General features: G+C 44.6%; 1 protein-coding gene across 1 annotated transcript; it reads left to right on the plus strand.

The window, feature by feature from the left end:
• Positions 1–335: 335 nt before the first annotated feature.
• JOSD1 (Josephin domain containing 1) lies at positions 336–41,257 on the plus strand. The gene is made up of 5 exons (XM_040408048.1): positions 336–529; positions 2,268–2,766; positions 10,608–10,736; positions 28,345–28,539; positions 39,854–41,257. Exons 2-5 carry the CDS (start codon positions 2,585–2,587, stop codon positions 39,951–39,953), a joined length of 606 nt encoding a protein of 201 aa, XP_040263982.1. The 5' UTR covers positions 336–529; positions 2,268–2,584; the 3' UTR covers positions 39,954–41,257.
• The last annotated feature ends 30,832 nt before the right edge of the window (positions 41,258–72,089 follow it).

Consider the following 72,089-nt stretch of genomic DNA (forward strand, 5'->3'; position numbering starts at 1 on the left):
CCCCTGCACCTCCACCGCCGCACAGCCTGCCCTGTGCCATATCCATACAGATGTCATTCATCTGTAAAGCCTGGATACTGCAAAAAGAAAAAAAACATGCAGCGAAACACTAAGGGTGAACTTGGGCTAAATGCACGACGACTGTTCTGACGTGACCCTAGTCATCGTCAATAACGCCGCCAGTGGTGGCTCTAAAGTTACAATTCGGGGGAAAGAAAACGCACGAAAGCGGAAGTTGAAACTTCCAAGTAGTTAGCAGTTTCCCAAACCCCACCCACCTCAGGAATCACTGAGCCAATTAGGTTACACTTCGAAAGCGAGGCCTGGAACTCGCGTGACGTCATCACACCTCCAATCAGCGCAAGGAACCAAAGCCATGGGACTGGTTCTGTTGAAATGCTGGGACAAGTGACGTCACGCCGCTGCTGAGCTGCACGGGAACGGTTGTAGCGGCGGCTGGTAACCGGGGAAGGATGTGAACTTGTACGGCCGGTGGAGATCGAGGCTCCCAGGGGTTCGGCTGCAGTAGGTGAGTGGATAGCCAGGCATGGTACTGTATATAAGAGGGTGAGACATAGGCCAGCACTGTCTGTGGGTACATGGTCCAGTGCAGGACCAGGCACACCTCCCTTACAGCAGAGCCTTCTCCAGAATCGGACAAGTTTCTATTGTTGTGGATACTTCCTCCTGACAACTTCCCTTGTATCCCTTTCCTGACAACCCCCTTTAGTAGTATTTGCTTCATAACTGTCCCGCAATACCTAGGATTCTGCCATTTTGGGACCTTTCCTAAGTGTGGAAGCTATGTCTTTGGGTAATGCTCAGTATTTCAGGGTTCTTTACCAAGGCCTCCTTCCATGGTCTGTACAGAGGTACTGCCCCATATTCGGCTCTTGGCCGCACTGAAGACCGCGTTCTGTCTGAGGCTCATAGACCCTGTATTGTTACAGAATAAATCGTATTTCCATGAGGGTCTGTTTTCTGGCCGCAGTTCACATTGGGACTCCCCATCTTGTTTCTCTTCTTCTGGCACAGTTTACAGGCCAGTCCCTAGTTCTTGTAATTTGGGAGGACACCACTGCACCCAGAGGAAAGTGTAAGGCCCTTTAACACGGGCGAGAATTCCATGCGGGTTCAATGCGTGAAGTGAACGCATTGCACTGGCGTTGAATCCCGATCCATTCATTTCTATGGGGCTGTTCAGATGAGCGGTGATTTTCACCCATCAATTGTGCGTTGCGTGAAAATCGCAGCATGCTCTATATTCTGCGTTTTTCGCGCAACGCAGGCCCCATAGAAGTGAATGGGTCTGCGTGAAAATCGCAAGCAAGTGTGGATGTGGGGGGATTTTTCACGAATGGTTGCTAGGAGATGATGTCAGTAAATTGATAAAAGTCAATTTACTGTATTATTTTCCCTTATAACATGGTTATAAAGGAAAGTAATAGCATTCTGAATACAGAAGGCTTACTAAAATGTGGCTTTAGGTGTTAAAAAAATAAATAAATGTACTAACCTCATCCTGTTGTTCGCACAGCCGGCATCCTCTTCTTCTTTTTTTCAGGACCTGCAAAGGGACCTTTGATGACGTAATCGCGCTCATCATGTGGTGAGAGCGGTGATGTCGGAGAAGGTTTACTTTTAAAGACTTGTCAGTTGCTCCCTGTATTGGGAGCCATTCACATGTAGCAGGATTGTTGTAGAAAGTCATATGCATGTGAATGGGGAAACTCAGAAGCTTGTGCTACAAATCTGAGTGTGTATATACCCTTATATAGTATGTTTTTGACCCAGGAAAAATATTATATCTCATGAAATCCAGCCCATAATTATAGTAGCTTTTGTATTTACAATAATAAAAAAAAACTTAAATCCCCAGACATTTGCAGAGTAACATTAGCACAACCTGCTGTCTCTGTTGAACAGCCTTTCTGTCCACCTTGGTAAATGTGCTTAGGTGGACGCACGTGATGGTGCATCTTCAGAAGCAGCAGGCTCACCACACCAAGGATCCCTCCACTTACCTGCTGGAAGAGAGAATCAAGACTGGGTTTGTGTGTCCACCTCGGCACCTTTGGTGGACGCACAAAGGCCATTCAATAGAAACAGCAGGTGGCGATGTAGTAACATTAATTCTTGAATGTCTGGGGCTAAAAGCATTATAAAAAATAGTGTAAAAACTGAAAATGATTAATTATGGTCTTGGTTTAACTACAAACAATATTCTCTGTGGCATAACCCCTTTTGACAATTTTTTTTCTCAGCAGATTAGAGAACTCATGTGAGAAGTCATTGTGATTGTGCCAGCTCAAAGCTCACGGTGGCATGGAGGAGAAAGAGAGATGTGGAGAGAGATTCCTGTCTTACTTGTAGGCTTAAAAACCTGGTGTTTCTATTCTCGCACTTCACAAGGAATCCTGCTCCCAGACACTTTTCTAAAAGAACACGACACTGTTTTTGTGAAGGAGCCTGGGACATAAATCACATGAGCCACACTAGGACCTCGTGTGAACAGTCACTCTAAAGGCTTTTCGTGGACATTGTCACGATTATTGTGGTTTGGACCCAACTTTTATTTACAGCCATGAGCTGTGTACCATGGAAAGGGGAAAAGGCAAAATCGGAAAGTGAGTTTCAGGAGCCTCTGCCAGCACACATCTACCACGAAAAGCAGCGCCGGGAGCTCTGCGCCCTCCATGCCTTGAACAATGTCTTCCAGGATGCTGGAGCATTCACTCGGGAAGCCCTTCAGGAAATATTCCAGAGGTGAGGAGCTTATGGACACTAGATGACGTGTATGTAGGAATATTGTTGGAAAGTGTTGACTTGACGAGATTCTTACTTAATACACATGCTGATGAAAAATCTGCGGTGGGGATTTTAAAGGCCAATGGACACCTTTTTGGGGCATTTTTTATATATATATTCCAGAAAATGGACGGCACTCCAGTTAGATGAAAAAAATTTGGTGATACCTTTATTCAACCATCCGGTGCAACGTTTCGGCTCTAAATGAGCCTTTTTCAAGCACTGTTCAGTATTCGGCGCAGGCGCGGTGAGGAAGCTGGCAGCCTGCGAGCGTTGTTTCCCTCACTGCGCCTGCGCCAAATGCTGATCGGCTTGAGATTTCACCAGAGCACAGGGCAGACAGATGCGAGCGCTGCCTGGCCCTGTCAATCAGGACTTGGTGGGAGAACGGTGCCTCTAGGAGCAGGAACTACGCCCCCCCTGCTCCTAGAGGCTAATGAGCATATTATAAAAGTTAGATTTATGGCGTAGCGGGAGCATAGATAAAAGTAGGAATAGGCTGGTTAGGTTTAGCTGACATTAGCACATCGCTAATGTCAGCTAGCTTAATAGGGTAAAATCATTTTTTTTGCGGATCCATTGTAACAATGCCTAAAACGGACATACTGATGTGGACAGCACACGGTGTGCTGTCCGCATTTTTTGCTTACCCATTGAAATGAATGGGTCCGCATCCTTTCCACAAAAAAAAAATGGAACAGAAACAAACAACGTTCGTGTGCATGTAGCCTTATGCTGTCACTACTTCATGCTGCACTAATTTGATGACAGGCTCTCTTTTAACAGGACAAGTAGTCTGTTCTGAAACCCCCTTGCAATAATCTGTTCATATGATTCCATGATTGTCTATTCCTTTATTATTCCTGCTACAAATTATGAATGCTAGAAATGTGCAGTAAAAGTCTGGATGGGTATTATCAGCTGGGGGGGTGTCCCTGCACAGTCAGACATAATCCAGTCAGTGCTGCTGGTGGCAGACTGTGCAGGGCCCCACCCCCATTGCAAACTGCTAGTAATTCATTCATAATTGCTATCAGGAATAATAAAGGGCTGGCACAATGTAGAGTCGTAGGATCAGATGCTCTAGAATTGTTACTACATGGAAGCAAATAGTTACTAAACCATACGTGTCAGGGGAGGTGACAGGTGACTGTATCCAATAGGTTATCATTTGGGGTTGTCCGGGTCCTTGTACCAATAATTAACAATAGGCTGAAGACTAGCTGTGGTGTTTAGGGTGCAGAACATACAAAATATAGAAGGCTTTAACCCCTTAGGGACGCATGACGTACCGGTACGGCATGTTTCCCGAGTCCTTAAGGACCCAACGTCATGGGTTTAAACCGCGATTGTGGCGCGGCGGGGGTTAATCGGGACAGGATGCCCGCTGAAATCATTCAGCGGGCATCCTGTCACAACGCCGGGGGGATTGTGACAGGATCTCACAGGCCCCGGAAGCTGTATGAGTAATACACACAGTATTACTCATACAGCCAATGCATTCTAATACAGAAGTATTTGAATGCATTGTAAAGGAATATACCCCCCAAAGTTCAAGTCCCAAAGTGGGACAAAAAATAAAGTGAAAAAAAAGTTGAAAAAATAAAGTTTTCCCCCCCCAAAAATTCAAAGTTTTATGTAAAAATAAACAAAAGTAATTTTCCCCAAATAAAGTAAAAAAAAAATTGGTAATAAATAGGGGGGAAAAGAAAGTATACTTATTAGGTATTGCCGCGTCCGTATCGACCGGCTCTATAAACATATCACATGACCTAACCCCTCAAAGGAACACTGTAAAAAATAAAAAATAAAAACTGTGCTAAATAAACAATTTTTTTGTCACCTTACATCACAAAAAGTACAACAGCAAGCAATCAAAAAGGCGTTTGCCCACCAAAATAGTACCAATCTAACCGTCACCTCATCCCGCAAAAAAAGAGCCCCTACCTGAGACAATCGCCCAAAAAAAAAAAAAACTATGGCTCAGAATATGGAGACACTAAAACATCTTTTTTTTTTTTTTTGAAAAAAGCTGTTATTGTGTAAAACTTACCAAATATGTATACATTTTTTTTATTTATGTATCGCCGCGTCCGTATCGACCGGCTCTATAAAAATATCACATGTCCTAACCTCTCAGATGAACACCATAAAAAATAAAAACTGTGCTAAATAAACCATTTTTTGTCACCTTACATCACAAAAAGTGTAATAGCAAGCGATAAAAAAGTCATATGCACCCCAAAATAGTGCCAATAAAACCGTCATCTCATCCCGCAAAAAATGAGACCCTACCTAAGATAATCGCCCAAAAACTGAAAAAACTATGGCTCTCAGAACATGGAAATACTAAAACATGATTTTTTTTTTTGCTTCAAAAATGAAATCATTGTGTAAAACTTACATAAATAAAAAAAAAAGTATACATATTAGGTATCGCCGCATCCGTGACAACCTGGTCTATAAAAATATCACATGATCTAACCTGTCAGATGAATGTTGTAAATGACAAAAAATAAAAACGGTGCCAAAACAGCTATTTCTTGTTACCTTGCTTCACAAAAAGTGTAATATAGAGCAACCAAAAATCATATGTACCCTAAACTAGTACCAACAATACTGCCACCCTATCCCGTAGTTTCTAAAATGGGGTCACTTTTTTGGAGTTTCTACTCTAGGGGTGCATCAGGGGGGCTTCAAATAGGACATGGTGTCAAAAAAACCAGTCCAGCAAAACCTGCCTTCCAAAAACCGTATGGCATTCCTTTCCTTCTGCGCCCTGCCGTGTGCCCGTACAGCGGTTTACGACCACATATGAGGTGTTTCTGTAAACTACAGAATCTGGGCCATAAATATTGAGTTTGGTTTGGCTGTTAACCCTTGCTTTGCAACTGGAAAAAAATTATTAAAATGGAAAATCTGCCAAAAAAGTGAAATTTGTATCTCTATTTTCCATTAATTCTTGTGGAACAACTAAAGGGTTAACAAAGTTAGTAAAATCAGTTTTGAATACCTTGAGGGGTGTAGTTTATAGAATGGGGTCATTTTTGGGTGGTTTCTATTATGTAAGCCTCGCAAAGTGACTTCAGACCTGAACTGGTCCCTAAAAATTGGGTTTTTGAAAGTTTCTGAAAAATTTCAAGATTTGCTTTTAAATTTCTAAGCCTTGTAACATCCCCAAAAAATAAAATATCATTCCCAAAATGATCCAAGCATGAAGTAGACATATGGGGAATGTTAAGTAATAACTATTTTTGGAGGTATTACTATGTATTATAGAAGTAGAGAAATTGGAACTTGGAAATTTGCAATTTTTTACAAATTTTGGTAAATTTGGTATTTTTTTTTTTTATAAATAAAAATGCCTTTTTTTTACTTCATTTTACCAGTCTCATGAAGTACAATATGTGACGAAAAAAAAATCTCAGAATGGCCTGGATAAGTCAAAGCGTTTTAAAGTTATCAGCACTTAAAGTGACACTGGTCAGATTTGCAAGTCCTTAAGGTGAAATAGGGCTGAGTCCTTAAGGGGTTAAGGATGGGGGGGTAGCGAGTTGCATACTGTGAGGGATATACGGTAGAAATCTTGGACACAATGATGAGCAGAGAGGTTCTTGAAATTACATGTAACGGTCCCTTCCAATGTTTGCGCAACTTAACATCACAAAATACACCCCCCATGTTAGCTGCAGAAGAACAGAATGCAAATGAAGTTTAGTTGCAGATTGCCCAAAGCTGAATGTCTCCATTCAGTTCAATGGATGTAATCTGCACAGAAATCCGCAACGTTATTCACACACTAAATCTGCAACTTTGAAAAATCCCTACGTGTGGACTTTGTTGCAGAAAATTTTGCCACACAGGGCAAATATTCCACAGCAGAATGTCAGCTGCGGATTTTGCATCAATTTCAGAGGTATTTCTGTTGCAGATTTTGCTATGGCGTTGCCGCAGATTTTACCGTACGCATTGCAAAGGGTGAAATCCACGCAGCATAAATAGACATATTCTGAATAAAAAATCCACACCACAGGTCAATTTACACTGGATTTTCTTCTTTTTACAGCCTGTGGATGAGATTTCTTAAAGGGCACTTGTTATCTACTTTATGCTGCCCTCACGGATGGCGGCATAAAGTAGTGATAGACGCGCTGGTTTCAGCAGTGAGCTAAAAGTAAGTGGTTACTGAGAACCAGCTTTGTAATCATCACAGCTCGGGCCTGAAAGAGTCACGGATACCTCAGAAGAGTCGAGGTTATTCATGATCTCCTGCTCCACCTCCCCCCCACCTTTTGGATGAGGAACATGGCCTCCATTTATTTACACTGGAGATGGACTGCACGTGCACTAGTTTCCCAGTGTAAATTAAAATGGGGTTCTGTCCCTACGCGGCCATGTTCCCAGCACAGTGCCAGCCTGCAGGTAAAGGGAATTTTGTGTAAACTATCAGTGTCGATATTTAATAATTCTTATTACTAGCTGCATGTATGTGCTGTTACCAACATGTGCAGCTAATAAAATAAACTGGCCAACCCCTTTAAAGACCCTAAAAGATCACAAAACTGATGCAAGATCTATAAAATGTAGTGAAGGTAATCTTTTCACCGGTGACTGTATAACCTCCCTTCTGATCCTCAGTTACTTTTCTATTCCTAAGCGACTGCCATTGAGGCTCCCATAGGAAGACATCTGACTTCTTGTCCACACATCAGATGCTGTGTTATTTGGAAAGTCAGTGTTAGTCACATGACACAGCTGAGAATCAGAAGGGAGGAGATAACTCGCAAATTACAGCCTCATGCAGACGTCTGTGGAACACGGTCCATGAGATACCGGACTGGCATTGCAGGAGCGCATGGCGTCATTGGTTGCTATGACGCCGTGCGTTTCGTGCTGCCGCTGCTGTACAGTAATACACTCATATAGATCATACGAGTGTATCACTGTACTGCGGCGGCACAAAGCGCACGGCGCCATAGCAACCAATGACGCTGTGCGCTCCTGCAATGCCAGTCCGGTATCTCATGGACTGTGTTCCGCGGGCGTCTGCATGAGGCTAAAGACATTGGTAAGAAGATCAACTTCACTACAACTTACGTCTAGTACCTTTCTAACAAGTGAGAGAATACATTTTTTGTGGAGTACTTCTTTAATGTAACAACCTCTTCAATGGCTTCAACCTGTGGCTCTCCTGCAGTTGTAAAACCACAATTAACTAGCTTCACAACCACAGGAGAGCCACAGATTGAAGACCACTGCATTAGATTTCATCTTCTTTTACTGCTAGAACCACAAGAAAAGTATACTATAAGACAGAGATCAGCAACCTTCGGCACTGCAGCTGTTGTGAAACTACAATTCCCAGCATGCTCCATTCATTTATATGGGAGTTCTGAGAAGAGAACAGCAAGTATGCATGCTGGGAGTTGTAGTTTCACAACAGCTGGAGTGCCGGAGGTTGCCTACCCCTGCTATAAGAGAACAAAAAATCAACCTGGTCAAAGAATAAACCACACAAACGCTGTCTGATAGATAGTTATATCCTTTTATATCTACGTTTTTGGGCCTATATTACAGACTGCTGGCAATTCGTTTATAAAATTCTAGTAGGAGTTATAGAGGAATTGCACATGTAAAAAAAAAAAAAAAAAAAATGCCCCAGAACTGTTTCATGGGGAATGCAAGTAGTTACTACAACAGACATGTCAGGAGAGACGACAGGTCCTCATTAAATACTGATTGCCTGTCCTTAGTGAATGGAACAGCATGTCGTACCAGGTCCAGCTCTCTGTATTGCCTGTGTAAATAATGTTTAGGGTATAGCACTGGTGTCACGCCCTGCTCTATGGGTGTTCTGAGGAGATCTGTCAGAGTTGCTGCACGTGACTCGATCTGACAGTTTTTGTTGTGGGTTTGAACTGAATCCCACCTCCTCCCAGGTGTTGTTCTTTAGGTAATTGGTGAGACTATTTATTCCTCCCTCTCCCTATAGCCTTTGCTGGTTATAGTTCTGCCTTGTGTGAGCTCTGGAAGTTTGGTGGATTGTCTGCTCCAACACATCTCTAAATAAGCCCTTTTTCCTTCTGTGTCTGTTTTTTACTAGGCCTCTAGGGTGACGCTAGCTCCTTTGGTTGTTGAAGGAGCTGGGTGTCTCTTTCCCTCTTCCCTACAGCTGAGGGTTTGGTTCAGTGTGTTTATAGTCTTAGGTACGTGGGCATGTGCATATCTACCATCGAGATATGCACATGGGCATAGATGCTTAGGGAAAGTGTTTTAGGGATTGCTAGGAGGTGACCCCTTTTGTTCCCTAGCATTTGGGGCCTATCAGTTGTTTTGTTTGCCTTGTCGTGTTCTATTTCCTTCCCTTATCTTACCTACCGTGACAACTGGCTCCAGTGCCTCATCTCCTTCATTGTGCTGATTGACAGACATCATTAGATTTCTTAGAATATTAGATTATCTGCAGTTTCTACCTTAATTGCCTGGTCTTGCGGACAAATGTCTGTGGCCTCTTGTAGCTCATGTCAATGCTTCATGCAGGATCCAATCACTGTTGTGGGAGATCAGGGGACTCTTTTTTTCCCCCAGAAAGTCTTTCTCCCAAGACTCGATCCAATCCCATCCTTGGGCCTAAATGTGTAGGAGCTGTAAGGCTGGGTTCACACGAGCGTGTCCGGATTAGGTCCGGATGCGTCCCGGTGTGTTGCGGCAAAACCGCGCGAGTAGGAATGCAATTGGAGTCAGTTTTGACTGCAATTGCGTTCCGATGTTCAGTTTTTATCGCGCGGGTGCAATGTTTTTTGCACGCGCGTGATAAAAAACCGACACTGGTACCCAGACCCGAACTTCTTCACAGAAGTTCAGGTTTGGGTTAGTTGTAGTGTAGATTGTATTACTTTCCCTTATAACATGGTTATAAGGGAAAATAATAGCATTCTGAATACAGAATGCATAGTACAATAGGGCTGGAGGGGTTTAAAAAAATAAACTCATTAACTCACCTTCTCCTCTTGATCTCGAAGTTCCCGGTCTCTTCTTTACTTGAGTTGTGGGCTAAAGGACCTTTGAGTTGAGTTTACTGATGAGTTGTGGGCTAAAGGACCTTTGGTGACGTCAGATCTCATGCTCCAATCACATGGTCCATCACCGTGGTGATGTACCATGTGATTGGAGCATGAGATCTGACGTCACCAAAGGTCCTTTAGCCCACAACTCAAGTAAAGAAGAGACCGGGAACTTCGAGATCAAGAGGAGAAGGTGAGTTAATGAGTTTATTTTTTTAAACCCCTCCAGCCCTATTGTACTATGCATTCTGTATTCAGAATGCTATTATTTTCCCTTATAACCATGTTATAAGGGAAAGTAATACAGTTTATAGACTGTCACCTAGCAACCATGCGTGAAAATCGCACCGCATCCGCACTTGCTTGCGGATGCTTGCGATTTTCACGCAACCCCATTCACTTCTATGGGGCCTGCGTTGCGTGAAAAACGCAGAATATAGAGCATGCTGCGATTTTCACGCAACGCATAAGTGATGCGTGAAAATCATCGCTCATCTGAACAGCCCCATAGAAATGAATGGGTCCAGATTCAGTGCGGGTGCAATGCGTTCACCTACCGCATTGCACCCGCGCGGAAATCTCGCCCGTGTGAACGCAGCCTAATATGGCTATGTGCATGAGCCTTTACTCTGTATTTCTGCATTCATTTCTCATTTAAGCTTTTGATCACTTTTTTTTATATGTTTATTTGCATTAAACAATTTTCCTTCTGTCTGTGATTTTTATTTTTTGCAGGTTGTCCCCCAATACATTGGTGACCCCACACAAGAAAAACATGCTGGGAAATGGAAACTATGATGTAAATGTTATAATGGCTGCCTTGCAGACAAAGGGTTATGAGGCCGTATGGTGGGATAAGAGAAGGTAATATTAACTCTCACCTCATATGATGACTTCTAATATTGTCATCTAACAGAGCTCGCACATACATTTCTGCCACTGCTATATTCATCTGAACATGCTGCAGGTACAACCCCTTTTAGATATAAGCAACTGGATTTCAGTCGCAGAAATGTCTGCAACAGATCTGCTGTGTGTGAACATGTCATACCAGTATAGTTATCATGGTGACGTATGGAGGTTCAAGCTTTGACTACTTTTCTGTCAGCATCATTGGTTCGGACTTTGCATATGATATTATCTATGACGTTTTTTCTTTCCTGACAGTCTGTACCTGGGTGTTACCAGTTGGGGGGTTGTCCCTGCACAGTCTGATCGGTGCTGGAGTTGGCGTTATATAAAAAGATGCCCCGGAATAGTTATTAGCAGGGGAATGCAAGTAGTTACTAAAACACATTTGGAGAAGTGACAGGTCCTTTTTAAGCTTTAGTAGGAATAATAGAGGAATAACACAACATGGAATTCTATGAAAAGATGCTCCAGAATTGTTATTAGATGGAGATGCAAGTAGTTACTGAAGCACATGTCGGAGAGGTGCCAGGTCCTCTTTAAGCAGGCACACGATATAATAAACGCTGTCTTTGCATTTACCCAGTAAAGCAGTAGTAAATATGTAGAAAGGGATTTCCTTCATTTCCCTGCGTCACGTGTCCCTGTTTTTGTATGAGGTGACTCACTGTGATGGAATTTCCAGACGTCAGTGAGAGAAGACGCGCCTAAGCATTCTTTACACCTTAAGAATCTGGAAGTATTTTGTGAACGAAAACGGAGATTGACTTCCCTTTCTGGTGTGAGAGAATCTTTATTTTTGGGTTCAGTGCTGAATTCAGGGTGCTGAGCGATTAAAGGGGTATTCCCATCTAGGACATTGGGGTCATATCGTTAGAGTATACCCTAGGGTTGGGCAATAAACCGGTATCAACTATATACTGTGGTATTAAGAAATGGCGATATCCCCATTTCTTAATCACCGCTGTATTTTAGTGAAGTCATAGGGGCAGACACGCGTCGCAGCGCTGAATGCCTCTAAAACGTCCGGCGCACATTACAGCCGGCATAGTGGAGAAGGAGAGAGTCCCTCCCCACTGTGATCCGGCTGCCACTGCGCCACCAATGAGAAGGTAGTAGTGAGGAGGAGGGGAGGGGCTATGGCCACTGCGCCACCAATGAGAATTACTGTCAATACAAATATAGACTGCGGGTGCCGGCCGTGTCACATACCCGGCACCCGGTCTCAATGACTGAAAGCGGCGATCCCGCAAACTGAGGCAATTTCCCCCTCAAATGTGGCACATGAGGGGTTAATTGGCACGGTTCGGTGGGATCCCTGTCATTGAGGCAGAGTGCCGGCTGTGGGATTTGGTTGGCACCCGCAGTCTATATTTGTATTATGGGGTTAATTACATTCATTGGTGGTGCAGTGGGCCCCTCCATGCCCCAGTATAATAAATTATAATCATTGGTGCACCCAAGTCCCCCAGTATCATAATCATTGGTGGCAGTGGCCACAGGGTCCCCTCCCCTCTTCATTGGTGGTGCAGTGGTAGCTTTGATCAGAGCCCCAGTAGTGAAATCTCAGGGCTCTCATCGGTTACCATGGCATCCAGGACGCTACTGAAGCCATCCATGGCTACCATGGTAATCTCCCTGCTGCCATGTGCACAAAGCACAGGGCAGCAGGGACAGTGTGAGATCCTATGCACCCTAATAGATCTCTATTAGGGTGCATAGGACGAAGGATGAAAAGATCCCAGGTTCTAGCCCCATAAGGGGGCGAATAGTCATTAACCACCTCCCGACCGCCTAATGCACGGATGCGTCCGAAAGGTGGTTGATTCATTCCTCCTGGACGCATCCGTGCGTCATCTCGCAAGACGCAAGATTTCCTGTGAACGTGCGCACACAGGCGCGTGCGTTCACAGGATCGGAAGGTAAGAGAGTGGATCTCCAGCCTGCCAGCGGCGATCGTTCGCTGGCAGGCTGGAGATGCGATTTTTTTTTTTCTAACCCCTAACAGGTATATTAGACGCTGTTTTGATAACAGCGTCTAATATACCTGCTACCTGGTCCTCTGGTGGTCCCTTTTGTTTGGATCGACCACCAGAGGACACAGGTAGCTCAGCAATATGTAGCACCAAGCACCACCCTACACTACACCCCCCCCCCCCCCCGTCACTTATTAACCCCTTATTCACCCCTGATCACCCTTGATCACCCCTGATCACCCCATATAGACTCCCTGATCACCCCCCTGTCATTGATCACCCCCCTGTAAGGCTGCATTCAGATGTCCGTATGATTTTTACGGATCCACTGATACATGGATCGGATCCGCAAAACACATACGGACGGAAATCTCACATGAACTCACCATACCCCTCACGGAATCCAAATGCGTAAACTTTTTTAGACATTTATATTCCAGACTTCTTCTCACGCTTTAGAGCCCCTATAATGCCAGGGCAGTAAAAATACCCCACATGTGACCCCATTTCGGAAAGAAGACACCCCAAGGTATTCCGTGAGGGGCATATTGAGTCCATGAAAGATTGAAATTTTTGTCCCAAGTTAGCGGAAAGGGAGACTTTGTGAGAAAAAAAAATAAAAAAATCAATTTCCGCTAACTTGTGCCAAAAAAATAAAATTCTATGAACTCTCCATGCCCCTCATTGAATACCCTGGGGTGTCTTCTTTCCAAAATGGGGTCACATGTGGGGTATTTATACTGCCCTGGCATTCTAGGGGCCCTAAAGCGTGAGAAGAAGTCTGGGATCCAAATGTCTAAAAATGCCCTCATAAAAGGAATGTGGGCCCCTTTGCGCATCTAGGCTGCAAAAAAGTGTCACACATCTGGTATCGCCGTACTCAGGAGAAGTTGGGCAATGTGTTTTGGGGTGTCATTTTACATATACCCATGCTGGGTGAGATAAATATCTTGGTCAAATGCCAACTTTGTATAAAAAATGGGAAAAGTTGTCTTTTGCCGAGATATTTCTCTCACCCAGCATGGGTATATGTAAAAAGACACCCCAAAACACATTGCCCAACTTCTCCTGAATACGGCGATACCACATGTGTGACACTTTTTTGCAGCCTAGGTGGGCAAAGGGGCCCACATTCCAAAGAGCACCTTTCGGATTTCACAGGTCATTTACCTACTTACCACACATTTGGGCCCCTAGAATGCCAGGGCAGTATAACTACCCCACAAGTGACCCCATTTTGGAAAGAAGACACCCCAAGGTATTCGCTGATGGGCATAGTGAGTTCATAGAAGTTTTTATTTTTTGTCACAAGTTAGTGGAATATGAGACTTTGTAAGAAAAAAAATAAATAAATAAAAAATCATCATTTTCCGCTAACTTGTGACAAAAAATAAAAAGTTCTATGAACTCACTATGCCCATCAGCGAATACCTTAGGGTGTGTACTTTCCGAAATGGGGTCATTTGTGGGGTGTTTGTACTGTCTGGGCATTGTAGAACCTCAGGAAACATGACAGGTGCTCAGAAAGTCAGAGCTGCTTCAAAAAGCGGAAATTCACATTTTTGTACCATAGTTTGTAAACGCTATAACTTTTACCCAAACCATTTTTTTTTTTTACCCAAATATTTTTTTTTTATCAAAGACATGTAGAACAATAAATTTAGAGCAAAATTTATATATGGATGTCGTTTTTTTTTTGCAAAATTTTACAACTGAAAGTGAAAAATTTCATTTTTTTGCAAAAAAATCGTTAAATTTCGATTAATAACAAAAAAAAGTAAAAATGTCAGCAGCAATGAAATACCACCAAATGAAAGCTCTATTAGTGAGAAGAAAAGGAGGTAAAATTCATTTGGGTGGTAAGTTGCATGACTGAGCAATAAACGGTTAAAGTAGTGTAGGTCAGAAGTGTAAAAAGTGGCCTGGTCATTAAGGGTGTTTAAGCTAAGGTGGCTGAGGTGGTTAAACACAACACCAAAACATTAAAATTTTAAATCGCCCCCTTTCCCGATTTTTACATAATTATTTTTTATAAACAATAAAAAAAACTAATTGGGTATCGCTACGTACGAAAAAGTCCAAACTATTAAAGTATTGAAAAATATCTCCTATGTGGTGAACGCCGTAATAGGAAAAAAAAAAATTAAATACACACAATTTTTAAAATAATTTTTTTTGTCTCCTCCCCTAAAAAATAGGATTGGACTGTTCTATTATGGGCCGCACGTTCCATAAATTGCGGAATGCATTTAATTTTTCTTTTGCGTGGTATCGAGTATTGCATTACTTTTTTATGGGACCTGATATTGAATCAAAATTTTGGTATTGTGACAACCCTAGTCACGGGGGTGTAAGTCCTTTAGGTCACAAAGAAATGGCATCTAGTGGCTGTAAACTCCCAGAGCCAGGAGACTGGTGCTGGATAACAGTCACCGCGCTCTGGGGGCTGCGGTAATATGGCTGTAGTGTGTAGGGACTTGGACCCATATGGGAAGCGCCAGTCTTTAGTAAATGACCCCCAATGTTTTATTTGACTGAAAGGCCTCTTTATGATGCCAAGGTGCCCTTCCTGACAATGTGCACCTATAATGGGCACACTCTGAACAACCCACTTATCACAGTGCTCTAGACTAAAAAAAATACCTAGTAGCCATTGGCTCCTGAACTGAAAAATTTAGGAGCCAAATTAAATTTTTAGTCGCCAAATCGAAACCAAATCAAAATTTTGGTATCGTGACAACGCTACGCCGATCAGATCGGCGTAGGGTTGTTTCCATACCAAAATTTTGATTCACTTTCGTCACCATAAAAAAGTATTGCGATACTCAATACCACGCAAAAATTAACACCCCAAAAAAAGCCGCTTGCATTTCGCATTTTATTAAACGTTCGGCCCATAATAGAACAGTCCTATCCTATTTTTTTGGGGTGACAAGGTGACAAAAAAATGGCGAATCGCATGGTTTTTATTTATTTCTGTTACGGCGCTCACCGCATAGGAGATATTTTTAAATATTTTACAGCGCTATGTAATATGTTTATTTATTGTTTATATATTTTAGATGTAAAATTGGGAAAGGGGGGATTTAAACTTAATATTTTAGGCTACTTTCACACTAGCGTTTTTCATTTCCGGCATAGAGTTCTGTCACAGGGGCTCTATACCGGAAAAGAACTGATCAGTTTTATCCCCATGCATTCTGAATGGAGAGTAATCCGTTCAGGATGTCTTCAGTTCAGTCGTTTTGACTGATCAGGCAAAAGAGAAAACCACAGCATGCTACGGTTTTATCTCCGGCGAAAAAAATGCAAGACTTGCCTGAATGCCGTATCCGGCATTTTTCCCCATAGGAATGTATTAGTGCCAGATCCGGTATTCAAAATACCGGAATACCGGATCCGTCCTTCCGGTCTGCGCATGCGCAGACTGGTAAAAATGTGTAAAAAGAGACAAGACGGATCCGTCTGTCCGCATGACAAGCGGAGAGATGAATTTGTTCTTGCAATGCATTTGTGAGATGGATCCGCATCAGGATGCGTGTCACAAATGCTTTCAGTCGCATCCAGATCGGCAGAAATACATGCCGGATCACACTGCCGCAAGTGTGAAAGTAGCCTTAGTGGTTTTTTTTTTCATTTTTTTATATACTTACTATTAGTCCCCTTAGGGGCTGGAACCCTTGTCCTATTCACCCTTAGGCCCCTTTCACATGGGTGAGATTTCTGTGCGGGTGCAATGCGTGAGGTGAACGCATTGCACCGCACTGAATCCAGACCCATTCACTTCATTGGGGCTGTGCACATGAGCGGTGATTTTCACGCATCACTTGTGCGTTGCGTGAAAATCGCAGCATGTTCTATGTTGTGCGTTTTTCACGCAACGCAGCCCCTATAGAAGTTAATGGGGCTGCGTGAAAATCACAAGCAAGTGCGGATGCGGTGCGATTTTCACGCATGGTTGCTAGGATGAAAGTCTATTCACTGTGTTGTTTTCCCTTATAACCTAGTTATAAGGGAAAATAATAGCATTCTTTAATACAGAATGCTTAGTAGAAGGTCAATTGAGGGTTAAAAAAAATTTAAATATGAACTCACCTCCTCCAATTGATCGCGTAGCTGCCGTTCTCCTGTTCTTTTTTCAGGACCAGTCAAAGGACCTGTGGTGACATCACTGTGCTCATCACATGATTCATCACCATGGTAATGGACCATGTGATGAGCTCAGTGACGTCACCACAGGTCCTTTGACAGGTCCTGAAGAAAGAACAGGAGACCGGCAGCTACGCGATCAATTGGAGGCGGTGAGTTAATTAATTTTTTATTTTTTTTAACCCTCATTGGCACTGCGCCACCAATGTTTATTATACTGGGGTGTTGGAGGGGGAGTGTACTGCACCACCAATGAAGATAACTGACCTGTTGATACAAATACAGGAGGCGGGTGCAGGAATCAAATAGCCGACACCCGACCTCTATGACAGGGAGCTGCGATTCGCTGCAGTTAACCCCTCAGGTGCCGCAGCTCCTTGTCAGAGGTCAGGTGTCGGCTATTTGATTCCGGCACCCGCCTCCTGTATTTGTATTAACAGGTCAGTTATCTTCATTGGTGGCGCAGTGGCCACAGTCCCTCCTCCTCCTCCTCCTCCTCCTGTCTCTCTTCCTATTGGCGGCAGCAGCACAGGGGGGAGGGAGAGACTCCTTCTCCACTGCGCTGCTGAGAAGAACATCGGCGGCAGGGCAGAGAACTATCATCTCCTGTGCCCCGCCGCTGTATTCAAGACTAAAAATTCTTGTCGCCATTTGTAAATTTTGGTCGCCATCTGGAGCCCTGTATCAGGGTTTTCCGCTAGGATGTCCCATTTTCTGTGGGAGTGGTGAAGATGGCTGATCGCTGCTATCTCCAGCACTCCCATAGAGAAGGAATGGAGCAGCAGGGGGCACGGCCGCTCCATCAGATTTATCGGCAACGGTGACCCCGTTCTTGGTGGACAACTAAGAGATATTACTGCATGGTGGCATCAAGGAGACATTATAATGTATGAGGTCAACAAGGAAACACGAGTACATGTTTTGAGGTTTTTTTTTTTCTAAATGGGCATTTATTAATATAGTTATCGTGGGAATATTTTTGATATCGCCCAACCCTAGTATGCCCCCAATGTCTGAGAGTTGCGGGTCCCACACCTTTGCTTAGAACGGAGCCTGCAAAGTGCCGGAGGGCACGTGTGTGGCCATCCTCCATTTATTCCTATTGCAGTGCCGAAAAAAGCCGAGCGACGTGCTTGTCTATTTTTGAAAGTCCCATTGAAATGAATGGGAAGCACACTGTACAATCGCAGCCACTGCTCCATTCACTTCTTTGAGGCTTATGGGAATAGCTCCCGGTGGCAGCCGCGCATGTGCTGTGTGCCCTCCAGGACTTCGCAGGCTCCTTTATAAGTGTAGGTGTGGGTCCCAGAGGTGGGACCTGCACCTCTCAGACATTGGGGGTATATGCTAGCAATATGCCCTCAATGTCTAAGATGGGAATACGCCTTTAAGGCAGCCAGGTGCCCAACAATGGCCCCCAGGCCTACCATGTATGGATGACCATTAGGCAGTGTCTCTTTACTGCAGCTTGCATGATACACTGCATTCTATGGAAAAATAAATATGGTCTATGGCAGTGGTGGCGAACCTATGGCACGGGTGCCATAGGCGGCACTCAAAGCCCTCTCTGTGGGCACCCGCACTCTGGAAAAAGTCTATAGTGTACCAATATGCCTTAGACCTTTCCTGCCATTCTTCAGCGCAGGGCGCACTATGAACACCACAGGCAGCGCATTGAATGTAGGCTATTATAGCTAAATGATAAAGTACATGGAGGATATACGATACTGGACTGTAGTATTCAGGTTAAATTGGCACTTTGCGATAAATAAGTGGGTTTTGGATTGCAGTTTTGGCACTCGGTCTGTAAAAGGTTCACCATCACTGGTCTATGGCTTTGAATGCAGCGACAGTTTTTATTGTGTAGATATACCCAAAATTCGTGGCACTAAAAAAATAAAACTCTACCCGCAAAAAACAAGAGGCTATGTTGACGCAGAAAGTTGGGAGTTTGGAAATGTAGACGTAACGATACAAAAATACACCATTTCCTGTCCAGATAGGCTGCATCCTTATGGCGTTATTGCACATTGATGGATCCGGGGATGTGGGAGTCTGGATGTAGTTCTTTTATTGCTACCAGGAGGAAAGCGGTTATGGGCTACATTACAGTGTTAAAGGGACAGGGCCGGCAGGAGGAGACTAACGCGGCCTGGCCCTGTCAATCAAGGACGGCAGGGCGGGACATGAGGTGGGAGAACTGAGCCTCTAAGAGCAGGAGCCCCCCTGCATATCATAAAAGTTAAAATCGTGCAGTAAGGGGGCCATCAGCAAGCATAAGAATGGTAGAGTTAAGGTCTGCTAAAAAAAAAAGTGAAATTCCTGTTATTTTTATTTTTTTTCCAGCTCCGGTGTAAGGGTACATAGTGAATTGTCTGATGTTCTGATTTCAGCTAGGTTATTAATTCCTTCTTTTAGGTATCGGCTACCACATACACTGATGTGCAGGTCTAACACGAGCCTACCATGTACAGTGCTCACTTTAAAGGGAACCTGTCTCATTGAACATGGTGTCTGAGCTGAATGCAGCATGTTATAGAGCAGGAGGAGCTGAGCAGTTTGTTATATAGTTTTATGGGAAAAGATTCAAAAACTTGTAATTTATACATTTCTATTCCTTCGGATTCTGAGCTTTGGAGGCGGTCCTATCAGTGATTGACAGCTCTCTCTGTATACACAGTCGTAGAGGGAAGGATGTGACCGACTCCTGGACTTCACAGCTCAGAATGAGCAAAAATGTAAATGTAGAAAATACGAAATTTACTGACTCTTTTCCCACAAAGCTGTGTATGTCTGCTCAGCTTCTTCTCTATAATGCCTCATTCAGACATCAGTGTTCGGTCAGTGATTACCATCAGTGATTTTTGAGCCTAAACCAGGGACAGATCTTTCCCTTATACCTTATGTCTGTGGAGGCTCCAATCCTGGTATTGGCTCACAGTCACTGATGGAAATCACTGACCAAAACACTGAGGCCTTGTTCACATTTCCGTTTTTCACTGACGTGTGCTGCCTGCATTTTCCACGGACAGTACACATACCTATTGATTTAAATGTGTCTATTTACATTTCAGTATTTTATTTTTTACTGACTATGGGTCAGTAAAAAATAAAAATAAATCGGAGACATGCACTACTTTGATCCATAATGCGGACCAAGCATGCCCATTGAGGTCTACGGGTCCGTGAAAATAACTAACACGTCAATGTTGCGTCCGTTTTTCACTGAAGACGAATAGAAGATTCTTTTGGAAATTAATTTTCAGCTGAGCAACATCAGTGAATTACGGATGAGAAACGGACTTCACAGACATCTTCACTGATGAAACGCGTACGCTTTTGTTTTTTCATGGATGTGACATGGAAATGTGAACGAGGCCTGACATGTGAATTGGGGTTAACATACTTCCTCCAGATTAATTTGTATTTTAAAAGAAACCTGTCGCCACGAAATGCAATGCAGTCTGCAGGCAGCATGTTATAGAGCAGGAGGAGCTGAGCAGATTGATATGCAATTTTGTGGGAAAACTTGCTCTTTCTATGCGTCAGAGTCTTGTGGGCAGTAGGGTTGTCACGATACCAAAATTTTGATTCGATTTCGATACCACGCGAAAAAAAATAAAACACCAAAAAAGCTGTGTGTATTCTGCATTTTATTTGAACGCCCGATCCCATTTTTTGACTTTTTCACCGCATAGGAGATATAATTTTTCTCGCCCAGTTTCCTTGGGGGACACAGAAGACCTTGGGTATAGCTCATCTCCATAGGAGGCGTGACACTAAGTGAAGACTGTTAAGCCCCTCCTCCACAGCTATACCCTCAGCCTGGAGAGAGAGACTGCCAGTTTTTGCTTAGTGTCCAAGGAGGCAAGACACTCCCTGCTCTGCAGGGCTGTATTCTCCTTGTTTAAATTTTAGATTTTTACTTTTTTATTTTCTTTTTGTTCCAGATCATCAGGGATAACAGAGTCGCACTAGACCTCTCTGTTCTCCCGGGGTTGAGCTGCGCCAGTGCCGGTCACCCGCACTGCTGCCTCCCCCACAGAAGGCAAGGTGGACCAGGGCAGCCTAGCTCCCCTGCATCCCGCCAGCCCAAGGGTCGCCCGCACGCCAAGTCCCTCTTCCAGCGTCCTGCCACTACGGTGCCAGTAGCTGAAGGGGCGACCCTGCTGGAATGGACCGAGGGTGAAGACGGCTGTGGTAAGAGAGGCTTCACCAGCCCTACGTCCCCGTCCCCCCCGGTCTCCTGCGTGCCTGACCCCCATACTGGGCCTCTAGTCCCCTGCTGGATCTATGCTCGCACCTGCAGAGCGGCAATCTCCTTCTGCCTTACCCCCCCCCCCCCCCTGCCTGGCTCCCATAGACATGCAGCCAGTGGCTGTCTCCACAGCCAGCTACAGAAGCGGCAACATAGTTTATTTCTACCACAGGCACCCGGTCTCTGGGTCCCCCCCCATCTCCTACCGGAGTGTTGCTCAAGGCCTGCCTGACGGCTGTGGAGTGAGGCCTCGCCTCCGGCCGACATTGGTACTCTGGTGCGACCGGGCGCCGCAAAAATCTTAGCCCAGGCTCCGCGGCCTGCTAGGCTGCCATTCCGGGTCCCTGACTCTTCCGGCCGGCGGGGTGGGCTCCCGCGGCCGGCAAGCCGCCATTCCGAGCCCCTGACTCTTCCGGCCGGCGGGGTGGGCTCCCGCGGCCGGCAAGCCGCCATTCCGGGCCCCTGACTCTTCCGGCCGGCGGGGTGGGCTCCCGCGGCCGGCAAGCCGCTATTCCGGGCCCCTGACTCTTCCGGCCGGCGGGGTGGGCTCCCGCGGCCGGCAAGCCGCCATTCCGGCCGGCGGGGTGGACATCCCTCTGTCTGTGAGCTCCCGCGGCCGGCTTTGGGCTTGACTTCAGCAGGCCCCGGCCGACCGTCGGTGCCGGTCGGTGGGGCTCCGCAAATTGTGGCCCAGGCTTCGCGGCCTGCTGGGCCGCAATTCCGACCGGCCCGCGGGCTGGGCACCCGCGGCCGGTTTGATGCGCCACTCCGCCTCAGGTTCCGGCGGTACATGCCGGGCGCCGCAAATTTAGACCACGGCCTGCTAGGCCGCAAAATTCCGGCCTCTGGTGGAGGGGGCGGGAACTTCTCCAGGCGCGAATTTTTCCCGCCGGGAGGTTCCTCCGCCCCCAGGGGATCGCAGCGCCGCCCTCCAGGCCGGATCCATGTTAACCCTTTTGGGTACAGGCCGGCTCCCAATGGGCCTGTATGGCTGGCCCCCCCCCTTTTTCCTGACTATCTGTGCCCCTATATGGTGGCCCCCTTTAGCCTCAGAGAGGCTGTGTTTTTAAAAAAAAAATAAAAAAAAATATATATATATATATATATATTTCTATTGGACTGCGCAGGACGCTGCAGCCTCATCAGTAGTGCTGCATGTCTGCATGCCCTCTTTCCACAGGCGGCATAGTGTTGCGCTCCCAACCTGCGTCGGTGCTAGGGCATTTCCCCTTTTAGGCAGTTTTCCTGCCCTCTTCCAGGATACGGCGCTGGCCAAGTGCATGCGGCCCTTCCGTTGGCAGCATTCATCATCTCTCCAGTTATGGTGCCTGCCATGTGCATCCCCCCCCTCCTAGGCGGGATACTGCACTCTCCCTGGCTGCCGGCTGGCCATGTGCATGACCCCCTTTTAGGCGGAATGCTGCACCTTCACCGGATACGGTGCTGGCCATGTGCATGACCCCCTTCCTAGGCGGAATGCTGCACTCTCTATGGATTTGCTGCCGGCCATGTGCACGACCCCCTTCTCTAAGCGGAATGCTGCACTCTCACTGGATTCACTGCCGGCCATGTGCGTGACCCCCTTCCATGGGCGGAACGCAGCGCTCTCACTGGATTCGCTGTCGGCCATGTGCGTGACCCCCTTCTTAGGCGGAACGCTACACTCTCACTGGATCTGTTGCCGATCGTGTGCATGACCCCCCTTTTTAGGCGGAATACTGCACTCTCACCGGATTCGGTACTGGCTATGTGCACGACCCCCTTCCATAGGCGGAACGCTGCACTCTCTCTGATGGGCTATGATGAACTTATGTACTATGTTACTATGCTGCACTCTCACTGGTTCCGCTGCCGGCCATAGGCATGATTCAGGCAGCATAAATACATCCCTCTGTCTGTGGTTGTTTTCTCGCAGGTACGTTGCTGGCCATGTGTAAGTACCCCATACATGGCGGGGTGCTTGCACTCTCGCAGGATCCGCTGTCAGCCATATGCATGACCCCTCTTCCGTGGGCGGTGTACGTACTCTCGCTGGATTCTCTGCCTGCCATGGGCATGCCTTCCTTCCTCAGGTGACATACACACATTCTCACTGACTGTGTTTGTCTCTCACCAGTACGTTGCTGGCCATGTGTATGACTTCCATACATGGCGGGTGCACGCACTCTCCCTGGATGAGATGCTGGCCATGTGCATTACCCCCCCTTTTTTCTGGGCGGCATGCTACACTCTCACCGGATACCTTGCTGGCCATGAGCATGGCCCTCTAACATGGGTGGAACGCTTGCACTCCCATTGGATATGGTGCTGGACTTGTGCGTGACCACCCCTTGTTCCATGGGCAGAATTTGGCACGCTCATGAGATTCACGGCTGTCCTTGTATGGCTGTACTGGACTTGTACATGTCCCCCTTCATTGGCAGAGTAGTAGCACTCTCGCTAAATCAGTGTTGGGTGTATTATTGCACACTCACTTAATGCTAGGATAACCCTGTGCATGTTCCCCTTTCACTAGGTGGACCTCCTGCTGGATTATAGGGTATGTCCTGCTTCTCTGAAGTAGGTACGGCCTTAGGCATCACTCCCTTTTGGGACCGGCCTTTGCACTCTTGCAGACTGCAGTTTGCCAGATACAATTTCCCCCCTTTCGGGGCGGACTGCTTGCGTTCCATCGCATGCTATACTAGGCTTGTGCATAACTCCCTTTCAGGTTGCACTTTGCAATTCCGTACATGCTGTGGCACTCTGTGGCGAGCCCCCTTTTTCGCTGAATTAACCTTTTTGCAGTGAGCGAACGTTCTTGTGCGTTGTTTGGGCCGTTTATGCCTTCTCCTCCTGTAGGTGGGTTGGCCTTCTCACTGCTTACGGGCTGCTCGTACGTATGCCTCACCTGCTTCCTGCGGCATACTTTTGTTTTCTTGGGATACGATGCTGGCCGCAAGCCTTGCACTCGTCTCTAAGGAGTTCATTCTGTCCACCTGACCCGGACGGGCTCTACTTGCTCTCTGCTGCACGGAGCTGGGTGGTACTCATTCATTTAGTTGGCCCTTTATTCCAGGGAGTGTTCGTGGTTCCTAGATGCGTGCCCATTCGTCCTTCCGCGGTATTGCTTCCCTGCGTTAGTGGTCACATGGTCGGGAGTGCTGTTGTCTGGAGCGCCCCTCGAATTCTTCGTTGGCTCTGGCAGGACTGCGGTTCCCTTGCCTGCTGCAATTTCCTCCTCTTCGGATGTAGTGTGGTATGAGTCCTTCCTCTTGGCGCCTCTACGCTTCAGTCTGATCTGCTACCAGGTGCGGGCCGCTTTTCTCGGGGAAAGTCACCCAAATTCTCTTGGGTGCTCGATTACCCAGGTCCGGAGGACTTCCACCTTGGGTTCTCAGGGTATTCGCCTTCTGCGAGGCGGTGAACCGGGCATCTCACAGTGTAGCAGGGTTCTGCTTTTGAGCTGTCCTATGGCTTCCCTGTTGCCCACTCCTCCTTTCGATTGGAGGGTGTTATGCCGGCCTCTGTCTCGACTACCTTATCTCGCCGGCTCTGTTTGGCTCCCGCTCGGTACAGATCACTCCGATGTGGCTTCTGTCCCGCCAGACTTCAGAGGCTGTTCCTTCACTGTCCTCCCCTCTGGGGAGAGCATGGTTGTTCATGTGGATGGTTCCGGTGTTCCTTTTGGCCTCGTACTGTCTCCCTTGTCCACACTGGCTGTATTAGCTGTGCCTATTTACCGAGTCTACCGCGTTCTGTCCTCCCGCTGAGTGCAGATTGCGTGGTCCATGCTAAGTCAATGGTCCTGCTGTAGACTTACCTTCTCGGTAACTTGGGGGGACTACCTTTCGGTCCAGATTGTCCTTTGATCTCCCACACCGGGACTGTAGAACATGGCTACATCAGCATGGACTTTAGCCTGTCTTGTCCTGGCATCTGGCGGATGCTGGGCGGGCCCTTTGGTTCCTTTCAGTCTGTCCTTCTACTCCCCCGCTAGGGTGGATACGGGACAACGTTGCCCGGGGGCCGACGGGACCAGTTTTGTCGACTTCTGCCCGTGTTACTGGTCTGCGCCTGATCACATTGGTTTTTTTCGCCCGCTTGCCAGGCGACTCCAGCGGGTTTGCTACTGTCCGCTCCTGGCTGTATTTCGTCCAGGATCTGTCGTAAGACTTATGGTTCTTTTGTCTGGGGTTCTGTGGGAAGCTGTGCATTCCCCACTCTGACCTTTTCTCTCCCCATGGTTCTGTCTTTTTTTCCAGTCCGGCCTGGACCTGGGACTGGAATTCCTTTACTTGAGGTGTCAAGTGTCAGCGCTGTTCTTCCTCTTCCAGCGTTCCCCGGCCCTCTGGGCCTGTCAAGACCTTCTTACTCGAAATGGCTCTTTGGTTCCTCTGTACTGTCCTTCGGTATCGCCCTGGGAACTTCATACTGAGCTCTCGGTGCTCCAATCTTGTCCTTGGAGCCGTTACAGAAGTTCTCTCTACCCCGTCTGTCCTGTACGGTTGTGTTTCCGTATCAGTCGTGTCTCTGACTGGTGCCTGAATGGCCCCTTTTTGTTCTGAGCCTTATGTCTTTTCCCAGGGCAGGGCTGTTCTACATCCCGTTCCTTCCTTCTGAAGGTGGTGTTTGCCTTTCGCTTCAACACTTCACCGATTTTGGACGTTGTTTGGGCCTTGCCGGTTTTACTTGGAGATCTCCGACTCTTGTCGACGTTTGGTCTCTTGGGTTTCCTGGAGGTCCGCACTTAGAGTTGACGGACTCCAGGGTGGTTTTCCTCCGCCTTATCAGATTGGCTATTGCTGAGGTTACCGCACCGAGGGCAGAATTCTGCCTTTGCTGTCGCCGTTCATTTCACCAGAGCGATCGGTGCCTCCTGGGCCGGAGACATTGGGCTTCGGCCATGCATTTGAGCAGGGCGGCCACAGGTCTTCCGTGCACGCTTTACAGAGTTCTACAGGGTGCATACTCTGGCTTCGGCGTATGCTGCCTTGGTCCGCCTGGATCCGCAGGCGGAGGTTCCTTGATGCCTTCGGGTGCTTCGCCTTGGAGCTGTGGTCCCTCCCCTTTTGGACTGCTTTTGAACGTCCCAAGGTCTTCTGTGTCCCCCAAGGAAACTGGGCGAGAAAACGAGATTTTTGTATAACTTACCAGTAAAATCTCTTTCTCGCTCTTTCCTTGGGGGACACAGCACCCACCCATTCATTGTTTTTCTCTACACGGTTTCCGAGTTTGTGTTACCCGTTGGGTAGTTGGCTTGTTGGTTCCTTGTTGGACTTTGCCTTTTCTCACTGCTTGGACACGCAACTGGCAGTCTCTCTCTCCAGGCTGAGGGTATAGCTGTGGAGGAGGGGCTTAACAGTCTTCACTTAGTGTCACGCCTCCTATGGAGATGAGCTATACCCAAGGTCTTCTGTGTCCCCCAAGGAAAGAGCGAGAAAGAGATTTTACTGGTAAGTTATACAAAAATCTCGTTTTTAAATTTATTTATTTTTTTATATTTTAATAGTTCGCACTTTTTTGGGCGTGGCGATATGTAATATGTTTATTGTTTTATATATTTTATATGTAAAATTGGGAAAGGGGATGATTTATACTTAATATTTTTTTATTTTATTTTTTGTTTTTTAACTTTTTATTTAATAACTATTAGCCCCATTAGGGGCTAGAACCTGGGATCTTTTAATCCCTTGTCCCATTCACCCTAGTAGAGCTGTACTATTGATTGTAAGACTGCCACCAATGAAGATAAGTAGACTTTTAAGGGTCCATTCGCACGTCCGTGTGTGTTTTGCGGATCCGCAAAACACGGACACCGGCAATGTGCGTTCCGCATTTTGCGGACAGCACATTGCTGACACTAATAGAATATGCCTATTCTTGTCCACAATTGCGGACAAGAAAAGGATACGTTCTATGTTTTTCGGGAACGGAATGAATGGGTCCGCAATTCCGTTCCGCAAAATGGACCCGTGTGAATGGACCCTAATACAAATACAGGAGGCGGGTACCGGAGGCAGAATCACATAGCTGGCACCCGGCATCTATGACAGGGCATGGCGGATCGCAGAACCCTGTCATAGAGGTCGGGTGCCGGCTATGTGATTCTGCCTCCGGTACCTGCCTCCTGTATTTGTATTAAAAGATTACTTATCTTCATTGGTGTCGCAGTGGCCACAGCCCCTCCCCTCCACCCGTCTCTCTTCTTATTGGCAGCAGAGGCACAGGGGGGGGAAGGAGGGAGAGACTCCTTCTCTCCTGTGCTGCTGAAATAACATTGGGTGCGCTGAGAGCAGCATGCCCCATGTTCTCTGATACTAGGCTGTGCAGTAGCGCAGCCGAGTATTGGTAAATGTCAAATCCCGGTATCGAATTGATACCAGTACAAAAGTATCGATTGGGTACCGATAATTCGATACCCGGTGCAACCCTAGGGGGCAGTGCCACTCAGTGATTGACAGCTAAGGGTACTTTCACACTAGCGTTATTCTTTTCCGGCTTAGAGTTCCGTCAAAAGGGCTCTATGCCGGAAAATAACTGATCAGCCATATCCCAATGCATTCTGAATAGATAGAAATCCGTTCAGTTTGCATCAGTATGCAATCCGTTCAGTCACTGATCAGTCGCCGGAATGCCGGATCCGGCATTAATTCCCATTGACATTCATTAGTGCAAGATCTGGCATTGCAAAACAACTGAAGGATGCGCAGACCGGGAAAACTGTGAAAAAGACTGCAAGACAGATCCATCCGCATGACAAGTGGAGAGATGGATCCGTTCTTGCCATGCATTTGTAGACTGATCCTCACCCGGATCCGTCTACAAAGGCTGTCAGTTGTCACACTGATCGGCGGATCCGGCAGGCAGGTCCGACGACGGAACTGCCTGCCGGAACACACTAATGCTAGTGTGAAAGTACCCTAACTCTGCATGATAAGCATACAGGGAAGGCTGTCAGAGGGGCCCTGATACATAAAAAGAGCAGAGGTTTAAAGGAATAAAAGTCAATTTTTACTGAATTGTTTCCCATAAAACCATACATCACTCTGCTCAGCTCTTCCTGCTCTATAACCTACTGCCTGCAGATTGTGCTGCATTTCATGGTGATGTGACCTTTCTGCTTTTTCAGTTTTTTTATTTAGATATGTTCTGTTCTTTTTTTTTTTTTTCCTAACATTGTTTCTCAACCTTTCTTTAGGGATGTTGGCCTGATTTCACTCTCTAATGTTACTGGATTCATTATGAATCTTCCATCTAGTCTGTCTTGGGGACCCCTTAAGCTGCCACTTAAGAGGCAGCACTGGATCTGCGTGCGTGAGGTCGGTGGCACTTATTTCAACCTGGACTCTAAATTAAAGAGGCCTGCACGGATTGGAAATGACGATGACCTTAGGTAAGCTGGATGAGTAGTTCGCTGCTAGGTAGACATGATGACTACTAGAGGTAGGTGCTTTTTGTCTATGGGTCTTTGTGATTGGATATATGTCAGGAAACCATTTAAGTAGTGATTGTCCAAAGTGGCCAACCTGTTCAATGTTGTGGAGGGTGGACAGCACAGCTGTAGAAAAGTTACATGGGTGTAAATGGAGTCGGGATGGGCAGGTTTGTTCCAGCCAAGCTACGTACCAAGAAAAATCCATTCCTCCGCAGCTCTTCAATGCAGGAAGTCGGTTAACGAAGCGTAATCCAAAGCTGCAAGCTTTTTACCTTTATATAACCGTATATAATCAAAAAATTCTAATACTTTTTGAATAAAAAACAGAGACCCTAGTGCAGTGATGGCTAATCTCTGGCAGTCCAGCCATGGAGAAACTTCGACTCCCAGCATGTTCCATTTATTTCTATGGAGTTCTGAGAACAGCCAAGCGAGGGAGCATCTTGGGAGTCCTAGTTTTACCACAGCTGGAGTGCCGGAGCTTAGCTATCACAGCCCTAGTGGCAAGTGATGGGCTTCAAAGGCAGCTCCAAATGGAATCTACGACAGCACCCCTGGAGAGACCGCCTCCTCCTCCGGACAGGAACCAGAACCGCATTTTAAAAGAGGGATCCTCCCATCTACCTCCAGTTCTATCCTAAGAGGCAGGAGAGAATCGGTTAGCTGCGGGGGCCCCGGCAATTGATGCGGTGAGGAGGATTACCCCGGGCAGCGTAAGTTTCCATGGGGAGCCGCTGCAAAAGTTTGGGCTCCAGTCTCTGTCTTTCACCTTCCGCTCCCCTTCCCGGGCCTGGGGAGTTTTGACCTCTCTGGGACTCCTGCGAACCTCTGCGGCCGTGTTTGGCCTCTGGCCCGCGTGTCTGCATCTACTTCCGGGTTCAAGCGGTGGGAGGAATCCGACGTTGCGGACCGGAAGGGGAGGGAGCCGGCAGTGCGTGCCAAGGAGAAAAAGCACAGCCAGCTCACTGCCATGCGGACTGAAGAGGTGGCAGTTTCTCATTCCGGCTGGTTGTGCTGTGGAAAGAATGGAGCAGGTTCAGTGCGCTGAGACCACTGAGAACTAAGAGGGGTCATTCCCCGACAGATTTTATTTTTAGTATTGCTCATGGGGTCATGTTTGTTTGTGCTTGGGTGTCTAAGGAGTCTTCCAGGAAGACCTCCAGAGCTAAAGAGAGGGGGTGTGTGGTTTGTAAAAAGAAGCTACCTTCTGCGTGGGCTAAACCACTTTGTCAAGGATGTGTCAGCAAGTTAATGGTGGAGAAAGCTCCATCCTTGATGAGCAGCATTAAGCAGATGATCCGAGATGAGGTCAGAGAGTCGGTTAGCGGATTGATTAAATGAATTCTGCTGCTGCATCTAAAGATTCCCCCTCCAGTGACAGCGATCTACTTTCTGGTTTGGAGGAAGGAGAGTGAGACCTCAGCAATCAGTACAGGACTCTATGTTTGAGGTCCTAGGAAGAGGAAGGTGTTTGATATACTTAAGAACATTCAGGCGGTAATCGCCAGACAAGGGAAAAGACCTGATAGGAAGTTTTTCATTCCTTCCTCTGTTAAACGGAAATATCCGTTTGATGAAGAGGTCTCCGCCCCTTGGGATAGGGCACCAAAGCAAGATGCTCCTGTGGCTAAGATGTCCAGGAAAAATGCACTCCCCTTTGAACATATGGGTTCCCTTAAGGACCAAATGGACAGAAGGGCAGAGGTTTATTTAAAGAAAAACTGGGAAAGGTGTGGATGGGGGAGTTAGAGGCTCACATTAAAGGAGGTACCCCTAGGAAACAGTTGCTTACCTCTTTCCCCATTATAAACAATGCCCTAGATTTTCTGGCTGGCTCTGCGGACTCCTTAAGATTTTCCACTAGGGCTTCGGCCTTATATAACTCTGCCCGTAGGGCTATTTGGTTAAAGGGTTGGAATGGGGACGCTTCCTCTAAGGCAAAGCTTTGCGCTATCCCATGTCAGGGTGAGTTTTTGTTTGGCCTCCTCCTTGACGACCTTCTAGAAAAGGCCTCTGACAAGAAAAAAGGCTTTCCCTCCACTAGTCAACCACCCAGTAGTTCTCTGTCCTAGATTTAATAAAGAAGGATTTAAGGGAAAGGAGAGAGCAAAGCTATTTTCTGGTGTCACTAGAAAAAACATGGCGTTTCTTTTTTCCGGGCCAGATGCCTCAAAGAAGCAGTCCCATTGACGCCAGGCCCCCGTTCGGAGGTCGTCTCTCTTTTTGCCCATCGTGGCAGGAGATCTCCGACAGCACATGAATAAACTCTGTAATAAGGGAAGGCCTAAGGTTAAACTTTTAAAGCTTTCCAGAAGGGAGATTTGTAGTCACAGATTACCGGTCAGATCCCACAAAGCAGTCAGCTATCATTGCAGAAGTCTTTTTTCCTAATAGAGAAGAGTGTTGATAAAGGTCCCAGAGCAGGAGGTGACAAAAGGGTTTTACTCCCCCCTGTTTCTCTTCAAGAAACCAAATTGCTTGTTTCGGACCATAATAAACTTAAAATGTTTAAACCAGTATCTGGTGTACGAGAGGTTTCGTATGGAGTCCATCAGGTCAGCAGTAAGCAATCTTTCCCCGGGCTGCTTTATGGCCACAGTGGACCTGAGGGATGCATATTACCATGTCCCTATCGATCCCAGCCATCAGATGTTTCTGAGGGTAGCAGTCCAATTAGGGAAGGAAGCTCTACATCTTCAGTTTCGGGCCGTACCCTTTGGGCTTTCTCAGGCTCTGAGGGTGTTCACAAAGATTTTCAGAGATGATGGCCCACGTGAGGGAGAAAGAGTCATTATACCTTACCTGGACGACTTTCTTCTTGTGTCTGTCAGATCAGGCTCTTCAGGGACAGATTGCCTGGTTGAGGGAAGTTCTAGAAAAGCTAGGATGGGAGATGAATCTAGAAAAGTCCAGATAACTTCAAAGCCAGGGGTGCAGCTTCCTGGGGATGCTTTTAGACTCCAGATCCCAGAAGTGTCTGTTGCCCCTTCCGAAGGCCTTACTAATCAATTCCAGGGTTCACCAGATTCACTCGCGCCCGTCTGTCGCCCTAAGAGAAGCCATGTCTGTGTTGGGTCTCATGACTGCTGCGATTCCCAGAGTAGAATGGGCCCAATATCATTCAATAATTCTCCAGCTTCAGATTCTACAGGAATGGGACAGATTTATTCTCTCTCTAGACTCGGAGATCTCTCTATCACCTCAGACTCTGAGCTACTTGAGGTGGTGGATGGATTTAGAAAATCTACAAAGAGGAGTACCGTGGATCAGAGAAGCGGTTCTGCCTTTGACTACGAATGCGAGTCCATCCGGTTGGGGAGCTTATGTGGAGTCCCTTCTGGTGCAGGGAAGCTAGGACAGCAGAGCTTTTTCCCAGTCTCACAATTTCAGGGAGTTAAATGCGATCAGGTTAGCCTTGGTACAGAGTCTTCCTGTCATCAGGGGCAGAAATGTAAAGATCTATTCGGACAACATGACAGCTGTGGCCTATATCAATCGGCAGGACGGTACAAGGGCTCGGGGCCTAATGTCACCCATCAGATATTCAGTCTGGCAGAAGCTTCTCTATAATCTTTCTGCGGTGCATCTAAAGGGCTCGGAAAATGTGAAAGTGGACTTCCTCAGTCGTCATCATCTAAGCCAGGGAGAATGGTCCTTAGATCAAAAGGTTTTCAACCAGGTCACAGCATTATGGGGGATAGCAGAGATAGATCTATTTGCCACCAGATCAAACATGCTCTCCCTCAAGCTTGCTTTCCTGCTTGCCATTACCTCGGCTAGAAGGGTTAGTGAGATCACTGAGCTCTCTGCTGATTCCCCCCTATTTGGTTATCCTAGAATCTACAGCCTGCTTCCTATGCACAGCAGGCTGCTCTCAGTGGATTTACAGAGAATCCGTCATCTGACGGATTCTCTGTAACCACTCCTTGCTCCACACGGAAGCGTCTCCCTCCTCCTTCCCCAACTCCCCTTCAGGATGGCAGAGGGGTGCAGACTGTCAGCTGTAACATACAGCTGACAGTCTGCTTCAAACTGCAGACATATAACCCCTTCCATGCCACGGTCCTTAGGGACCACTGTATGGAAGGGGCTAACCATTGGGCCGTCACAATTCTCTCCCATATTCCTCCCCAGGAGAAACAGACCCAAAAACGAGTCAAAAGAACCACCCTATAAATGCACATCCAAAAGTAATCATGGATAAAAATATAAAGTTTATTAAATCGCACCAAAAGACAAACACATAAAAAAATTGTATACAATATAAACGACAGGTCTATTAGGCTCCATTCGCACGTCCGCAAAATGGGTCCGCATCCTTTCCGCAATTTTGCGGAATGGGTGCGGGCCCATTCATTCTCTATGGGGACGGAATGGATGCGGACAGCACACAGTGTCCCCGATTTTGGGTCCGCAGCTCCACAAAAAGATAGAGCATGTCCTATTCTTGTCCGCAGCTTGCGGACAAGAATAGGCATTTCAATGGGGGTGCCGGGCTGGTGTGTTGCGGGTCCACAACACACCACGGACGTGTGAATGCAGCCTAATAAAATGAGACCGACACATGCAGACTGTGTCTGCATGTGTCGGTCTGATTTTATTACAGACATGTCGTTTATATTGTATACAACTTTATATTTTTATCCATGTGGGGGATTGAGTCAGCACAACCTGTATGTAGGTGCACATCACTATGGCGAAATACATATACAAACGGAAAATACAAATATGATGGCACTCTACATCCAGCATTCTGCCCTGCCTCCATGCTGGATGAGGCATTGGTGTACATTTTGGCCAAAGCGTAATAAGCCACTCACCACGTCAAGGTCGCCTCTAATGAGTGGTCCCTAACACTAGTTCCTACCTGTGTGGCTGTCATGGCCCATGAACAGGTAGGAACTAGTGTTAGGGACCACTCATTAGAGGCGACCTTGACGTGGTGAGTGGCTTATTACGCTTTGGCCAAAATGTACATTTATATTTTTATCCATGATTACTTTGGATGTGCATTTATAGGGTGGTTCTTTTGACTCGTTCTTGGGTCTGTTTCTCCTTGATTATTTTAACCACCCCTTTGCACTCCTTGGATCATTTGTACCTATTGGTGTGCCCCCTCCTTCCGTTTTTCATCCATATTCCTCCCCACCCAGAACAAACAGCTGCCCCCCCCCAGCCCTAAGGGTTAACCATTAGGCTGCTGCTCTGCCCCCCCCCCCCCCGTATACCGCTGTATAGAGGGGCTAAGCATTGGGCCGCTGCTCTGCTGTGGCAGCGGCCCGATGCTTTATGGGTAAATTGAGGGAGGGAGCTCCGGATTGCCATGGTATAGCTGAGCCTGATCAGGCTCACTATGAACGACAATACACTGCAGTACATTATACAGTGTACTGCAGTTTATTGTAGAGGCATCAGACCCACTGAAATTTTCAAGAACCAAGTGGGTCTGGATCCAAAAAGTGTAAAAATAAATAAAAAATTATTGAGATATATATATATATATATATATATATATATATATATATATAGTATATACACACTGCTCAAAAAAAATAAAGGGAACACTTAAACAACACCACTTAGGAAGCAACACTGAGTGACAATCAATTTCACATGCTGTTGTGCAAATGGGATAGACAACAGGTGGAAATTATAGGCAATTAGCAAGACACCCCCAATAAAGGAGTGGTTCTGCAGGTGGTGACCACAGACCTCTTCTCAGTTCCTATGCTTCCTGGCTGATGTTTTGGTCACTTTTGAATGCTGGCGGTGCTTTCACTCTAGTGGTGGCATGAGACGGAGTCTACAACCCACACAAGTGGCTCAGGTAGTGCAGCTTATCCAGGATGGCACATCAATGCGAGCTGTGGCAAGAAGGTTTGCTGTGTCTGTCAGCGTAGTGTCCAGAGCATGGAGGCGCTACCAGGAGACAGGCCAGTACATCAGGAGACGTGGAGGAGGCCGTAGGAGGGCAACAACCCAGCAGCAGGACCGCTACCTCCGCCTTTGTGCAAGGAGGAACAGGAGGAGCACTGCCAGAGCCCTGCAAAATGACCTCCAGCAGTCCACAAATGTGCATGTGTCTGCTCAAACGGTCAGAAACAGACTCCATGAGGGTGATATGAGGGCCCGACATCCACAGGTGGGGGTTGTGCTTACAGCCCAACACCGTGCAGGACGTTTGGCATTTGCCAGAGAACACCAAGATTAGCAAATTCGCCACTGGAGCCCTGTGCGCTTCACAGATGAAAGCAGGTTCACACTGAGCACATGTGACAGACGTGACAGAGTCTCGAGACGCCGTGGAGAACGTTCTGCTGCCTGCAACATCCTCCAGCATGACCGGTTTGGCATTGGGTCAGTAATGGTGTAGGGCGGCATTTCTTTGGAGGGCCACACAGCCCTCCATGTGCTCGCCAGAGGTAGCCTGACTGCCATTAGGTACCGAGATGAGATCCTCAGACCCCTTGTGAGACCATATGCTGGTGCGGTTGGCCCTGGGTTCCTCCTAAAGCAAGACAATGCTAGACCTCGTGTGGCTGGAGTGTGTCAGCAGTTCCTGCAAGACGAAGGCATTGATGCTATGGACTGGCCCGCCCGTTCCCCATACCTGAATCCAATTGAGCACATCTGGGACATCATGTCTGGCTCTATCCACCAACGTCACGTTGCACCACAGACTGTCCAGGAGTTGGCAGATGCTTTAGTCCAGGTCTGGGAGGCGATCTCTCAGGAGACTGTCCGCCACCTCATCAGGAGCATGCACAGGCGTTATAGGGAGGTCATACGGGCACGTGGAGGCCACACACACACTACTGAGCCTCATTTTGACTTGTTTTAAGGACATTACATAAAGTTGGATCAGCCTGTAGTGTGTTTTTCCACTTTAATTTTGAGGGTGACTCCAAATCCAGACCTCCATGGGTTGAAAAATTTGATTTCCATTTTTAAATTTTTGTGTGATTTTGTTGTCAGCACATTCAACTATGTAAAGAACAAAGTATTTCATAAGATTATTTATTTAATTAATTCAGATCTAGGATGTGTTATTTTTGTGTTCCCTTTATTTTTTTGAGCAGTGTATGATTGTCTGTAATTGTTGTGAATTGGCACATTAATTTGGTTTGCTATATATACCGAGCACTTTGTCTGTATACACTGCTTGAGGAAGGCTCCAGCATAGAGCCGAAACATCGCATGTCCTGTCTGGATAAATAAAGATTTTTCTACTTTTTTTTATCTCATGGAGTGCTGCCTGCTTTTTTGACTTTTTATACATTGGATTTGCTTGATCCCAATTGGGCCAGTTGCACCCCCTTGTTTTCTCAATAGACGGTCCTGATATACACACACACTGCTCAAAAAAATAAAGGGAACACAAAAATAACACATCCTAGATCAGAATTAATTAAATATTCTTCTGAAATACTTTGTTCTTTACATAGTTGAATTTGCTGACAACAAAATCACACAAAAATAAAAAAAATGGAAATCAAATTTTTTCAACCCATGGAGGTCTGGATTTGGAGTCACACTCAAAATTAAAGTGGAAAAACACACTACAGGCTGATCCAACTTTGATGTAATGTCCTTAAAACAAGTCAAAATGAGGCTCAGTAGTGTGTGTGGCCTCCACGTGCCTGTATGACCTCCCTACAATGCCTGTGCATGCTCCTGATGAGGTGGCGGACAGTCTCCTGAGAGATCGCCTCCCAGACCTGGACTAAAGCATCTGCCAACTCCTGGACAGTCTGTGGTGCAACGTGACGTTGGTGGATAGAGTGAGACATGATGTCCCAGATGTGCTCAATTGGATTCAGGTCTGGGGAACGGGCGGGCCAGTCCATAGCATCAATGCCTTCGTCTTGCAGGAACTGCTGACACACTCCAGCCACACGAGGTCTAGCATTGTCTTGTATTAGGAGGAACCCAGGGCCAACCGCACCAGCATATGGTCTCACAAGGGGTCTGAGGATCTCATCTCAGTACCTAATGGCAGTCAGGCTACCTCTGGCGAGCACATGGAGGGCTGTGCGGCCCTCCAAAGAAATGCCACCCCACACCATTACTGACCCAATGCCAAACCGGTCATGCTGGAGGATGTTGCAGGCAGCAGAACGTTCTCCACGGCGTCTCAAGACTGTCACGTCTGTCACATGTGCTCAGTGTGAACCTGCTTTCATCTGTGAAGAGCACAGGGCGCCAGTGGCGAATTTGCCAATCTTGGTGTTCTCTGGCAAATGCCAAACGTCCTGCACGGTGTTGGGCTGTAAGCACAACCCCCACCTGTGGACGTCGGGCCCTCATATCACCCTCATGGAGTCTGTTTCTGACCGTTTGAGCAGACACATGCACATTTGTGGCCTGCTGGAGGTCATTTTGCAGGGCTCTGGCAGTGCTCCTCCTGTTCCTCCTTGCACAAAGGCGGAGATAGCGGTCCTGCTGCTGGGTTGTTGCCCTCCTACGGCCTCCTCCACGTCTCCTGATGTACTGGCCTGTCTCCTGGTAGCGCCTCCATGCTCTGGACACTACGCTGACAGACACAGCAAACCTTCTTGCCACAGCTCGCATTGATGTGCCATCCTGGATAAGCTGCACTACCTGAGCCACTTGTGTGGGTTGTAGACTCCATCTCATGCTACCACTAGAGTGAAAGCACCGCCAGCATTCAAAAGTGACCAAAACATCAGCCAGGAAGCATAGGAACTGAGATGTGGTCTGTAGTCACCACCTGCAGAACCACTCCTTTATTGGGGGTGTCCTGCTAATTGCCTATAATTTCCACCTGTTGTCTATCCCATTTGCACAACAGCATGTGAAATTGATTGTCACTCAGTGTTGCTTCCTAAGTGGACAGTTTGATTTCACAGAAGTGTGATTGACTTGGAGTTACATTGTGTTGTTTAAGTGTTCCCTTTATTTTTTTGAGCAGTGTGTGTGTGTGTATATATATATATATATATATATATATATATATATATATATATATATATAATATATATATATATATATATATATATATTAGTCATTTTTCAAACTGGTGTAAAGTAGAACTGGCTTAGTTGTCCCTAGCAACCAGTCAGATTCCACCTTTCATTTTTCATAGCTCCTTTGAAAAATGAAAGGATGAATCTGATTGGTTGCTGTGGGCGACTAAACCAGTTTTCCTTTGCACTAGTTTTGATAAATCTCCCCCCCCCCCCCCCCCCCATGTATTTCTTTGTGTACATAGCATCGTGTGTCATCACACTGTACAAATCTGTGTGGGAATAGTGACTGCTCACTTTTCGGACTGCACACCATACTGTATTCAGAACAGAGTGCATGGTAGTGAGAGCTGTCAGTAATGAGATCTACATCGGGCATATCCCCGTTGCAGATGAGCGTTTGTCATGCTGTGAGTCCGCAGCGCATCTCCCAGCCTGACCTCCCAGCACTAACGGGGTCACATAGCATTATATTGATTTATGATGCTATGTAACCCTTACTGTTCTGGAATGTATTGGATAACACTGGCAGCATTAGGTCGGTGTTATCCAATACATTCCAGAACTGTAAGGCCCCTTTCACACGGGCGAGTATTCCACGCGGATGCGATGCGTGAGTTGAACGCATTGCACCCGCACTGAATACCGACCCATTCATTTCTATGGGGCTGTTCACATGAGCGGTGATTTTCACGCATTACTTGTGCGTTGCGTGAAAATCGCAGCATGCTCTATATTCTGCGTTTTTCACGCAACGCAGGCCCCATAGAAGTGAATGGGGTTGCGTGAAAATCGCAAGCAAGTGCGGATGCGGTGCGATTTTCACGCACGGTTGCTAGGAGACGATCGGGATGGAGACCCAATCATTATTATTTTCCCTTATAACATGATCTTTTACCATGGTGATGGATCATGTGATGACCGGAGTGACGTCACCACAGGTCCTGTTCAGCAAAGGAGACAGAAGTAGATGCCGTACTGCGCGAGCAAGTGGATTAAGGGGAGTTAAATTATTTATTTATTTTTAACCCCTCCAGCTCTATTTAACTATGCAGTCTGTATTCAGAATGCTATTATTTTCCCTTATAACCATGTTATAAGGGAAAATAATACAATCTACAAAACACCGATCCCAAGCCCGAACTTCTGTGAAGAAGTTCGGGTTTGGGTACCAAACATGCGTGATTTTTCTCACGCGAGTGCAAAACGCATTCCAATGTTTTGCACTCGCGCGGAAAAATCGCGGGTGTTCCCGTAACGCACCCGCACATTTTCCCGCAATGCCCGTCTGAAAGAGGCATAAGGGTTACATAGCATCATAAATCAATATAATGCTATGTGACCCCGTTAGTGCTGGGAGGTCAGGCCGAGAGCTACGCTGCAGACTCGCAGCGTGACAAACGCTCGTCTGCAAGGGGCCTTATAACGCATGGTTCTGACTATAGATTGTTGCATTAATGTTATCAGCAGAAATTTCTATTGTGTCTACAAATATTGCACTTTCTACAGAATGGAAAGTGAGAAATAGATCTGCTGATTACAGGCAGTCTGTATGGAAGTGGCTGCTAGCTGTGCAGCTATGAGCTATTTAACAGGATGTGGGGGCGGGGCAGCAGAGCTTGTGCTGGTGCATGTGAAATCCACAGGAATACCCACAGAGCTGAGGAATCAGGAGAAACAGTGAAGTGAATCTCATATCAGAGCTGATACCAGTAAACTAACAAGTGCAATTTTATTATGTGCTGCATTACGGTAAGATATGGGGTTATTGATTTTTAGTGCACAAAGGTGTCTATAGCCTTTAAGCTTATTTAGTGAAGTGCTGTGAAGAAATGTACTGTAACTTTAATGGGGTAGTCTGAAATGTGGATATTGATGGCCTGTCCCCTGGATAGGTCATCAATATATGATCTACGGGGGTCCGGATCCCTGCCGATCACCTGTTTGAAGAGACCTCTGTTGACCGCCATGGCAAGCACATTGTATAGAGGCTGTGCTTGGTACTGCAGCTCAAAGCCATTTTATTGAATGAAACTGAGCTGCAAGTAGGCCAAGTGACGCTGAATGTGACGTCACTGGTCTAGAAAGGTGCTACTGTGGTCTCTTCAAACAGCTGATCGGTGGAGGAACCAAGACTACCGCTGATCAGTTATTGATGACCTATCCTGAGTATAGGTCCTCAATGTCAACATCTCAGACAACCCTGTTAATTTTTATCTATTTCTTTAAATAAACAAGCTGTCACCTTTTACTAAAATGTAACTAACGATTCTCTCTCTTTGTAGAAAATTTTTACATCAGCAACTAAGGGGCAAAAACTGTGAGCTGCTGTTGGTGGTGCCAGAGGAGGTTGAAATTCATCAGCGTTGGCGGACTGATCTGTAAAAAAAAAATAAAAATGGACTTCTTTTTTTTTTTTTTTTTTTTCTAATTGTTAATATTATTATCAATATTTGGATCTCGCATTCACTACAGTTTTCTTACCTGTTGTTGACAATCTCTGTTAAGGGTGGAGTTTTTGGTCTCCTTCAAGTAAAAGATTCAGATGAGCCTATGGGCATTTTCCTTTTGTATGTGACAGTGTACTGCCCAGGAGTAACCTAGAGGCTCCATTCACTTGTCTATACAGGCGCCAGAAGAGGCTGTTTCATCTCAGTATTTTCTAAAGCAAGAAAGTGCAATGAATACAACATGCCCATAGGTAAAAGATAAGGACGTGTGATGACAAAGAATAAGCCCAGTACAGTACAATCTTCATTATTATTATTATTTTTTTTTTCAACGTTATGGATTTATGCTGTACATTTTACAAGGCAACGGTGTGCTCTCAATTGTTAACAGGCCTAGCAGAAAACATGATATATTTTTGAATCTATGAAACTTTTACAACCCAATAAAGAAGCTGAGCCATCCTACTGTATGCACGCCATCTAAATGCCTAAGTTGTTCTTGACTATTAGGTGCTCTTTTTTTAAGAAAAATGAAAATGCAGACATGACTTGGTGTGTACACAGACCCATATATGCAGACATTATCCATGTCAGGACAGAATTATTGCTTCAATCAGGAGTTTACGTGTGCCGCCAAAATACGCCAGATACTTAAACATGTTTTATAAAAATCCTAATAAAATGGTATACAGTAACGGAAGACAAAAGTAAGCTTTTTTTTACAGGTACCCATCTAATAACTGCTCCATGACAGCGGCTCGTTCATTGAAGCCAGCATTACAGTGTCCTGTATACGAGGGGGAGATATGGAACATATGGGGGTCCTCCATTCTGTCTGTGTACTGTTGTTTCATCCAGAAACACTTGTTGCTTTTGCTTGCACCATGACTAGCCAGTCATCACTTGTGATTTGGTATGCTGCCTTTTTATAAGACCTACTTAATTGACATATCTGTGTATTATATCATATGTAGAAAATGATGCCTAAGTGTTACATATCCAAGCTTTGGAGCTCAGAGTGGCTGGATTTTGTCCATAAAATGAGATTTTGACCAAAGCGAGTTCTGTTACAAGAAAGCAACGCTCATCTTTCAAACCAGTATTCTGAGGGTAAGGGTTGGCAGAGTTTAAGGGGTGTATATATATATTTTTGCTTATTTTTTTATTTTTTTTTAATTTTTATTAGTCCAATGGCTCTAAGATATAGAAAATTAAGTACTGTATTTTTCGCTTTATAAGACGCACCCGATGATGAGACGCACCCCAGATTTTAGAGGAGGAAAATACGAAGAAAATATTTTTCATCAGACCCCGATAAATTTCAGGACATCACATCAGACCCCCATATCGGGACATCACATCAGACCCCCATATCGGGACATCACATCAGACCCCCATATCGGGACATCACATCAGACCCCCATATCGGGACATCACATCAGACCCCCATATCGGGACATCACATCAGACCCCCATATCGGGACATCACATCAGACCCCCCATCATCCCTCAGATCAGAATAAAATGCTCTCCGCGGCTCCTCTTCATCTCCGGCAGAATTCACGGTCCCCTGTCTTTTCCGGCCCACGCTGCTTTGTCACCTGAGGTCAGGACAGTGCAGCGCCGGCGACCGCAAAGAAGACTAGGGAGGGCGAGTCCCAGAAGCGCTTTCAGCGCTTCTTCCCTGCTCCCGGCACCTAACACGTACTAGTGAGCGCTTCCATAATGGAAGCGCTCACTAGTATTCGCTTTATAAGACGTACAACCATTTTACGTCTTATAAAGTGAAAAATATGGTACCTTTGCAACTTGTCTTAATCTTCTCGTGATTTGTGTATATAGTGCATATGCATAACGTGTCTTGGTCACACACTACAAAGAAACCTTGTTGTAGTCTGATCCTGCAGTCATTTGTGTATTTCTTCCATCTTCTGATACCTGTTAGGTAAACAAGAAGAGTGGGCAGGGGGAGTAAAGTACACACTGGGCAATAATCGGCCAAATGATGGTTCCCAGTCGCTGGCCAGTGTAAATGTTAGGTGATTAAATAGAGAGACAACTTGTACATTTGTCGTTAATTAAATTGTTAAAGGGATCCTGTCATCAACTTTGCTACCCTCATCAAGGGCATCAAAAAGTAGTGACAGATGGTGTTTTCAGAAGTTTGTCCATAATGGGGTAATATTATTTGTTGTTTGAGAACCAACATTATAATCCTTGCAGCCTAGTCCTGGAAAAGAGTTATGTACTGCCTGATAAGAGTCCCTGCTGTCCCCACCCAGCCGCCAATGATTGCCAGGTTTCTCCTTGGGGTAGAATAACGCTAGTCATCTGCAGGTGGACAAGGAGATTAGCAGCCTGTGAATAACCCTGACTCTTAGACAGCCGTGACTCTTCCAGGCCCTGTCTGCAGTGATTAGAACAGTAGTTCCCGTCAACCATGAAAAGGGTTTTGTCACTTCAGCAAGTGGCATTTATCATGTAGAGAAAGTTAATACAAGGCACTTACTAATCTATTGTCATTGTCCATATTGCTTCCTTTGCTGGCTGGATTCATTTTTCCATCAAATTATACACTGGCACCAAAAAAAGTTGTGGCGCTTATGTTGACAAGAAATAAGCATTTCTTGCTGTACAGCCATTCTTGTAAATGTGCATTGTGTGTAATGCAAGAAGCATTAGAGAAGGAAAGACAAGAGGTCCCACAAACAAAATGCCCAGTTATTGTAATGGTAATGCAAATCTCAACAGCTTGCTAGCATATCGATTGCTACTCATTACAGACAGTGTGACTGGACCCCGACACGTGACTGCGGTATCAGATCGCTGAAACTGTTTATAGTCTGTAACCATACATGGGTCTGCATAGGAGCTATGCACACAAAACTTAGAACGTTGCTTTTTTTATTTTGATGCTTTGGGGCAACAATAGTAAGTAAAAAAAAAAAAAAAACCACTATGAAGATTTGCAATTATTTTTTTTATTTTTTTTTTTTATAAAGGAAAGGAGATTTGGCATCTTCATTGATGACTACTTCTGTATGCTCATCATATTTTGGAGGAGGGAACTGCTGTCAACGCTAAATTTTTCTGCCTGTTGAAACAAACAGAAGGGCTTTAATTGGTTTTCCTAGTTACAGCACCCGTGCTTCTGTATTCTTTCCCCCCCTGGATTACCACACACCAGTTCTTGCAAAATAGCTGAAAATGGTATTCAGTTATTGGTTAGCTTACTTGATAAGATGCTGTGGGCACACATGATTTTAGAAAGATGCCCTTCAGTGCTGCTATTTATCAAGCAAAGGAAACGATTTGATGAAACAGTTGATGAATTTTGGACGAATTGCATTTGACCTTGTACCACAGGCTGCGGTGAGAAGCAAGGTCTCTATCGCCAATGGTTTTAAATTGGGGATAGCATTACTATTGTAATGGGGGCTCACCCATTTTGTTTGTACTTTTATGTTTGTTATTGTATGCTGAAATTCTGTAGCTGCAGCATAGGTTGCAATAAAGTACCATAAAAAGTGTGTACTCCAAGCTGCCAGGTCCCATGCTACGTTTTGCTGGTTTTTGTTTTATTGTTGCAGGAACTGGTGTGTTAGAGTAGTTCACTGATTTATATGTACCCCCAAATAGATCTAAAAAAAACTGGCTTAGGCCTAGTTCACGCGAACGCATGGCTTTTATAGTTTTTTGCGGTCCATTTTTCACAGATCAGTTGTTCCATTTTTTTTGTTTCCGTTTTTCCATATGCCACATACGGATGGATTTCTGTATGTGTTCTGTTTTTTTTGCAGACCCATTGACTTGAATGGAGCCACGGAACGTGATTTGCGGGCAATAATAGGACATGTTCTATCTTTCAACGGAACGGAAATACGGAAACGGAATGCTTACGGAACACATTCTGTTTTTAATGCGGAACCATTGAAATGAATGGTTCCGTATACGGAACACAAAAAAACGGCCCGTACACTCGCAAAGAAAACGATCGTGTGAACTAGGTCTTAGGCCCAGGCTGCGTGGTTATTTTCTTATTGCAGCAGTTATCACGCTTTGTGATTGCAGTAGATCACAGTGCTTTATCATCCTTAATAATTATATGTGTACATGTGGTCACAAAATAAAATAAAAATGCAAAAAACAACATCCAAACAATTTCATGCCCCGTCCCTTCAGAATATTTAATTGTAAAGCACGATACTTGTAAGTTTTTATGGAGGCCAGCCCTTACTGGCAAATGGTTTACAGCATGTAGGATTTAGGCCGAGAGCGGTCTGTGGTATGCCGGGCTGGATTCCTGTTCAAAGCAGTAGCGCACTGTGTCATTGGTTGCTATGACGCCGTGCGCTTCATGTGTCGCCGCTGCACTACAGTAATACACTATACACTGCACTGTAGTGCAGCGGCGACATGAAGCGCACGGCGTCATAGCAACCAATGACGCCGTGCGCTCCTGCTCTGAACAGGAATCCAGCCCGGCATACCACGGACTGCTCTCGGCCACGGAACACGGCCATGTGCATTCGGCCTTAGACTGTAAAAGTTTTCTGAAGTTCATTTTCTATGGAGTCTGAAAATGGAGAGCAGAAGCAGAAAATATAAAATGGTTGAAATTTTTTATGCTATTTTCTGTGCTATTTGTTTACAGAGAAAATGTATTTTGTTATCCAAATATAAAATAAAGTAAGAATTTACCACTGGCGTGTTTATCCTTTCCATGGATTTTTGTGGCAAGACCACTGTAGTGCTGCTGAAACCATTAGTACAACGTTGTGCACTTTCTATGCAGTGCAAATTGTGCACCTTTTATTTTACAGCTACACTAACTTTTTGTTGTGCCTTTGATTGATTTTAGGGTATGTTCACATGGAGTTTTTTTTTTTTTTTATGCATATTCCTCGCCTAAAACGCATGCAGATCACCCTCATTGATTTCAGTGGGGAATCTGCATGTTAAATCATATTGCACTTTTTTTCTGCCTGCAGTTTTAAAAACTGTACTGCGGAAAAAAATAAGTGATCTGTCTATTCTTGATGCGGATTCCGTGTGGAATCGGTTCCCATTATTATGAGCAGGAATTAAAATCCAGATTAAATTTGCATCAAAACTGTGAAAAAATGTATCGATAAATAAGAATCCCAAAGGATTCCGCATCAGGTTCTTTCAGTGCTGAAGACTGTGTACATACACTCACGCTGCAGCAAAGGAGTACATTAGGTTATGCGTAATCTTGTCGACTGCATCTGTCACTTAGTAGTTTAAAATCAATCAGTAGCTTTACAGTGGGGAAAATAAGCATTTGATACACTGGCAATTTTGCAAGTTTTCCCACCTACAAAGAATGGAGAGGTCTGTAATTTTTATCATAGGTACACTTCAACTGTGAGAGACAGGATCTAAAAACAAATCCAGAAAATCACATTGTATGATTTTTAAATAGTTAATTTGTATTTTATTGCATGAAATAAGTATTTGATCACCTACCAACCAGCAAGAATTCTCTCTAACAGACCTGCTAGTTTTTCTTTAAGAAGCCCCCCTACTCTGCACTCATTACCCGTATTAGGCTACTTTCACACTGGCGTTTCTGGGTCCGCTTGTGAGATCCGTTTCAGGGCTCTCACAAGCGGTCCAAAACGGATCAGTTCAGCCCCAATGCATTCTGAATGTATAAGGATCCACTCAGAATGCATCAGTTTGGCTGCATTTGGTCTCCATTGCGTTTTTTAGACTGTCACTAAAACACAGCTTGCAGCGTTTTGGTGTCCGCCTGACTAGGCGGAGCCAAATAGATCCGTCCTTACTTACAATGTAAGTCAATGGGGACGGATCCGCTTTTCACTGACACAATATGGTGCAATTGAAAGCTGATCCGTCCCCCATTGACTTTCAATGTAAGTCAAGACGGATCTGTTTTGACATAGACTTTTTTTTGAATGAATAATGCAAACGGATCCGTTAACGGATGCAAGCGTTTGCATTATCGGTGCGGATCAGTCTGTGCAGATACAAGACGGATCCGCACCAAACGCGAGTGTGAATGTAGCCTTAATTGCACCTGTTTTTTATTTTTTTTATTTAACACTTTTATTCACCGTTCGATAAAGTACATAGAAGGCTATTTTCACAATAGAAAAGCATGCAGCGAACAGTTTTACTAAAGTAACACTAGTAATAACCGTAATGGTCCCTTTTCCTCAATGGTCCTCCCTTCCCTTATCCCCATCTGAATGTATGCACCCTGCCCCCTTTTTTTGTCAATTATGGTATATCGATTTACTACACCTGTGTAACTTTCAAGTTAGGCTACTTTCACACTGGCGTTTTGAATTCAGTTTGTGAGATATCCGTTTCAGGGATCTCACAAACGGTTCAAAACGGATCAGTTCAGCCCCAATGCATTCTGAATGGATAAGGATCCGTTCAGAATGCATCAGTTCCGCTTCCATTCCGCTCTGGATGTGGATACCAAAACGCTGCTTTACCTAACTGTCCCTTAAGATCTGTAGTCGGGTACATTCTGTGAAAGTTTAGCATTATTTTTTTGTATCTCACTAATGGTCAGGTGTTGGCTGATATAGGTTTTCCACTTGTTAAAGAAGTGCTTAGAGTCGACTTAAGATTTTTTTTTTTTGTCTTTCTGCCTCCAGTTGGTCCATAAGTAGAAAATATCTCATTTGTGTATGGATATTAGTGGCTAAGGGGGTATGTGGTACCAACCATGTATTCAATAAACATCAGAGAGCTACCACTAGTAAACCATCTATTAGTGTAGGGACCTTTTTTAGCTTCTCTGAATACCCATGAAATAACAGTCATCTGTTCACATGAGAGATCTACTTGCCAGGTATTTTTTTTATCCAGGATAGGACCATCTTCCAATATGTCTGTACTGAAGGTTACATCCAAATGTAGTGATTCAGATCTGCAAAACACACTTTGGGGCATGCTGTTATCTTCTGTGGGTCCTTAGCATGTGAAGAAATGTTACTCCCTTAACCACCTCAGCTGCCTTAGCTTAAACACCCTTAATGACCAGGCCACTTTTTACACTTCTGACCTACACTACTATGACCGTTTATTGCTCGGTCATGCAACTTACCACCCAAATGAATTTTACCTCCTTTTCTTCTCACTAATAGAGCTTTCATTTGGTGGTATTTCATTGCTGCTGACATTTTTTACTTTTTTTGTTATTAATCGAAATTTAACGATTTTTTTGCAAAAAAATGACATTTTTCACTTTCAGTTGTAAAATTTGGCAAAAAAAACGACATCCATATATACATTTTTCTCTAAATTTATTGTTCTACATGTCTTTGATTAAAAAAAAAATGTTTGGGTAAAAAAGAAAATGGTTTGGGTAAAAGTTATAGCGTTTACAAACTATGGTCCAAAAATGTGAATTTCCGCTTTTTGAAGCAGCTCCGACTTTCTGAGCACCTGTCATGTTTCCTGAGGTTCTACAATGGCCAGACAGTACAAACACCCCACAAATGACCCCATTTCGGAAAGTAGACACCCTAAGGTATTCGCTGATGGGCATAGTGAGTTCATAGAACTTTTTATTTTTTGTCACAAGTCAGCGGAAAATGATGATTTTATTTATTTTATTTTTTTTCTTACAAAGTCTCATATTCCACTAACTTGTGACAAAAAATAAAAACTTCTATGAACTCACTATGCCCATCAGCGAATACCTTGGGGTGTCTTCTTTTCAAAATGGGGTCACTTGTGGGGTAGTTATACTGCCCTGGCATTTTAGGGGCCGAATGCGTGAGAAGTGGTTTGAAATCAAAATCTGTAAAAAATGGCCGGTGAAATCCGAAAGGTGCTCTTTGGAATGTGGGCCCCTTTGCCCACCTAGGCTGCAAAAAAGTGTCACACATGTGGTATCTCCGTACTCAGGAGAAGTTGGGCAATGTGTTTTGGGGTGTCATTTTACATATACCCATGCTGGGTGAGATAAATATCTTGGTCAAATGCCAACTTTGTATAAAACAAATGGGAAAAGTTGTCTTTTGCCAAGATATTTCTCTCACCCAGCATGGGTATATGTAAAATGACACCCCAAAACACATTGCCCAACTTCTCCTGAGTACGGAGATACCACATGTGTGACACTTTTTTGCAGCCTAGGTGGGCAAAGGGGCCCACATTCCAAAGAGCACCTTTCGGATTTCACCGGCCATTTTTTATAGATTTTGATTTCAAACCACTTCTCACGCATTCGGCCCCTAAAATGCCAGGGCAGTATAACTACCCCACAAGTGACCCCATTTTGGAAAGAAGACACCCCAAGGTATTTCGTGATGGGCATAGTGAGTTCATGGAAGTTTTTTATTTTTTGTCACAAGTTAGTGGAATATGAGACTTTGTAAGGAAAAAAAATAAATAAATAAAAATCATCATTTTCCGCTAACTTGTGACAAAAAATATAAAATTCTAGGAACTCGCCATGCCCCTCACGGAATACCTTGGGGTGTCTTCTTTCCAAAATGGGGTCACTTGTGGGGTAGTTATACTGCCCTGGCATTTTCCAGGGGCCCTAATGTGTGGTAAGTAGGTAAATGACCTGTGAAATCCTAAAGGTGCTCTTTGGAATGTGGGCCCCTTTGCCCAACAAGGCTGCAAAAAAGTGTCACACATGTGGTATCGCCGTATTCAGGAGAAGTTGGGCAATGTGTTTTGGGGTGTCTTTTTACATATACTCATGCTGGGTGAGAGAAATATCTCGGCAAAAGACAACTTTTCCCATTTTTTTTTTTATACAAAGTTGGCATTTGACCAAGATATTTATCTCACCCAGCATGGGTATATGTAAAATGACACCCCAAAACACATTGCCCAACTTCTCCTGAGTACGGCAATACCACATGTGACACTTTTTTGCAGCCTAGATGCGCAAAGGGGCCCACATTCATTTTATGAGGGCATTTTTAGACATTTGGATCCCAGACTTCTTCTCACGCTTTAGGGCCCCTAGAATGCCAGGGCAGTATAAATACCCCACATGTGACCCCATTTTGGAAAGAAGACACCCCAAGGTATTCAATGAGGGGCATGGCGAGTTCATAGAATTTTTTTTTTTTTTTTTTTTTTTCGCACAAGTTAGCGGAAATTGATATACTTTTTTTTTCTCGCAAAGTCTCCCTTTCCGCTAACTTGAGACAAAAATTTCAATCTTTCATGGACTCAATATGCCCCTCACGGAATACCTTGGGGTGTCTTCTTTCCGAAATGGGGTCACATGTGGGGTATTTATACTGCCCTGGCATTCTAGGGGCCCTAAAGCGTGAGAAGAAGTCTGGAATATAAATGTCTAAAAAAAATTACGCATTTGGATTCCGTGAGGGGTATGGTGACTTCATGTGAGATTAAATTTTTTGACACAAGTTAGTGGAATATGAGACTTTGTAAGAAAAAAATAAAATAATTTCCGCTAACTTGGGCCAAAAAAATGTCTGAATGGAGCCTTACAGGGGGGTGATCAATGACAGGGGGGTGATCAGGGAGTCTATATGGGGTGATCACCCCCCTGTCATTGATCACCCCCCCCCCTATAAGGCTCCATTCAGATGTCCATATGTGTTTTGCGGATCCGATCCATGTATCAGTGGATCCGTAAAAATCATACGGACATCTGAATGCAGCCTTACAGGGGGGTGATCAGGGAGTCTATATGGGGTGATCACCCCCCCCGTAAGGCTCCATTCAGATGTCCGTATGTGTTTTGCGGATCCGATCCATGTATCAGTGGATCCGTAAAATTCATACGGACCTCTGAATGGAGACTTACAGGGGGTGATCAATGACAGGGGGGTGATCAATGACAGGGGGGTGATCAGGGAGTCTATATGGGGTGATCACCTCCATTATTGATCACTCCCCTGTAAGGCTCCATTCAGATGTCCGTATGTGTTTTGCGGATCCGATCCATGTATCGGTGAATCCGTAAAATTCATACGGACCTCTGAATGGAGACTTACAGGGGGGTGATCAGGGAGTCTATATGGGGTGATCAGTGGTTCATAAGGGGTTAATAAGTGACAGGGGTGGGGTGTAGTGTAGTGGTGTTTGGTGCTACTTTACTGAGCTACCTGTGTCCTCTGGTGGTCGATCCAAACAAAAGGGACCACCAGACGACCAGGTAGCAAGTATATTAGACGCTGTTATCATAACAGCGTCTAATATACCTGTTAGGGGTTAAAAAAAAATCACATCTCCAGCCTGCCAGCGAACGATCGCCGCTGGCAGGCTGGAGATCCACTCGCTTACCTTCCGTTCCTGTGAACGCGTGCGCCTGTGTGCGCGCGTTCACAGGAAATCTCGCGAGATGACGCGCCGGTGCGTCCAGGAGGAATGAATCATCCACCTTCCGGACGCGTCTGTGCGTTAGGCGGTCCGGAGGTGGTTAAGGTCCCTGAGATTTTCCATTTTTGCGTTATCGTTTTCACTCCCCACTTTCCCGTAGTCCTAACTTTTTTTTATTTTTCCATTCAAATAGCCTTACGAGGGCTTATTTTTTGCGGGACAAGTTGTACTTTTTAATGGCACCATTTACGGTTGCATACCATGTAGTAGGAAGGGGAAAATAAATTCCAAATGGGGTAGAATTGGGAAAAAAAAAATGCAATTCTGATAAAGGTTTTTATTTTATTTTTTTACACTGTACTCTGCAGTAAAATTGACCTGTTGTCTTCATTCTCCAGGTCAGTACGGTTACAACGATACCATACTTGTATAATTGTTCTTGCGTTTTAATACTGGGGAAAAAAAAACCTTTGAGGGAAAAAAATTATAACCATATTCTGACCCCTATAACTTTTTTGTAGTTATGTGTACAGGGCTCTGTGAGGGCTCATTTTTTACGGGATTATCGTTTCTTTTTAGTAATACCAATTTAAAGAAGTGTGTGTGACTTTTTGATCACTTTTTATAAAAAAAAATATTGGGGTTATTTGTCTTCTTCACTACTATTCTGTAAAGGAAAAGATCATGCGGAAAGCCCGTAATCTCGCCTCCATTGACGTTGATGGTGCCTCTCTGATAATCTTACAAGATCTCTCGCGCGCTAAGCTTGCTCAGAGGAGAGCTCTTAAACCATTGCTGGATCTTCTGAGAGCTAACAACAGCCCTTTTTCCCGGGGGTTCCCGTTCCAACTGATGCGCAGAGATGGTCGTCACCTTGAACTACGAGAGCCAGAAGACCTGGATTCATTCCTTAAAGCTCTAGAACTGCCTCCTCTGTAACTGCTGGAATGGCACAGTATTCCTTCCCGGCCTCCACTCAGAAGAAACAGAGACGGTTTCTTGAGGCGCTGTGAGGAAGCTCCACCCACTTGAGATGGACACCCAGTCATCTGCATCTATATTTCTTGAAAAGATGCGTTCATTTTAGGTCGTATGCATGGAACTTCTCATAGCCGTGGTTTACCCTTGATGGGCAATCACCTCACGGTTCAGCCTCACCCCCAAGTGGGGGAATGGAGGTTGCCTCCTTTCCTGTTGATAACGATGTTTGTTTTATCTTATCTATGTTCAGAGTGTTCTAAAGAGGGTCCATCACCTTCATAGTTCTTTTTAGGATTGGGTGGTCCTATTGCTTACAAATTAAAGAGAGACTGTTGTGGCTTCTTGGCCCTGCGGGGGCGTTCTGCCCTACCCTGCTAGGACAAATTGATCCTTGTTCATAAACAACCTTTGTTTAACTTGTAGAAGTGCATTTTTGCTACCTTAGGGCTTTATTGTCCTACCTTGTTCTTTTTCTGCCTTTTCCTTTCTTACTTTCTTAACGTATACGTTCCCATACCCCTTTGCCCTAGTGTGCCTTTTCCCTCCCCTTCAGACTATCAAACCTGTGCTGAGGCTTCTATTGTTAACTTTTTAGTATACTTCGGTCTGGGTCTCTTCAGATAACTTTAGCTGGGTCTGTTCTCACTAGCTTTCCCAAATCCTTGCCTCCTGAGCATCTGTGTCTATAGTGCCCTAGAATATATTGACTATTTCCAGCAGGTTAGTGCTTGCTTAACATCCTTTTTAGCTAGTACTTTACAGTAACTTCAGGCCTATTGAGTGCTGAAGCGATGGCGCCACCTAGTGTCAAACTTGCCTCATTGAATGTCAGAGGTTTTAATGTGACGGGGATACGATCGAAGATCCTGTATGATATTCCTAGAGAGAGGGTACAGATTCTTCTTTTGCAAGAAACGCATTTTAGAACAGGCCATGTCCCTGGGATTTCATCCAGGCATTTCAATTACTGGGCCCAAAGCACCCACCCGGAAGCAAAATCAAAAGGGATTTGCATTGCATAAATCTCTCCCTTATTCTTTTGTAGATCTCTTGACGGATCCTCGCGGGAGATTCCTGTTCTTGAAGTTGAAGATCCATGAGAGAACGTACACTATCGGGAATCTGTACTTACCAAATGTAAGACAAAGCAAGGGTTATTCAATCTCGGCTAGATGAGTTTACGGAGGGAGTTGTTCTCTTGGGGGGCGATTTTAACATGGTTCTGGAACCCTTGCTGGACTCCTCCGCAGGTAAAACGACTGTTCCAAAATCTGCACTCATGAGAGTAAAACAGTCTCTTACCTTAAGACGCTTGGTAGATGTGTGGCGCATTTTACATCCTAATGATCGGGATTATTCCTTCTCCCCCTCACATTTGTCCTACAGCAGAATTTACATGTTTCTCATATCCCAATTTGCGTTAACATTCCAACCATCTGCTCGTATAGGATCCCGTACATTCTGATCATTCTCCGGTGTTCCTCTCTCTAGAACTCCCGGGTTTAATAGCTAAGGAATGGACTTGGAGACTAAATGAGGTATTGCTTAGAGATAGTGTTTGTAAGGCAGACATTGAATCCAGCATAAGAGAATTCCTAGAGATCCATACTTCATACAACACAGCCCTCCCTGTACAATGGGAAGCTCTAAAGTGTGTCATACGAGGTATTCTAATCAAACATGGATCCAGGCTTAAAAAGGAGAAATCTGCCAAAATCTCTAGTTTATGGTCACAAGTGGAACAGCTTCAGTGGATACTGACTGAAACATCACGCAGGAACTGGGAAAGATTCTGTAGCTAACTTTTTGAAAATTCTGGCAAATCAGGTAGGGCCTTAGCGAGACTACTTCATCGGCTGGCTACAAACGAGTTACATCCCCAATATTTAAGATATGTCAGGTTTCCTGATTCATTATCCGCACCAGATTGCTGAGACTTTCAAAACTTACTTTGAATCACTTTATAACATTAGGGGGCAACTAGCAGATATGCTGGCGACTGATCTCGAAAACCAGATCAATCAATATGTACAAGACACGGCACTCCCAACGATATCTCCAGCAACGGCTACTAAATTAGAGGACGAGTTCTCATACACTGAAATTAGGGAGATCTTATCTAAGCAAAAAGGGGGGAAAAGCCCTGGGCCGGATGGCTTCACAGTACCCTTTTTTTAAAGACATTTAAAGATCTCCTTGTACCTTTTTTGGTGAAGGTATTTAATAGTATCTCTCCCACATGCCCCTTCTCTTAACAGGCTTTAGAAGTTCATATCGTATTGATCCCGAAACCCAACAAAGATGCATCAGTCTGCAGTAACTATCGCCCTATTTCATTAATTAGCTGCGACATTAAATTGTACTCCAAAATAATAGCTACTCGCCTCAACACAGTGATCCCAGAGATCATTCATAGAGATCAGGTGGGCTTTATACTTGGGAGGGAGGCTAGGGATAATACCATTAGGACCATCAACCTGATAGCAACAGCCAGACGCCGTAAGCTTCCCTTATGTCTCTTATCGGTTGACACGGAAAAGGCGTTCGATAGGGGACATTGGGGTTTTATGGTAGCTTCCCTGCGGTAAGTCGGATTAGGCCCCAGCTTAGTTAATCGGATCTGCGCCCTTTACTCGCATCCCTCAGCTAGGGTCAGAACCAACGGCACTCTTTCTCCGGCCTTCGAGATCCAAAATGGCACCCGACAAGGTTCCCCCCTATCACCATTACTTTATGTTCTGGTTATAGAGCATTTAGCGAATGCTTTGAGAAATAACCAGGATATTTTAGGGATAGATATGAAAGGTCATCAGCACAAGTTAGCGTTATATGCGGATGATCTACTATGTATATGTATATTTCGAATCCTCATGTTTCTCCCATCCGTGTTAAAAGAATTTCAACAATTTGGACGTCTTAGTAATTTTAAGATCAATCTCAATAAAAGTGAAATGTTGAAGATCACGCTACAAGAACGCGAGGCCTTACTTATACAGTCCAACTTCTCTTTCAAATGGCAGACCATGAGCATTACATACTTGGGTCTACAAATCCCGGCACAACTTCATCTCCTCTATCCACTTAATTATCTGCCTCTTCAAAATAGAACGGTAGCAGATTTGGGGAGATATTCTCTTAAGACCTTATCGTGGTTTGGTAGAATAATCCTGATTAAAATGCATATACAGTACAGACCAAAAGTTTGGACACACCTTCTCATTCAAAGAGTTTTCTTTATTTTCATGACTATGAAGGCATCAAAACTATGAATTAACACATGTGGAATTATATACATAACAAACAAGTGTGAAACAACTGAAAATATGTCATATTCTAGGTTCTTCAAAGTAGCCACCTTTTGCTTTGATTACTGCTTTGCACACTCTTGGCATTCTCTTGATGAGCTTCAAGAGGTAGTCCCCTGAAATGGTCTTCCAACAGTCTTGAAGGAGTTCCCAGAGATGCTTAGCACTTGTTGGCCCTTTTTCCTTCACTCTGCGGTCCAGCTCACCCCAAACCATCTCGATTGGGTTCAGGTCCGGTGACTGTGGAGGCCAGGTCATCTGGCGCAGCACCCCATCACTCTCCTTCATGGTCAAATAGCCCTTACTTTCAAAGTTTTCCCAATTTTTCGGCTGACTGACTGACCTTCATTTCTTAAAGTAATGATGGGCACTCGTTTTTCTTTACTTAGCTGCTTTTTTCTTGCCATAATACAAATTCTAACAGTCTATTCAGTAGGACTATCAGCTGTGTATCCACCTGACTTCTCCTCAACGCAACTGATGGTCCCAACCCCATTTATAAGGCAAGAAATCCCACTTATTAAACCTGACAGGGCACACCTGTGAAGTGAAAACCATTTCAGGGGACTACCTCTTGAAGCTCATCAAGAGAATGGCAAGAGTGTGCAAAGCAGTAATCAAAGCAAAAGGTGGCTACTTTGAAGAACCTAGAATATGACATATTTTCAGTTGTTTCACACTTGTTTGTTATGAATATAATTCCACATGTGTTAATTCATAGTTTTGATGCCTTCAGTGTGAATCTATAATTTTCATAGTCATGAAAATAAAGAAAACTCTTTGAATGAGAAGGTGTGTCCAAACTTTTGGTCTGTACTGTACTTCCAAGATTCCTTTATCTCTTCCAAACAATTTCCATTTGTATACCCCGGGAAATTTTTCATCACCCTGACCAAAGCTATGACACGTTTCGTATAGGGTTCTAGCAAGTGTAGATTGAGCAATCGGACATCGTCTAAAGCCAAGGACAGAGGAGGCATGGGTATGCCGGACCTGAAACTTTATCATGCATTGGCATTACTCATGCAGATCCTGAATTGGTCTAAAGGGCCAGGTGCGAAGCTCTGGGTCCAAATGGAGCTTGATCTCTCTCTTGGACTTAAAGACAGCGCCCTGGGTGCGGGTTGCAGATAGACCCCCGATGGAGGAATGGTCCTTTTTAGGATGACATACCCTCACTCAATGGGATAACTGGCTCCAAAACTCTCAATTATCACATAGACCAGGTCCTCTTATGGGCAACCCTGCTTTTTCCCCGGGTTGTCAAGTGAATACATTTCTAAAATGGTCCCAGCCCGCATGCCCAAGAGTTCCTGACTGACTCTAAACTAACTCGGTTTGATGCTTTGGTGCCCTCGGATGCGAGACAAGGGAGTAGCTGGCTCGAATATGCTCAGTTGAAAGCATTTGTAGCTTTCAACTGAGCGTTTTACTTTTTGTACACTCCTCATGTCCGGTAGTGTCAGATTTTGATACCCTCTACCTCAAACCGGACACACACTACAAACTGCTTTCACAGCTTTACAAAATCTTACTAAAACAATGCAATGATGGTTTAGCGCCTTATTTCCGGAAATGGGAAACGGATCTCCGACTGTCCTTCTTACCCGAAGAGATTGCCAAAATGTGTACGTTCTCTAATGGATTGTCCATAGCAACTTCAGCTCAAGAAAAAAACTTTGATACTTTCTAGATGGTACTATTGTCCATCGATCCCTCATAAAATATTTCCTTCCGCCTCCGATTTATGCTGGAGATGCAAGACAGAGGAAGGCACTTTGTTACATATTTAGTGGGCCTGCCCAATGATCAAGAGATTCTGGGGCAAGGTGCTAGGGGTTTACAGGAATTTCTCTAGTACAACTCCTATTAAGCTAAAGAAGCTACCACGCAAAAATTATAACCTTTAATAACTTATTGAGCAATCCACATATACATCTATAACATAATCATCATAAAATACATATAGCAGCATACATGAAATAAACTGGAGTATGACAAATATACTAAGCTCCTGACATAAGGGACTAGTGCAGTTATAAATGGCAATAGTATATAAGGCTCAGTATAGCAACCATACTATACTGTTCATATAATGCAGTTCACTGCTCAACACTGAGTGAGGAACGGTGATATACATCTGTATAGCCTAATACATTATCGCTAACAGTAATTATAACAATCAAAATTACTGACCCAGCCTGGAGCGTGCCGCCCGACGATCGTTTCGCTATGCGCTTCCTCACGGGGCATGAAGACCTAGCCAATCAATCCCTCCTATATACCCTCCCCATCTCAGGCTAAACCAATTGGTGAGTATTATACTAACTGCTAGTATAATACTCACCAATTGGTTTAGCCTGAGATGGGGGGGGGGGGGGGGTATATAGGAGGGATTGATTGGCTATGCCCCGTGAGGAAGCGCATAGCGAAACGATTGTCGGGCGGCACGCTCCAGGCTGGGTCAGTAATTTTGATTGTCATGATTACTGTTAGCGATAATGTATTAGGTGTAAGAAGGAACAAGGAGCCGTCATTGACGGAAGATACGTGTCACCGAGGTTCCTGGCCTGGGTGAGGTAAGAACCGGATTTTTCCCTGAAGTGTCAGTTTTGCAGTTGCACTTCAGCTGTTAGTGTGGCTGTAAAGCCGATCCCGGACGGTTCTTATTGGGAGCAGCCAAAGAGCAGGGTGGGTGGCTGTTCCCCACGGTTCCAGGCCGGGTTTTTGTTTGGGATAAAAACCCAGCCAGCAGTCTCAGCTGGGTGGATTATCCTCCATCTGTTAGTAGAGCTCTGTCAGTCTCGATGTTGGAGCCTGAGCGTTTGGGCTGGGACTAGGCCTGCTATATTGTTTGGGGAAACAGCATGTGGACTACTGCTTCATCCAAGGATTTATATGCTGCAGCCTGGTGTGAACAAACACCAGACTCAAGGTGACTGTTTTTCCTTGAAACTGTTTTTTTGTCACTTTACGTTTGTGTGAATAAAACACTGCACTGTTTAAGTTAAAGACGTTGTCATTGCCTCTGTACTGCGTCCGCAAGCCTGTCTACCAGAGCAAATCCCCACATAGGCTATGCAGATGTATATATCACTGTTCCTCACTATCAGTGTTGAGCGGGAACTGCATTATATGAACGTATGGTTGCTATACTGAGCCTTATATACTATTGCTATTTATAACGGCACTAGTCCCTTATGTCTGGAGCTTAGTACAGGGAGTGCAGAATTATTAGGCAAGTTGTATTTTTGAGGATTAATTTTATTATTGAACAACAACCATGTTCTCAATGAACCCAAAAAACTCATTAATATCAAAGCTGAATATTTTTGGAAGTAGTTTTTAGTTTTAGCTATTTTAGGGGGATATCTGTGTGTGCAGGTGACTATTACTGTGCATAATTATTAGGTAACTTAACAAAAAAAAAATATACAGTCATGTGAAAAAATTAGGACACCCTTTGAAAGCATGTGGTTTTTTGTAACATTTTTAATAAATGGTTATTTCATCTCCGTTTCAACAATACAGAGAGATTAAAGTAATCCAACTAAACAAAGAAAACTGAAGAAAAGTCTTTTCAAGATCTTCTGTAAATGTCATTCTACAAAAATGCCTATTCTAACTGAGGAAAAAGATAGGACACCCTCACATGTATTCCCTCTTAAATTGGCTCAGATCTCACACAGGTATATCACACCAGGTGCACATAATTAGTAGATCGTTACTCTGCATGTTGAATGAGGCTTGCCCTATTTAAACCTCAGACATTTAGTTTGGTGTGCTCCTGACTGTTGAAGTGAGAGTGAGCACCATGGTGAGAGCAAAAGAGCTGTCAGAGGACTTCAGAAAAAAGATTGTAGCAGCCTATGAGTCTGGGAAGGGATTTAAAAAGATCTCAAAAGATTTTGAAATCAGCCATTCCACTGTCCGGAAGATAGTCTACAAGTGGAGGGCTTTCAAAACAACTGCCAACATGCCCAGGACTGGTCGCCCCAGCAAGTTCACCCCAAGAGCAGACCGCAAGATGCTAAAAGAGGTATCCAAAAACCCTAAAGTGTCATCTCGAGAACTACAGCAGGCTCTGGCTACTGTTGATGTAGAAGTACATGCCTCTACAATCAGAAAGAGACTGTACAAGTTTAACTTGCATAGGAGGTGTGCAAGGAGGAAACCTTTGCTTTCCAAGAGAAACATCGAGGCCAGACTGACATTTGCCAGCGATAAAGTTGACAAAGACCAGGACTTCTGGAATAATGTTCTTTGGACAGATGAGTCCAAAATTGAATTATTTGGACACAACAGCAGAGGACATGTTTGGCGTAAACCAAACACAGCATTCCAAGAAAAGAACCTCATACCAACTGTGAAGCATGGAGGTGGAAGTGTCATGGTTTGGGGCTGCTTTGCTGCAGCAGGACCTGGTCAGCTCACCATCATAGAATCCACGATGAATTCTACTGTGTATCAGAAGGTGCTTGAAGAACATGTGAGACCATCAGTTAGAAAATTAAAGCTGAAGCGGAACTGGACCATGCAACATGACAATGACCCAAAACATACTAGTAAATCAACCAAAGATTGGCTGAAAAAGAAGAAATGGAGAGTCCTGGAATGGCCAAGTCAAAGTCCAGATTTGAATCCCATTGAGATGCTGTGGGGTGACTTGAAAAGGGCTGTACGTGCAAGAAACCCCTCAAACATCTCACAGCTGAAAAAGTTCTGCATTGAGGAGTGGGGTAAAATTTCCTCAGACCGATGTCGAAGACTGGTAGATGGCTACAAGAACCGTCTCACTGCAGTTATTTCAGCCAAAGGAGGTAACACTCGCTATTAGGGGCAAGGGTGTCCTATCTTTTTCCTCAGTTAGAATAGGCATTTTTGTAGAATGACATTTACAGAAGATCTTGAAAAGACTTTTCTTCAGTTTTCTTTGTTTAGTCGGATTACTTTAATCTCTCTGTATTGTTGAAACGGAGATGAAATAACCATTTATTAAAAATGTTACAAAAAACCACATGCTTTCAAAGGGTGTCCTAATTTTTCACATGACTGTATACCCATTTCAATTATTTATTTTTACCAGTGAAACCAATATAACATCTCAACATTCACAAATATACATTTCTGACATTCAAAAACAAAACAAAAACAAATCAGTGACCAATATAGCCACCTTTCTTTGCAAGGACACTCAAAAGCCTGCCATCCATGGATTCTGTCAGTGTTTTGATCTGTTCACCATCAACATTGCGTGCAGCAGCAACCACAGCCTCCCAGACACTGTTCAGAGAGGTGTACTGTTTTCCCTCCTTGTAAATCTCACATTTGATGATGGACCACAGGTTCTCAATGGGGTTCAGATCAGGTGAACAAGGAGGCCATGTCATTAGATTTTCTTCTTTTATACCCTTTCTTGCCAGCCACGCTGTGGAGTACTTGGACGCGTGTGATGGAGCATTGTCCTGCATGAAAATCATGTTTTTCTTGAAGGATGCAGACATCTTCCTGTACCACTGCTTGAAGAAGGTGTCTTCCAGAAACTGGCAGTAGGACTGGGAGTTGAGCTTGACTCCATCCTCAACCCGAAAAGGCCCCACAAGCTCATCTTTGATGATACCAGCCCAAACCAGTACTCCACCTCCACCTTGCTGGCATCTGAGTCGGACTGGAGCTCTCTGCCCTTTACCAATCCAGCCACGGGCCCATCCATCTGGCCCATCAAGACTCACTCTCATTTCATCAGTCCATAAAACCTTAGAAAAATCAGTCTTGAGATATTTCTTGGCCCAGTCTTGACGTTTCAGCTTGTGTGTCTTGTTCAGTGGTGGTCGTCTTTCAGCCTTTCTTACCTTGGCCATGTCTCTGAGTATTGCACACCTTGTGCTTTTGGGCACTCCAGTGATGTTGCAGCTCTGAAATATGGCCAAACTGGTGGCAAGTGGCATCTTGGCAGCTGCACGCTTGACTTTTCTCAGTTCATGGGCAGTTATTTTGCGCCTTGGTTTTTCCACACGCTTCTTGCGACCCTGTTGACTATTTTGAATGAAACACTTGTTTGTTCGATGATCACGCTTCAGAAGCTTTGCAATTTTAAGAGTGCTGCATCCCTCTGCAAGATATCTCACTATTTTTGACTTTTCTGAGCCTGTCAAGTCCTTCTTTTGACCCATTTTGCCAAAGGAAAGGAAGTTGCCTAATAATTATGCACACCTGATATAGGGTGTTGATGTCATTAGACCACACCCCTTCTCATTACAGAGATGCACATCACCTAATATGCTTAATTGGTAGTAGGCTTTCGAGCCTATACAGCTTGGAGTAAGACAACATGCATAAAGAGGATGATGTGGTCAAAATACTCATTTGCCTAATAATTCTGCACGCAGTGTATATTTGTCATACTCCAGTTTATTTCATGTATGCTGCTATATGTATTTTATGATGATTATGTTATAGATGTATATGTGGATTGCTCAATAAATTATTAGAGTTTATAATAATTTTTGTGTGGTAGCTTCTTTAGCTTAATAGGAGTTGTACGTATGATTCCATGCAAGATACTTATGGTATTTAATCTTTGGTGTTTTAGGAATTTCTCTGGGAAAGAAGTATTAAATACTCCAAAAATTACCCTTCTTTTGCTGGTGCCCGGATCTTTGGCGCAAATAAAGAAAAACACGCTAAGATTCTTCCTCACAGCAGCTCGCATGACGATCCCGAGACACTTGAAATCTGTCAGAGTACCCTCTCTTCGTGAATGGGCCAAGGAACTTGGGTATTTACTGAGAATGGAAGAACTGATCGCACTTTCGCATGAACAGGGCGATAGATTTGACCATAGGTGGCGTCCTTTCTCTGAATAGCTTCACTCCTCTGAATTTTCTGTAGCACTTAATGATGAGACAGATGCTGACACATAACTCACTGGACCTTCTCTAGCTCTGGCTGATGGTTGGTGCTTTGACACTTGAGATGACTCAGATGAGACATAGACCGTCTTACAGATTACCCCCTTCATCTTTCCCTTCCCACTCTCTTCCCTCCCCCTCATATGTTAGTATATGTGTAAATGCTCCAATAATATGATAGGCTAAGTTGACTCAGAAAGGAGAATTTATTACAGTTCGAAGTTTGCAGCAATTCTTCTAGTTGTTTCAATTGCAGAAATTTAAGTCATTGGGACCCTGCGTGATCCTATAGATTTGTACATTTTCAAAGAGCTTGTCTTGATGTTTTTGTCACTTTGTGAAAATATTAAAACTCAGAGTAAACATAAAAAAATTATTGGGTAGTTGAAGTGACAAAAAATTGCAAATTGACAGTTTTTATTTTTTTTCCCGTTACGCCATTTGCTGTATTCCATTAATATTGTTATATTTTACTTGTATAGGCATTTTCGCACGCGGCGATGCCCATGGTGTTTATTTTTTTAGGCTACTTTCACACTGGCGTTTTTGTTTCCGTTTGTGAGATCCGTTCAGGGCTCTCACAAGTGGTCCAAAACGGATCAGTTTTGCCCTAATGCATTCTGAATGGATAAGGATCCGCTCAGAATGCATCAGTTTGGCTCCGTTCCATCTCCATTCCGCTTTGAAGCCGGACAGCATTTTGATGTCCGTCTGACGAAACTGAAACAAACGGATCCGTCCAGACACACAATGTAAGTCAATGGGGACAGATCGGTTTTCACTGACACAATATGACACAATAGAAAACTGATCCGTCCCCCATTGACTTTCAATGGTGTTCAAGACGGATCCGTTTGGGCTATGTTGAAGATAATACAAATGGATCCGTTCTGAACGGATGCATGCGGTTGTATTATCTGAATGGATGCGTTTGTGCAGATCCCTGACGGATCCGCACCAAACGCGGAATGTGAAAGTAGCCTTATTGGTTAAGTAGTTAAATTTTTAACTAATAACTTGGGTGATAATAACTGGCAATCATTAGATTACCCATTGTGTTCATTGATGGCTATATAGCCATCATTAAAGACTTCAATTACACTATACCAATACAATGCTGCCACCTAGTGGCCTTTATTGTTATAGTCCTGAAATAAGCTCTGAAGCCTGTTGAGGTTTCGGGCTATTTCATAGATATAACAGGTTCCCCGATCTCAGTCGGGAAATGCTGTTAGCGGAACGAATTTGACCGATTTACGCTTCGTTGGCGCCCGCTGCATGTGCGAGCGGGTACCATATTTGAGGACCAGACTTCCGCCGTACATATACGGCAGAGGTACTTAAGGGGTTAAAAGCATAAATCGCCCTATACATTAGTTTAAAGTGTGTTTCTCTCCAATGTTCACATGCAACCGCCTTCCTCACTCTTGCCCACCCCAGCATCTGCAGATGGTAGTAGCGATTTCCATCCCTGAAATAGCTGTGGAGTAAGTTTAATGTTTACTCTTTCCCTCAGTGTTTTATATATATATCCAAATAGTTTCCTCACCTCTTTCTAGGTCACTAGAGTGTACCTGATCACTACAGAGGATATTATATCCAAAGGCAGTGATGCCAACCGGGAGTGGATGGAGAAGGGTTCCCAAGTCCCCTCTTCCAGCTAGTTCTTTCTCTAAGAGGAGGTTTGAGTGATGCAACGACTGGTTTAGCCAGTCCCTGCAGTGGCAAAAGAGACTCGCCAGGTTATATCTCCTCATGTCTGGGAATTAGTAACATAGTAACATAGTACATAAGGCCGAAAAAAGACATTTGTCCATCCAGTTCGGCCTGTTATCCTGCAAGTTGATCCAGAGGAAGGCAAAAAAAACCTGTGAGGTAGAAGCCAATTTTCCTCACTTTAGGGGAATAAAAAATTCCTTCCCGACTCCAATCAGGCAATCAGAATAACTCCCTGGATCAACGACCCCTCTTTAGTAGCTATAGCCTGTAATATTATTACGCTCCAGAAACACATCCAGGCCCCTCTTGAATTCCTTTATTGTACTCACCATCACCACCTCCTCAGACAGAGAGTTCCATAGTCTCACTGCTCTTACCGTAAAGAATCCTTTTCTATGTTTGTGTACAAACCTTCTTTCCTCCAAACGCAGAGGATGTCCCCTCGTCACAGTCACAGTCCTGGGGATAAATAGATGATGGGATAGATCTCTGTACTGACCCCTGATATATTTATACATAGTAATTAGATCTCCCCTCAGTCGTCTTTTTTCTAACGTGAATAACCCTAATTTTGATAATCTTTCAGGGTACTGTAGTTGCCCCATTCCAGTTATTACTTTAGTTGCCCTCCTCTGGACCCTCTCCAGCCCTGCTATGTCTGCCTTGTTCACTGGAGCCCAGAACTGTACACAGTACTCCATGTGTGGTCTGACTAATGATTTGTAAAGTAGTAGGAATATGTTCTCATCACGGGCATCTATGCCCCTTTTGATGCAACCCATTATCTTATTGGCCTTGGCAGCAGCTGCCTGACACTGGTTTTTGCAGCTTAGTTTGCTGTTTATTAAAATTCCTAGATCCTTTCCCATGTCAGTGTTACCAAGTGTTTTGCCATTTAGTATGTACGGGTGACTTGCATTATTCCTTCCCATGTGCATAACTTTACATTTGTCAGTGTTAAACCTCATCTGCCACTTATCTGCCCAAGCCTCCAATCTATCCAGATCCCTCTGTAGTAGTATACTGTCCTCTTCAGTGTTAATTACTTTACACAGTTTAGTGTCATCTGCGAAAATTGATATTTTACTATGCAAGCCTTCTACAAGATCATTAATAAATATATTGAAGAGAATAGGGCCCAATACTGACCCCTGAGGTACCCCACTAGTGACAGTGACCCAATCTGAGTATGTACCATTAATAACCACCCTCTGTTTTCTATCATTGAGCCAGTTACTTACCCACTTACAGACGTTTTCTCCCAGTCCAAGCATTCTCATTTTATATACTAACCTTTTATGTGGTACAGTGTCAAATGCTTTGGAGAAGTCCAGATATACGACATCCATTGATTCGCCGCTGTCAAGTCTAGAACTTACCTCCTCAAAGAAACTGATTAAATTAGTTTGACATGACCGATCCCTCACAAAGCCATGCTGATATGGCGTTATTTGCTTATTTCCGTTAAGATGCTCTAAGATAGCATCTCTCAGAAAACCTTCAAACAGTTTACCTACAACAGATGTTAAACTTACCGGCCTATAGTTTCCAGGCTCTGTTTTTGGACCCTTTTTGAATATTGGCACCACATTTGCCATGCGCCAATCCTGTGGGACATTCCCTGTCAGTATAGAGTCCGCAAATATCAGAAATAAGGGTCTGGCTATGACATTACTTAATTCCCTTAGGATACGGGGGTGTATGCCATCCGGTCCTGGCGATTTGTCTATTTTGATCTTTTTAAGTCGCTGTTGTACTTCTTCCTGGGTCAGACAGGACACTTTTAATGGCGAATTTATTTCAACATTGGACACCTCCTTTATCTAGTGATGCCATTAGTGTCTTTAGAGCAATTCTTGATCGTCACCCCAACCACATGAATTTGGCAAAAGCCGAGTTTAGAGAATTAATGTCTACACTGCGTGCAGAATTATTAGGCAAATGAGTATTTTGACCACATCATCCTCTTTATGCATGTTGTCTTACTCCAAGCTGTATAGGCTCGAAAGCCTACTACCAATTAAGCATATTAGGTGATGTGCATCTCTGTAATGAGAAGGGGTGTGGTCTAATGACATCAACACCCTATATCAGGTGTGCATAATTATTAGGCAACTTCCTTTCCTTTGGCAAAATGGGTCAAAAGAAGGACTTGACAGGCTCAGAAAAGTCAAAAATAGTGAGATATCTTGCAGAGGGATGCAGCACTCTTAAAATTGCAAAGCTTCTGAAGCGTGATCATCGAACAAACAAGTGTTTCATTCAAAATAGTCAACAGGGTCGCAAGAAGCGTGTGGAAAACCAAGGCGCAAAATAACTGCCCATGAACTGAGAAAAGTCAAGCGTGCAGCTGCCAAGATGCCACTTGCCACCAGTTTGGCCATATTTCAGAGCTGCAACATCACTGGAGTGCCCAAAAGCACAAGGTGTGCAATACTCAGAGACTTGGCCAAGGTAAGAAAGGCTGAAAGACGACCACCACTGAACAAGACACACAAGCTGAAACGTCAAGACTGGGCCAAGAAATATCTCAAGACTGATTTTTCTAAGGTTTTATGGACTGATGAAATGAGAGTGAGTCTTGATGGGCCAGATGGATGGGCCCGTGGCTGGATTGGTAAAGGGCAGAGAGCTCCAGTCCGACTCAGACGCCAGCAAGGTGGAGGTGGAGTACTGGTTTGGGCTGGTATCATCAAAGATGAGCTTGTGGGGCCTTTTCGGGTTGAGGATGGAGTCAAGCTCAACTCCCAGTCCTACTGCCAGTTTCTGGAAGACACCTTCTTCAAGCAGTGGTACAGGAAGAAGTCTGCATCCTTCAAGAAAAACATGATTTTCATGCAGGACAATGCTCCATCACACGCGTCCAAGTACTCCACAGCGTGGCTGGCAAGAAAGGGTATAAAAGAAGAAAATCTAATGACATGGCCTCCTTGTTCACCTGATCTGAACCCCATTGAGAACCTGTGGTCCATCATCAAATGTGAGATTTACAAGGAGGGAAAACAGTACACCTCTCTGAACAGTGTCTGGGAGGCTGTGGTTGCTGCTGCACGCAATGTTGATGGTGAACAGATCAAAACACTGACAGAATCCATGGATGGCAGGCTTTTGAGTGTCCTTGCAAAGAAAGGTGGCTATATTGGTCACTGATTTGTTTTTGTTTTGTTTTTGAATGTCAGAAATGTATATTTGTGAATGTTGAGATGTTATATTGGTTTCACTGGTAAAAATAAATAATTGAAATGGGTATATATTTGTTTTTTGTTAAGTTACCTAATAATTATGCACAGCAATAGTCACCTGCACACACAGATATCCCCCTAAAATAGCTAAAACTAAAAACAAACTAAAAACTACTTCCAAAAATATTCAGCTTTGATATTAATTCGTTTTTTGGGTTCATTGAGAACATGGTTGTTGTTCAATAATAAAATTAATCCTCAAAAATACAACTTGCCTAATAATTCTGCACTCCCTGTATGTTTAAGATCGGTATGGTCTGCATCAGGTACAATAGTTTTGGGAAGCCAATTATTTTTATCAGGTGGCATTTCCATAGAAATGATAGAGGCAATCTTTGCCATCGAGTCAGATCCCTTTTTATCTGTTAGATTAGCGGGGCATAATTAACCCCTTCACTACCGAGCCACTTTTCACCTTAAATCCCAGGCATATTTTTTGCAAATCTGACATGTCACTTTATGTGGTAATAACTTTATAACACTTTTTGAAACAAAAAAAATCATGTTTCAGTGTCCCCATATTCTAAAAGCCATATATTTATTTATTTTTGGGTGATTTTCTTAGGTAGGGTCTCATTTTTTGCGGAATAAGATGACTGTTTGGCACTATTTTGGGGTGCATATGACTTTTTGATCGCTTGGTATTACACTTTTTGATATGTTAGGTGACAAAAAATACCTTTTTTTTTTCATACGGTGTTCACCCAAGGGGTTAGGTCATGTGATATTTTTATAGAGCAGGTTGTTACGGACACGGCGATACCCAATATGTCTACCATTTTATTTTTTACATTTAACACAAAGCATTTTTGAAACAAAAAAAAAAATCCTGTTTTAGTGTCTCCATAGTCTGAGCCATATTATTTTTTTTTGATCGCTTGGTGTTGCACTTTTAGTGATGCAAGGTGACAAAAATGTTTTTTTTTTAACAGTTTTTATATTTTTTATTTTTACGATGTTCCACTGAGGGGTTAGGACGCGGCGATACCTAATATGTCTACTTTTCTTTTCTTTTCTTTTTTCCTATCAAAAAAAAATTAATTAATTTTACTTTATTTTGGGAAAAGGATGTTGTTGTTTTTTTACCTTTTTTTTCACTTTGTTTTGTCCCACTCTGGGACTTCAACTTTTGGGGGTCTGATCCCCTTTACAATGCATTACAATACTTCTGTATTGTAATGCATTGGCTGTAAGTGTATTACCTTTGTAATACGCTTACAGCCTGCTTGTCTGTGAGATCCAGGGGGCTGGATCGTACAGGATCTCTCAGAAGGCAGCCACGATGCCTAAGTAAGGCATCGGGCTGCCTTCCCTGCCATGGGGTCCTCGTCACTGCAGCGCGGGGACCCCATGGACACTGGCACCCGTAAGGATACCGCACGTGCCGCGGTCAGTGCTGACTGCGGCCGTGCAAGGGTTAATGTGCTGGCATCTGTGTTTTTACCGATGCTGGAGCATACAGCAGGGGTCCAGCTATCAGTGACTGCCGGACCCCTGCCGCTGATCGGGTGGGCGCAGCTCTTGCACCCGACCGATCAGCGCGCCGTACCTGTACTGTGCTGTGATTTATGTCCCGCGTTTCTGTGCCGTACATGTACGGTGCTGGTATCCTAAGGGTTAAAGGGGCTGGCTCACCTTCACTAGGGGACACCGTTACCCCCTGGCATTCTCCTTGGTCTAATGACCATTAGGTAGGCCTCTTTACTTTTTACTTCTTGCCCTGCTTTTCTTTTCCCTGTATTTCTTGATTGTCTCCTAAGACCACATTATTTAAATTTTTAGGAATTGTTGTGCATTCTTATCAAGCCCTGGGAATAATTCTCCTGATGAGTATAGTATGAAACGTGGCACGTCGGGAACTATCCTATAGGGTTTACCAGGGATTCCACCCGGACTAGGGACAGGTATGCGGACGGGGTCGCCCCTTTCGGGGCGGGTGCTCTGTGTAGGTAGGTAGGGTCTCCCTAGCCCCCCTCCCATGATCTAGGGGATTCTAGGGATAGTTTTTCCCCTCCTATCTGCACTAAGCGTCCTTCAAAGTTACTTGTAGTCCTCCACAACCCAGTCGGACTAGAAAACTACGTTTCTGTGTTTCCTGAAGGATACCTGATCGTCCTCAACTGTAGCACTCCAAGGTGGTAAGACTGTTCCTTTTTTTCTTAGCACGAATCTTGCCTGTTGTGCTATATGACTTCAGGTGCCCTGTAGTTCCAATAGTGGACTTTGCGTTTAATGTCTTGTCCTTTTTTGATAGCTGGTACTCCCCAGATATTTTATTGTATTTATTAAAAGTTAATGAATGGTTGCTACAGTGGCGCTCAGTGGATGCTGTATGTATGAGCAGCGGTATCGCGGCAGAACCACAGAAATCTGCCGCACAGAGGAGGCAATATGAATAATTGATACTGCGCTTGGGACGTATTATTTTATTTTAAAATATACAGGTATTGCAGATATATAATGGCTAGCACACTAAAGTATATCAATATATAGGTACTAATTGATTTTAAACAATATACCTGAACTGAAAACTTCTGTCTGTGTGCTCCTATCGGCGTTCCCGTATTTGATGTAGAAAGGTTTTTTCTTCTTTCACTGTTGTTACTGTGCTTGGTCTTTCTTTATGTTCAGGATCAGGAAAGAATCCAGGTATGGTATGGTTTGGCGTGCTGCCTCGTGCCCCGGCCGGTGGCGCGCTGCTGCCGCAAATGGAGATGTATGCAAGGAGTGGTAAGCGCTCGCTTGGAGCTTGTGAGTGACGTCATTGATGACCGCGGTTAGTGACGTCACTCACAACTCCAAGCGAGCGCTTACCACTCCTTGCATACATCTCCATTTGCGGCAGCAGCGCGCCAGCGGCCGGGGCACGAGGCAGCACGCCAAACCATACCATACCTGGATTCTTTCCTGATCCTGAACATAAAGAAAGACCAAGCACAGTAACAACAGTGAAAGAAGAAAAAACCTTTCTACATCAAATACGGGAACGCCGATAGGAGCACACAGACAGAATTTTTCAGTTCAGGTATATTGTTTAAAATCAATTAGTACCTATATATTAATATACTATAGTGTGCTAGCCATTATATATCTGCAATACCTGTATATTTTAAAATAACATAATTGTCACGGCTGTATGTGAGCAACAAGAGCATGCACAGAAAATAGAGCTACTGACCGGACCCAAACTAGGGAGGATAAAGGGTGACCCTGTCAGACCTCGAAAGCTCTCCCTATGCTGCTAAGCCCATGCCCGGATCCAAATGGTGGAAGGAGGCATGCCCGCGTACTTAAGACTGATGACCACTGTAACCCCTACAATAGTGGAAGGGGCACGGCCACCGGTGCCCTGCTCAGTATATGGAGGGAACCGTGGTCGCCTCGGATCCAGTCAGAAAACACACAGATAAACAACAATGTCTGCACACTTAGCTGACGGGGCTGCAGCCGCAGTGAAGACGGATCCAAAGACAGGCTGGCAATATCCGGAGTACTTGCTGCAGCAGAACACAGGTCCAGTGAAAGGATAGCATACAAGGGAAGATACTCAAGCAAGAGCTACAACCCAAATGAGAAATATAATCCACACCTACAAAAGGAGGAGGGGGAATATAAAGGCAGGGAAATCAAACGCAGCTGGGAGGAAGGAAACAGAAAACTCCTCCCAGCTCTAGTAGTGACATCATCACAGGGGTGGAGAAACAGAGCTGTGAGAACGTCCCAAAGCTCTGGTAGTGACAATAATACGTCCCAAGCGCAGTATCATAATTATTCATTTATTTAAAAGTTATATTTTAGCTTCCTTTTTGCCCCTGTCTGGGCTTTTGATTTATTGATCTTTATTTTTGGAAGTATACCCCATCTATTTTTGACCATAATATTTGTGTAATTACCCTCTTGTTGTTCAAAGCGTCGCTTTGTAGCTTGTGAGTGTTCCTCTGGCTCTACAGTGTGCCTTTGCAGGGTGTCTCCTGAATTGCTCCGTCCTGGGTTTCTCTCTTGAAATCTGCAAGTCTGTCGCAGCACCTTCAGGAGTTAAATATGTAGTTGTCCATCCATCAGCTTTATAGATCTTGAGCGTAGCTGGGTACAGCAAGGCGAATCGTGCATGTCTTTGATATAGCTCTGAGCAAATCATGGAGAAGGCCCGTCTCCTGTGGGTTACCTCCACAGAATAATCTCCAAAGAGAATCGGTCTCAACCCTCTCAGTTCCATGGGCTACGATCTCCTTTTAAAGTCTCGAAGAATCGCTGTCTTGTCCTGAAAGTCAAGGTATTTAACTATGACCTGCCTGGTTCGGTGATTCTGCTCTTTGCTATTTTTGCTGCTGTGCTTCCCAGCCTGGGTGTCAGGGCCTAGACGGTATGCATGTTCCACTTTGCAGATGGAGGATATACCTAAGAGTTCTGGAATCTCTTGTTCACATATGGTATCTTAGTCTCTGGCGGGGGTCGATTCCGGTAAACCCATAATCCTGAAATTGTTTCTCCAGGACCTATTTTCTAGATCCTCATCTTGATCCCATAGCTTTTTTGTTTTCTTGAATGAGATTGCGAATCTGTGATACACTTTCATCTGAGGTGGCTTCGATTGTTCAATGTGCGATTTTCCACCGCCTCAATGCATGCTCCATGTTCCTGAAGTTCTTCATGAATCTGTTGCATGGAGGATTTAATGGAGTCCGCAAGGGTGGTTTGTAAATCCGTTGAGAGCTGAGAGGCCACCTCAATCGCTAGTATTTTATAATTAATCCCCATAGGGTTACGGACATCAGTGCAGACCATGTAAAATGTATGGGGAACCGGGAGCCGCCAAAAACTGCTGCCTCACATGCGGGCACTGGAACCGGAAGTCAATTGCACCTGTTTGAACTAGTTACCTGTATAAAAGACACCTGTCCACACAATTAGAAAATAAAAGAAACACAAGATCACTGTCAATCTTCCTAGGTTTCGGGCTCCATGCAAGATCTTGCCTCGTTAGGTAAGGATGATTCTGAGAATCAGCCCAGAACTACATGGGAGGACCTGGTCCATGACCTGAAGAGAGCTGGGACCACAGTCTCAAAGATTACCATTAGTAACACACTATGCCGTCATGGATTAAAATCTTGCAGGGCACGCATGGTCCCCCTGCTCACGCCAGCACATGTTCAGGCCCGTTTGAAGTTCACCAATAACTATCTGGATGATACAGAGGAGGCATCGGAGGTCATGTGGTCAGATGAGACCAAAATAGAACTTTTTGGTGTCAACTCCACTCGCCGTGTTTGGAGGAGGAAGAGGGATGAGTACAACCCCAAAAACACTGTCCCAACCGTGAAGCATGGGGGTGGAAACATCATACTTTGGGGGTGCTTTTCTGCAAAGGGGACAGGACGACTGCACCGTATTGAAGAGAGGATGGATGGGCCCATGTATCATGAGAATTTGGCCCACAATCTCCTTCCCTCAGTAAGAGCATTGAAGATGGGTCGTGGCTGGGTATTCCAGCATGACAATGACCTAAAACACACAGCCAGGGCAACTAAGGAGTGGCTCTGTAAGAAGCATTTCAAGGTCCTGGAGTGGCCTACCCAGTCTCCAGACCTGA

Source organism: Bufo bufo, chromosome 9 (genome assembly GCF_905171765.1).
Source record: "Bufo bufo chromosome 9, aBufBuf1.1, whole genome shotgun sequence".
Classification (NCBI taxonomy): Eukaryota; Metazoa; Chordata; class Amphibia; order Anura; family Bufonidae; genus Bufo; species Bufo bufo.

Coding starts and splice junctions, on each gene's coding strand:
- JOSD1 (XM_040408048.1), top strand. CDS start 2,585: ATGAGCTGTGTACCATGGAAAGGGGAAAAGGCAAAATCGGAAAGTGAG. Junction 10,737..28,344: donor GTATGGTGGGATAAGAGAAG/GTAATATTAACT, acceptor ACCTTTCTTTAG/GGATGTTGGCCTGATTTCAC. Junction 28,540..39,853: donor GGAAATGACGATGACCTTAG/GTAAGCTGGATG, acceptor CTCTCTTTGTAG/AAAATTTTTACATCAGCAAC.